Here is a 72,089-nt window from a genome sequence, read left to right as displayed (position 1 = left end):
AACTATCTCTGACAGAAGAGGACTTGTTCGTCAAGTGCGAATTAGGACGAAGACCAGCTATTTGGACAGGCCTATTACTAAGATTTGCCTTTTACAGGAAGTAGAGGAGCCATGAGGATATCCAACTGACCTTTGAACTTCATAGACTTTGACTTTAAACTTGACTGTCATACGGGCCTTTTTTCTTTTACATGACTGACTAGGTGATTGTGAAGATTATTCTTTACAAAGACAAAGGACTCTGTCTCTTTTATTTCGTTTGGTCTAAAGAAGAAAGGACACTTTTAAACGGACTGTCTTATCCTAAAAAATAAAAATAAAATGTGTGTTGATGTCCTACATAATGTGCAGTTGTATAATTATTGTGTTAAAATAATAAGGGGCCGGAATGTAGGAGCCAGCGTAAGTCTCACATGTGTTCTATATCTCATTCATAATATTCACAGCACTCGTATTGTAGGTGGTGGGCGTGTCCACCGGAGTTTGGGCGGAAGTGATAGTGGTCTATATGTTTGCTTCACTGGATCACCTGGGTTTTATGGCTTTGACAGAGAGAGGGGGTGAGCCTGGGAGCGAACACTTTCTGTTGTAGGGCTGTCAATCTTCCTCTATAATACTATTCGAATTCCATTCCTTATTTTATTTAATATTCGAATGAATATATTAAATGCTCAAATTCATCCTATTATTAATATTTACGACATTACTCAGGCTTATGGATCGCCAATGCCACTATAGCATGTGGTTGTTGTTACACGTTCTGTCCACTAGAGGGATATCTAAAATTACAATAAACATTTTATTCGTGCTGAATATGGTTGAAGCACTACCGATGGTTTTCGGCTAATATCTCCGCTAAAACACCACCAAAAATTCTGAAACTTTTATCGTTCTTTTCAGTTCGACTAGACGGTTCCAACGAGTTTGGTGCTTGCCGAATCCGTTGAGTTTTCACCAAGATATTTGCGCTTCACGGGCGCTTTTTTACGTTGTTAAACATTTACCATTTTTGACAGTATTGTTATGATGATACAGCGTGGATAACGTGCACAATTGTGTTACGATTCAAAAACGTTATTGTTCATCAGACGAAACAAAAGCATTTCGTTTTCACATGTGTGTAAGTCAAGGTGGCGAGAAAGGCAAGATTCCATATAAAAAAAAATTAATGAATGGGAATAGGAGCAGGCTTCACTCAATGATTAAACTTAAACTTTAAGAATGCTGGCCTGATGATTAGAATATATAACGTTAAACAGGAAAGAGGCCGCACTATGCATAAATTGTTTTATTTGCACAAACGCATTTCGGCGCGTGCCTTCTTGAAACGCGTTTGTGCAAATAAAACAATTTATGCATAGTGCGGCCTCTTTCCTGTTTATATATATAAATAAATTAAAATATACATAAAAAAACAATATTCGAATAGTAACTTCAGCATTCGAATAGTATTGATTTTTTTAATATTCGAATTATATTCAAACTTCGGAATTCGTTCCAACAGCCCTATTCTGTTGACCGCACCCGCTTCCGCACCTGCACTCGCACTCTTCCGCACTTACACGGAATCCTTACGACTTGGTAACTGCAGTGCCAGTTGTACTTTTATGTGTTGAAACGAAATAAATGATCGAAAGGAGATCGTCGAGTGGAGCTGAGTTTTTGCGCGTCACAGTGTTTTCCATCTCTCAGTGTTTAGCCCCTCGCAGCTGCAGGTTTTTGTTTTACGTAGTCTACAGCCGCTATACCGACCTTGGCTAAGAGCCACCTTACATCCTGTCAAAATGTGCCTTAATGTGGCAGGTGATGAACACAAAGGACAAGAGGGATCCTCTCCTACCCAGAGGTTTAGGTTCTGCGGTGATGGGAGAACATCATGTTGACCTAATAAGGAAACTGATCCTACTCTCTTCCATTGACCAAAGGTCTTGCCAGCCCATCTTGCGTTGTTCCACACTCTCCCATCTCATCCACTCTCCCTGCTTGGCCTGGGAAATGGCCTTTATACACCTCATCCTCTCCTCCTGCTTTCGCACCTCGTTGACTACCAGCTTCCTCCTTTGAGCTGGGCCTGCCTTGTGCCATTTAGGAGGAGCTAAACTGAGCCCAAAACCCCCTCTTCCATGCTGTACCTGTCCCGCGATATCCCCAATTTGAAGGGCAGCCTTTGCCTCTTCAACAGATTTCTTTGCTGACCACTTTCTACCAGTTTTTAACACAGGTGCTGCCTCCCTTACACATTTGTCGCGTGACTCTACTAAGGTCATTTCCAGTCTGACCTTGGCACACTTAAACTCCTCGGTTAAAGCAGAGACTGGCAGCTGCAATATTCCTTTACTATAAAGTCCCACTCTGCTGAGGCAGCGTGGAACTCCCAACCATTTCCTGATGTATGAACTTATCAACGCTTCCAGCTTATCCACTGTTGTCAAAGAAACGTCGTACACGGTCAGTGGCCACAGCAACCTCGGCAGTAGACCAAACTGAAAGCACCAGAGTTTTAGTTTGCCAGGTAGAGCACAGCTGTTTATGCTCTTCAACCCTTCCACTGCTTGTCGTCTAACTTCTCCCACCCGAACTGTGTCCTTTAGATCCCCATCGTACCATCTCCCAAGACTCTTCACTGGCTTCTCAGAAACTGTTGGTATTGCCTCACCATTAATGAAGAATCTTTTATCTACTAAGTTAAAGGAAAAGATCGAGATGCTCCTGGATTTAGAGGGCTTAAATTGCATTCGTGCCCATTCAATATTATCTGTTAACTTCCCCAATAACCGATTAGTGCAGGCTACTGTTGTAGTCATGGTTGTCATGTCATCCATGTATGCTCTGATTGGTGGTAGTCGCATCCCAGAAGCCAAGCGCTCTCCTCCTACTACCCATCTTGATGCCCTAATGATTACTTCCATTGCCATGGTAAAAGCCAGTGGAGAAATGGTGCATCCTGCCATTATTCCAACCTCTAGGCATTGCCATGCAGTGCTGAATTTTGGAGTTGAGAAACTGAATTGCAAATCTCCAAAATAGGCTTTCACTAAATTTGTTATTGACATTGGTACTCTGAAAAAATCAAATGCTGCCCAAAGAAGCTCATGTGGCACTGAACCATATGCATTAGCCAAATCCAGGAATGTCACATGGAGCTCCTTCCTCTCCTTTTTAGCTGACTGAATTCGTTGCCAGATAACATTGATGTGTTCTAAGCATCCTGAGAACCCTGGAATGCCCGCTTTTTGAACTGAAGTGTCAATGAAGCCATTCTTTAACAGGTAGGTGGACAATCTCTGGGCGATAATGCTAAAGAAAATCTTACCCTCAACGTTTAATAGTGAAATAGGACGAAACTGACTGATGCTTGTAGCATCTTTTTCTTTAGGTATAAAGACTCCACCTGCTCTGCGCCATGCTCTAGGTACAACCTGTTTTTCCCTTGCCACTTTTATCAATTTCCACAGAATTCGCAGAACTCCTGGCGCACTCTTGTACACTCTGTACGGAACTCCATTAGGCCCTGGAGATGATGAAGCCCTTGCCTTTCTCACAGTCTGCTCTACCTCTTTCCACTTAGGTGCACAGACCTCCATTTGGTATTCTGGTGGGTTGATAGGTGGTATGTCTGATGGAATTGACATCTCTCTAGCTCAGTCCTAGATGTTTTTAAAGTGCCATTATTCTCACTGGTGAATAACTTCTTTACGAATTTGAATGGGTCTTTATAGAAATTAGCCCTCGCACGTTCCTTCTTTTTGTAGCGTTTCCGTAGGCGCTCAGCTCTGCGTAATGTTGCCAGCTTATCTTTTATGGCCCTTTGTAAGAGATTGAGTCCCTCCTTCTGACTTTGTTCTGCTCTTTTCCATTGCTTCCTCAGCGGTCTCCTTTCTCTAACTAACCCTTAGTTACCACAAACGTAACAAAACATTTAAAGTTAAAAAAGTTGTAATTTCTGTATACAGTAGGCTGTGAAAATAAAAATATAAAATACAAATATAGCTGCAAGCAGCAATTATCGGTGCCAAGCGCAAGATGATGATAAGACATGCCAACATGGCTGGGAGTGTCAGACCAACTGCAGCAAGGAGCAATTAAAGACATTTAAAGAGGATTTAAGGCAAAATAGCTGAATAATCATATAGGCTATATACATTAACTAAAAATATGATTTAATGGATTATCACTTTCGAACAATTGCAAAATGTATGTGGTGTGGTCAGAGTGAGGTGACAATGACACATACTGAGTTTGGTGTCAATATGTCAACGCATTGCAGAGATAAAGCCTGAATAGTCATTTTGGCATCATGCCTCAAATTTGCTGCTGCGGTATACAAAAACGGTTTTGTCTATCGACATGAAATCCATAACTTTTTGTCCACAAGGTGGAGCTGTCTCAATCTTTTGAGTACATTCAGGGTATGGTGCTGATGGCACATACTGAGTTTCGTAATGTTACACCAATACATTCGTTATAGCATTTTATGTCACAAAACTGTATTGAAGTCAATGACAATTTCATATTTTGTTCTATTATAGCACCAACCAGAGGCACAATCCCACCATTTTTTATCCGTACTCAGGGTGAGCCCATACATGTGTGTGTCAAATTTGGTGAAAATATCTCATTTCGTTTGGGAGTTATAGACATTTACATTAAAAATGACCCACACGTGACTTTGTTTGCATTTTCTTGCCACTTACTTCTAATATTTTGACATTTGGGCATTAGTGTTTAGCCAACGACCTATGTTTCCAAACTCCTACGATGGTTTTGTCTCGATCGGTTTAACGGTTTCGAAGATATTGGCAAATGTTTTTTAAGCGCTAAATCACAACTCAACACAAACCGTAAGGCAAAACCTAGCATGGTTGGTATCGTTGGGTATTATCATGGTTCGAAACTTCTCAGGCTCCTTCAGGGCATCGTACTGATGACCCATACCGAGTTTCGCAGTGATACGTTCATGCATTCATAAAATACAGCATTTTGGTACAAAATTCTAAATGGTAGATGCCTAAAATGGTCGATATGTAAATAATTTATATCAGTCGACTCGGCATGACGCCCTAAATCTAACAAGACCACTTTTATGATTTTTGGACAAACCGTTCAGAAGTTATAAGCAAAAATAGCAATTTTTCATATCTCCAGACCAGTAGATGGCGCTGCGCGGAAATGCAGCATGTAGCCTCAGGTCATGCTTGTGATGACATGTAGGCTACCAAGTTTGGTCTGAATACGATCAAGCGTTGCGGAGATACAGCCTTGCGTCTGTTTTTGCAAGCGCTACGTAAAATTAGTTTGCGCGGTATTCGAGAACGGTTTGACGAATCGACATGAATTCCAAAACTTTTTCTTGGCATGGTCTGAAGATGATCTGACCTGATTTTCACGAAAATTAAAGCAACGGCCTAGGACAAGTTCGGAAAAGTAGGTTTAAAAAAAAATTATAAATGGTGGAAAGATTTACATGGCGGAAAATGACGTCATATGATGCAATCAAATCGTCTTGAGCCAAGGAATTTTGTTTCTAGCCCTTATGGTTCAAAAGTTATTAGCATAAACATGAGTGAAACTTTGGACAGTTTGTGGTGCTAAAGGCGGGATTGAGTTAGAGACTCCAAATTTGCTATGGTGACTGACAGTCAGTGTACCAAATTTGATAACTTAACCGCAAGCGGTTCTATGGGCTGCCATAGACTTCCATACGGAAGAAGACACGGAAGAATAATAATAAGAAGAAGAACGTCAACGATTTCAATAGGTGCCTACGCACTTTCAGTGCTTGGCCCCTAATTATAAAATGATAAAATACTCCAATAGTTTTATTTAGGCTATCATAGTTTTTTTTTACGTGGTTAAAAAAACTATTTACGAGGTTTTATTTTTGTAATAATGTTTTGTTATAATATTGTTTTGAACTGCTTGCTATTTACATTGGTTACTGTTTTCATTGTGCGCTTTTTTTTTTTTTTGCGGGTGTGGTGAATTGTATTAAAACCAAAAATCCTAATAATTAAACTAAATCATAATAATTATTAATGTTAAAAATAAATAATATAGGGAACCCACAACAATAAAAAAAAACTTGTATAAAAATGTATTGTTCCCGTTTTTTAATTAATAGATGATAAATTAGATTTCGGTGATATTTTGACCACTCAAAAATGAAATATCCCTGGTTTCCATTTCAGTTTGTTCACCTTAGTTAAAACTTTGAAAGAGCATGCAGAACAATGTAAAATGTATAGTGCTATTATGAAATATATTAAGTTATTTCGAATAAGATTCGATGGGAGAATTCTTTTTAATCTGCCTATTAGTGCTCCACACTCCAGTCCAGTCGGTGGCAGTAATACATCGAACGTTGGTTTGCCAACCGCCATTAAACATCCTTAGATGTCGGACTGTTGTGCTTGCATCTTTTGCACATGACTCAGGATTCTAAAAACGCGGCAGTAAAGTTAAAATAATTTAAACTTTTTATTCCACTGTCAGTAAACTTTTATTCCCCTGTCCTGCATCTTGCATTTTTAAACAAATAAAATGTGCATTCCCGTGTTGCTTTTCCACATTTAGTAAACAAGTAAACTTGCGCCAGACAGATGGGTTTCACCTTTGTATTTGTGTCTTGCATATTTTGCAGCGTCTCAAACACAATATGGCATTAATAACGCCACATTCTAAAAATGTAGCGTTATAAATTGTTCAACTTTTATGAAATGCTTCTATAGGCCATGTTTCTTCATTCCACTGCCCTGAATCTCACATTTTTAAATGAGAAAAAAAAACCTTTAAAGGGATACTCCACTTTTTTGGAAATAGGCTCATTTTACAACTCCCCCAGAGTTAAACTGTTGAGTTTTACCGTTTTTGAATCCATTCAGCCGATCTCCGGTTCTGGCGGTACCACTTTTAGCATAGCTTAGCATACATCATTGAAGTGGACAAGACCATTAGCATTTCTAAAGAAAAATGACCAAAGAGTTTTGATATTTTTCCTAATTAAAACTTGACTCTTCTGTAGTTACATCGTGCACTAAGACCGACGGAAAATGAAAAGTTGCGATTTTCTAGGCTGGTATGGCTAGGAACTATACTCTCATTCCTGCGTAATAATCAAGAAACTTCAATGCCGTACCATGAGAGCAGCAGGCGTAATGATATGACGCAGCGCCTGAAAATAGTTCCGTTGTGTTGACGGAAGGTGGCCTATTTTCAGGCGCTGCGTCATATCATTACGCCTGCTGCACTCATGGTACGGCATTGAAGTTTCTTGATTATTACGCAGGAATGAGAGTATAGTTCCTAGCCATACCAGCCTAGAAAATCGCAACTTTTCATTTTCCGTCGGTCTTAGTGCACGATGTAACTACAGAAGAGTCAAGTTTTAAATAGGAAAAATATCAAAACTCTTTGGTCATTTTTTTTTGAGAAATGCTAATGGTCTTGTCAACTCCAATGATGTATGCTAAGCTATGCTAAAAGTGGTACCGCCAGAACCGGAGATCGGCTGAATGGATTCAAAAACGGTAAAACTCAACAGTTTAACTCTGGGGGAGTTGTAAAATGAGCCTATTTCCAAAAAAAGTGGAGTATCCCTTTAATGTCAAGAACCTTTTTTTGCATTCCAATGCAATGCTTTTCCATGTGAACATGCGGTGGATGGATGTCTTTGACCGTTGCGCTCACATCTCGTGCGTGACAGTGTTCTAAAAACATGGCGCTCAAGTTAAAATATTACATAAAAAAAAAAAAAAAACTCTCGAACTTGTTTAATTTTTTTCATTCGACTGCGTCTCTCACATTTTTAAACATAAAAAAGCATTGCGTCTGTAGCCACTCTAAAGTCCGAACTAAGTCTTTTGCATTTTACACCGGGTGAATCTGTTGTCACTGGTGATTGTTGTTTGAACCTTTCTGGATCCGCCATCAAATTGATAAGTTTAATTATATCAAGTGCTGTGAGAAAAGGCTATAAATCTCCACCTCCAACATCCTCACACGCAATATAGCCTACTAGCCGAGACTCCTTCTTTATGTGTACAGATGTGACGTAATGACGCAAAGACATGCCCGAATCTCCCACGGAAATCCACCAGTACCACTGGAATTAAAAACATTATTACAAGCTTACCGCTTTGAATCGAGCTACGGCAAGCAGATAGTTTTGAACACTGGCTGGTTATGTATTTTCTCAAATATGTATTTTGGATAATTTTTAACCCCAAAAAAGCTACGGACTGCAGCTTTAAGAATGTAGCCTAGCCGACTACAGAAAAACAGTGAGGTAGCTTGAGATTGAGAGATCAGTTTGATATTTTTCCTCTGCAGTAGATAGTGAATATTTAGGAGGTTGTATGTGTAGGAGTTTATTCCCATGCGACACAGTGATGTGTGTGAGTACTCGCCTGTTGAAATGCAGAGCCTTGAAATTCCGAGAGCCTGCTTCCTAGATGATTAGCATAGTTCATAGCAATCTCCAACAAAATGCTTCTTGACAGGTTTCTTTTCAGAGATAGGTACTTTCCATAGCAATTTAAACGAAAATTAGATTAGTCAAACATGTGTTTGATCACCACTGAGAATCTAAAGATAATTTTTGGGAACATAGCATAAATTTAAATTATCATTAGTAACAATAATGATAGTAAAATATATGAAATGTATAAGTATTGGTCATCTGATTTTTTTTTTTTTTTCAGAATGCATTAAATGATCTAATCTGTATTTTTAGACTTATATTAAGAGCATCACTGTTAGCTTAGCAAACCCAAATGAAATCAGTTGTGGCAGCTCACTATGTTTTGGAACCAAGCTATAGAGCGAGTGGAAATGACTGAACACAATCTTTTATTTAGTTTTATTCAGTTTATTTCTTTAACTGCATGTCATTATTCATAATTCAAAACTCCCTGTTGATGCATTCAAAAACAATACAGTATCTTCATACATATCAAGAGCAACAATTAAAAACCTGTACATCTGTGTTCAAGGTGTCCCCTCACGGACTGCTATTTACACACTCAGCATCTTCCCTGCAGAGGGCGCCACTGAAATAACGGCTACTCGAGGTCTTGCTTCAGACCCGGCAGGTAAAAATCTGCAACACACTGCTGCCTGCTTCGTCATTTTCTATACTTTAGAGTCCTGTCTAGTGTCTACACTAAGTCAAAATGAAGGAGAGGATGCTTATGCTATAAAGGAAGTAGAACCTTTACACAGAAGCTGACTTTTTTTTTTTTGCCCCATCTGAACACTTGAAAAACACTGGCTTGCGAGTGGTGACCTCCATATGCACTGAATGGGGGAAAGCGAAATAGCAACCGCAGACAGCCAGTTGGAGGATCAGCACCAATGGAGAAAAAGAGATCACGTCAAGAATTCAGACTGGGCGGCTGCCTCAGTGAGGTTCTCTACTGGTGCAGCGGTTACTTCCTTTATATGACAGAATGTCCTCTGCTTTCATTATCTTGGGCCGGACTGTCTGGCACACAGGGGTGTAAAAAGCACTGAGAAATTATACTGAAGGATGAGTACGGTGTCAAAGATTTACAGTATCTATCTATCCAAAAACATATTTGAGTGAAAGTACAAAAGTTTGTACATGTAATTGTACTTGATATTTAAAAGTAAACTACTTTAGAAATCAAAACAAGAGACCGTGTTTTTTTTTTTTTTTAAAGAGAAACATTGCAAAGCAACCCAAACTGCAGAGCAAACTGTTTAATCATATTTTTCAATGTTCTGGGAATATGACTCGACACACAACTTATAAAAATAAACAAATTTAAAAACAGTCTGAAATTGTTAAACTTTAAATCAAGCAGAAACTGATGATGTTGTTTGACACAAGTATAGTTGTTTATATCAACGTTATTTTATAATTTAGTACTGATTAACATTTTTAATTATTTTTTATCATTTTGTTTTTCATTTTATGTTAAGTATTAGTAATTGTATGTGCTTTTGTTATTTTATTAGTTTTTTATATATATTTCTATTTAGCTTTTATTCATATTTATTTCAGTTTTAGTCATTTTAGTACATCAACAAACTTATTGGTAACACTTTACAATAAGGTTTCATTTGTTAACATTAGTTAACTAAGAATGAACAATACTTCTACAGCATTTATTAATCTTAGTTCAAATTAATTTAATCATTTACAAATATATTGCTAAAATCAAAAGTTGTATTTGTTAACATTAGATAATGAACTGTGAACTAACATGAACAAAAAATGAACGACAGTATTTTCATTAACTAACATTAACAAATACTGTAACAAATGTATTGCTCATTGTTAGTTAATTCATTAACTACACTGTTAAAAATTGCTGTAAAAATACAGCCAATTTCCAACAGTAAAATACTGTTATTTCAATAAACAGTTTTATCCTGTAAATTTACAGTCTATGCTCCATAAATTAATTGCTTGCTGTAAATTTACAGCATTTATGTGTTAACCAATTTGTTCCTGGAAAAAACAGTCTTGGACTGTAAAAAATAGCACGTGTGGGCGGGGCATCTTCAACGCGGTCTCTTTTCGAACAGAAAGCAGTCAAAGAACAAAATGGTTTCGCAACACTCCTGCTGTCTTAAAGAAGGCCACTGTTCAAGGTAAGTTTATTTCTTTGCTGTTATTCTATTATGTTGCTCCAGAGTACCTGTAAAATCGCCTTTTTCATGAGGTATTTTTTTTAACTGCTTACTGAGCGCGAATCGCGTTTTGAAGACAGAGCTCGACGGTTGAGACATTTCGCCTAGCTGCTAATGAATGCTCTCTGAGCTCCGATTACTAACGTAAATCTATGCGATTATTACTGCGAATTCTTTGCTTGGCTAAAGTTGTTACCATTTAGAAATTGGTTGGGCTTTCTTTTGTAGTAGCCTAACCCTTAACTCGATTTATATGAATTTGTGATTCAGTAACGTTACACGGTGCGAATCTTACCAGATGCATCAATTCGCATAACGTTAATATCATGCACATAAGATTGAGAATAATTACAAAACAACTCGAAATATCCAGATCCAATGTTGTAATTAAAATGTAGTGGTCAATTTGTTTATTTTCCATGCAAATAATATTAAAATTCCCAAAGCAAATTAGATATGTTTTTTTTTTTTTTCGATTTAGTGATGCAAGTACCTGCGTTTTTGTGAGATTCACATGTAAGTTAGGCCTAACGTTATAGTATTAAGTCAAAGAGGTTGTGTTTGAAAGACGAGGCAGAGACGGATATTCTTTGCGGCGCGAAACACGTTTTTGCAGACAGACAGTTATCAACAGCTGAGGCATTTCACTATTCAATGTTCTCCGCACTCTGACGTCGATTTTCTTTGCTTGGTTAAAGATTTCGAAATAATTATTTTCTTCTTTTTTCCTAGGAATCCTTCACTTGATGTAAATGTTTTACTGAGACAGTTTGCCCTAATCTTTGGTGAGTTTCACGCCATGTAGGCCTATAACTTACTTGCAAACTTTGTGCACAATCATGCAGTAACGTTACCATTTTTGCATTTGATATTCCAGAAGTAACACAGAAGCAAGGATGACCGACACATGAGCTTCACAATTTTCTGTCACGTCACCATGTCCCTGGTGAACACTCTTATGGCAGTAGATCGTAAGTAATGATTTATAGTTCATTTAGTATTTATTTTATTTTTGTTTTTCTAACACAAAAATAAAATGAGTTAAAACGATTAATATTTTTATTACACACATCTATCGTTTGGCTTCAGATTTAGAAGACATTGATTCATCCACGGTGGTCTTGTGAATTAATGTTACGATTGTGGTGTTGTTTTTTAAGTGACAAAAGAATTAAGATTAGTTAAGTACATTAACATGATCATTTTATGTTTCTTTAAAAAGTGTTTGCAGAGTATGTGATCACTTTTTGCAGAGTATGTGATCACTTTTTGCAATGTGCTTTATTTTAGCACTAAGATTTTCTTGATTTTCTTTACTCTCAGACCTGGACTTCCTCTCAGACCAGATCTGTCAAAAGCTGATGTGGGACGTATTGGCTGTTTTTTGCCTCTTCCTACATTTCTTCACCCATTGGTTCTCGTGATTATGTCCTCTCAGATCTGGACTTCCTCTCAGGCCAGATCATTCAAAAGCAGGTTTGGGATATTTTGGCAGTGTTTTCCCCCCCCTCCCCCCTCTATCAAGGATTTTTCATCCATTGGTTCTCAATGTTTTCCTCTCAGACCCAGACTTAATCTCTGGCCTGGTTGCTGATGTGACATTTTGGCTGGTTTTAGTGTTTTGTTTGTTCGGGTTTTTTGGTTTTTTTTTGCCTCTTTGTAATGTTTCTGTGTTTGCCTACTGGTTCCTCTCATTGAATTTTAAAATGTATTTTCTGTTACTTTTTTTCCTTAAATACTGTTAATGTATTGTTAAAACCTGTTACTTATTTTAAATAAATGGCAAACAATGTACTAATACATAATCTGTTTTGTCTTTATTTTTTCCATTGAGTAAAAAGTCTGTTTGGAATGTCTGTATACATTATGCTACATATAGGGATGTTAATAGATATCAGACAATAGAGTAAATAAAAAACAGTATTTATATTCTAACTTTATGCTGCCAGTACTTTGTGAAATTACAGCACAGCCTTAAAATTAAAAACTGTAAAATTACGGTAAAGGGCTGGAACCACAGCTGCCAGTACTTTACTGTAAAATTACAGCATTGTTGAAACCGTAAAATTACGGTAAAGGGCTGGAACCACAGCTGCCAGTACTTTACTGTAAAATTACAGCATTGTTGAAACCGTAAAATTACGGTAAAGGGCTGGAACCACAGCTGCCAGTACTTTACTGTAAAATTACAGCATTGTTGAAACTGTAAAATTACGGTAAAGGGCTGGAACCACAGCTGCCAGTTCTTTACTGTAAATATACGGGTGAATTTTTTACAGTGTAATGCTAACAAATGAGACCTTATTGTAGCGTTACCAACTTATTTTATTTCAGTTAGTTACCAAGACAACATTTCTACTTTTTAGTTTCTGTTTTCATATTAGTCTTATTAGGCCAGTGTAATATTTAGCCTACTTTTTAAGATCTAAATTAAATTGTAACAATAATAAAAAAGTATGCCTTTTTTCTTATAGAAATGTAATTTTGCAAAAGTATAAATATTCCGTTTTTAAATAATACTTGAGTATAGTAATGAAGCACATAATCGCTCAAGTACTTTACACCCCTGCTGACTTTTATCCTATATTTCTAGAATATAGATATAAAAACATTTCCTTTACCTCTTTACAAATAAAATTGTTCTTGTTCTGTACAATGGCTGACTCCTTACAAGGCCAATATAGCAAATTCAAGTTGAAAATTCAAAGCTGATACACTCGTGTTCGTGTTTTGACATTTGAAAAGCGTCAAACTCAGAGGGACAAACGTTGCCCCGCTGTATTTCTCTCGGTAGGAGGAAAGAGAATGACATCATTGATTAGCATTTAAATGGCACATTTGCACTGATAGGAACCTTGCAGACATTGTTATAAAAAACATTGCATTGTTGTTTTCATATATCTGTTGGCTCAGAGTATGGCTCGTTTTTGAGACTACATCTCTGAATACTGAACATCTAAGGGTCTAAACTGTCTCCGGTACGAGGAAACCTATATAGGGCGGGACAATGTTTGGTGGGCATGCTAATTGTTATCTTTGTGGACTACATACTTAAGGTCTTTGTATCTCTAAATCTTGATTTGAATATGTTGTTGAGGACACAATGAAGAGGGCTGTGCAAAAACCACGGTGGGCACTAGTGGGCATTCAAGCTGTCAAATCAGATTTTTATAATTTGAAACTGACAACAGATGTTCTATAAAACATTGCGATTGGCCTCCTGGGCTGTGGGATACAGTATCATGCCATCGGGACATTTGATTTCAATTGTAAGGGCCAGTGCTATTAAAACTAGTATACTCACTACAGACATGCAAGATTGAATTATAAGAATAATTTTAAATAGCAAGCTTCTCGTCAAGCCAATGGCACCTCGGTTTAAAATGTTGCACGTGTCTCAGGGTAACTCGACAGTGCTGTATATTTCTGATATGTGAGACATTGGGGGGGGGGGACCCCTATCTAAAAAAAAAGATAGGTTCAGGGTCTATAATTATGTACAATAAGCTTGCTTATAAGATCTGCTACAGTAAGGGAAATGCTACAGTGCCTATTAACGTTTTGGAAAACAAACAAAATCTCCCCCCTCACAAAAATAAATCCGAAACGAAACATTTACAAGGCTCATCCCAGTTTCTGTACAGTACGTGCTGATGCCAATGGGATAATCGGGTACAAAGTCAACATCAATACCCAGGCTGGTTAAGGATTCTGAGAGCAGTGAACTTCAGATGTACAGCTGAACGCTGTGTAATACTCGTGTAAGAGCCCTGATTTAAAGTGTTATCACTTAAGATCATTGTATCACTTTTCCGAATCGCAAATTGCTAAATGCTTACAGGCTGCGTATGGCAACAGAACTCGCATGTGATCTTTTATGCAAGCATTTATTGATATGTTTTAGCACAGTAAAGATCTCCAGTGATAAATTAACCCACATTGGGTTATGTCTGCTGATAAAATTCTGATATTTATAATATGTAACTTTATATAACTTTTGGAATACTTAAATTCGTTTAAATAAATTAAAATCTATTTAATAAAATTCTATATTATTTTAAAATACCAAAATGCACGTCTATAGGGATGCATTTCATTCGAATTAATTTATCATAGATGATTTTACCGTGCATATTTCTATCACTCAGCTTTTTCGATGAGCTTGCCTAGAGCTTAGCTTGGTATGACACTGAACAGAAAGAGATAGCACTTATTGCTCAGACAGTTCTGAGGTAAAGATCAATGCATAAGCTGGTGGTACAGCATGTCTGATTATCACCGGATCTCCTTTAAATTTTCGGTTTCGATTCACCAGCCTGTGTATTTTAACAGTACACAAAATTACGAATCTCATATCTTAGGTAGAAAAATTCCTACCGCAATTTTTGATCAGTAAGTCTTACAAAATGCATAGAAGACCTGTATCAAAATGCCCTTTTTTTTCTTCTTCTTCTTTTTTTTTTTGTCTCCTGAAATGAAGATTCCGCATGATGCTGGGTGCTGATTGGTGGAGGGCTCGGGAATAAGGACAAATCAGGCCTTCGTTTTCTTTTTTCCCCCATAATTTTTCTGAAATGTCGAGGCCAATGAAATGGGTCTGAAAAATTGAATCAGAAAGCATACAAACGCAAAAAGTATCACAATGGAAAAAAAAAATTGGGTCCTGATTATGAGCTTGAGGGAATTGTATGTCTCGTATAAAGGAATATCGCATGAGGCACTTGTAATGGCTCTCTTTCACTTTGACTCACTTAGCTGAAGTTTCGCAGAGCGTGTGCAGAATTTTCCCCAACTCGTGAACCAAGTCTTGCAAAGATATAGATGTTAAAGAGGCAGAACAGTATTGTGTTGCACACTTTCTACTATGCTACGTCTTGTTCTTTTACTTGTATTTGTTTCTTTTTTTGGTAAACACTGGCTAAAGAAGCAGAAGGCACCTGGAGAGGTTTGATACGGCTCACTGGCCTTATAATAAAACTTTAGTTCTGTTATCTTCCTTCCCCCCCTCTTTCAACAGCAAGACCACTGCGCACACAGCAGGAGAGGGGTTATAGTCCAGTCACAAACAGCAAGCAGCTAATAAAATCTCTTAAATTGAGGGTGCTAGTCCTGGTCCTGAAGATCTTTTTTCAATCTAGATTACTTTCAGAAGTGTAGCTCTTCAGGGGCATGACTGAGCAACCATGTTTTAAATAAATCTTCTTTTTTTATATAATAGAATTTTTGTTGTATTTTTATGAAAATAAATGGAAAATATGCTAAATAAAAATGTCAAATGATATGAAAAAGACATGCTATGAAGGACACCATGAATCATAGATGCATACTAACTGACCTTGCAGTTACTGTCACGCTAGCCACAACGTAATGGCAGCATTTGCTCATTATCTCTCCTTGGCCACTAGATGGCAATAAAATCAAGTCTTGATCGGCCTGGATGGGAGACCTCTGCGGTATCTGGATGATACCAATACAACACACACAGGACCATATAGATATGGATTTGAGACGGAAGAGGAACTGATATGATGGTGGTGGTGGTGTTCTGAAAACCACATAATAGAGACAGGGCTGGAGAGGCTGTATGTGTGAGAGAGAGAGAAAAGAGAAGAGAGATTTAAAGGGATAGTTTACCCCCTCCCACCAAACAAGTAAAAATCTGTCAGCATTTACTAACACTCATGTTGTTTCAAACAGGTATGACTATTTCTTCCATGAAACACGAAAGAGAAATTTTGAAGACAAGATAAAAAGGATGCAAAAGCACCATGAAAGTATCACAAAAGTGGTTCATACGACTTGAGAACTATATTATGTTAATATATTAAAAGTCAATATGATATGTAATATATTTGTGTGAAAAACAACCAAAATCTCAGTTTTTCACAGGCAAAAAAGATTCATTGTCTACTGTCAATAGTGTAGCGATGTATGAAGCATTGCTCACACAGAAGTTACTCGGCGAGTCTTCATGACCAACTGAACCAAATACGAAATCTGTGAGGGGGAATCTTTCGCCCTTGCGCAGAATTCCTGATCACGGGGATTGCTATTGAAATGACTGGATTTTGCCTGCATCTCTATTCACTGAAATCTGCCCTAGCTCAGCTGTCTTCATGTGAAAAGTAGCAATGTCTGATTCATTAACAAATTGTTCTTTTGAGTCAGATTGTTTTTAATGAATCAGTCGATTCGATTCACGAAAACTAAACTTGGCTGTACCAACTCCACAGCAGTCTTCTATCCGACAATCAAAGCGGCATCACGTCACAAAAGTGTGGACTCGGAGGAAAACTGCGAAGGCTCTTGGCCCGCTCACACCAAGAACGATAACTATATAGGCATCCGCACCAACTGACGATAACATTGTTTATTATAAGCAGCACACCTTGCAGTTAAGTCGCCTGTCAGGCTCTTTAAAGCACGATGGATTATGATTGGCTGGCAATGTTTTTAATCGTTCATCAGCTGGAAAAAAAACATTGTGAGGTTGATTCCACGGTATTGTTCCCTTGTGTCATAATCGTTAAAGTTGTGGTGTGAACTCCACTATTCTCATAGAATTAGAAGAATGATTATTAAAACTTTATAGACATGTAGCCCCGCCCATTTTCAGTGCTGCCCTCGTTGTGTTCGTTGTTGTCTTCCGGTTTGTATTTCCACATTTATAAATGAACCGCTCGTTTAAAAATCTTCCCTGTCTATTGTTATGACATCCGCTTCAAACATTACAATGCTCATGATAACTTTAGTTAACTCTACAATAAGTAAATCCACTTCACCAGCTAATTACTCTTTGACAGCGATGCCATAGAAATATACAGAACTACCACAATAACGGAAGTCAAAGACAAAATTCTAAAGATGGCTGCGCGCTTGTTTCTCTGGCACATGTGGTCTATAGTTATCGTTAGATTTTTCATCCTTGGTGTGAACGGGGCTTTAGGGTTCCGCTTGGGACAGAGCCTATGACTTCAGTAGACTTGGAATATAGTACACAAGTTGTATGGACAATATTTTGGTGGTTTTGCATCTTTTTTTTTAGCTTCAGTTTTCCAATTCATTCATGTGGAAAAGAGCAACCAGTACAACTCTTCAAAATTTCTCCTCGAAGAAAGAAAATCATACGGGATTGGAACAACATGAGGGCGAGTTTTTAGGTGAACTATCCTTTTAAGGGAATTAGCATTAGGACCACAGTCCTCCCTTATTCTGGCTCAGCCTTTTCCTCTCTAAAACCTGAGAGAGTTTGTGAGGGCTGGGGACTAGCCAGGGTCCCGGAGGTGTTGTCGAAGATCCAGGGGCTTGTAGAGGCCACTGAGTGGAGAATGCGATGCCGACTTCAGAGATGCTGTGAGCCGATTCTGCACCTGACCCATCGTCGTCATTGTCCAAAGGCTTGAGGAAGGAGAAAGGTGCGCGCGGTGTGACCTCTGTTGTGCTGGTTCCGTTGTTATCCCTCTTTTCTCTTCTGACACTCCCTTTCTCCCTCTCAGGGAGGCCGTTCTCTCTCTCTGAACTAACATCCTTCACTTTTTGTCTTCTCTCCCCCATGCTCTTGCTTTTCTGCCTTCCCCGTCGTTGTTCCCCCTCTCCCTTCCTTTCCCCCCGTGTGCCGTCCTCCTCCTCCTCCTTGCTCTTGCTTTTCTGCCTTCTCCGTTGTTGTTCCCCCTCTCCCTTCCTTTCCCCCCGTGTGCCGTCCTCCTCCTCTTCCTCCTCTCCTCTCCGCGGCCCCTCTCGACCCCTCAACGTGCCAGGTAAACTCCTCGAACGCATCTGTTGCTCTCTTCTTCTTCCGGCCGTGCTAACATCCTCCGCCCAGCCCCGCTTGCCCTCCACGGCTCCTCTTCCTCTGCTCCTTCCCTCTGATTCCCTCCTTCCCTTCCCCCTCCTCTCTCTCCTCTCTCGTCCACTATCATCCACCCATCTGCTGCTCGGAGGAGAGCGATCTACTGCTGCCACACGCGGCTCCTTGGAGAAGAGGGAGGAGGGGGAAACAACTCCAGATTCATGGTCTGAGATAGAGAAGGAGAAAGAGAGAGTTGAATGATAAAACACTATCAGCCCATCTTCATGTAAAACTACAAATGAGGTGTCAGATAAGGGTTCGATGATGGAGGAGTGGGTGGATGAAAGGGAACGCAACCATGTGATGCACCAATGACTGTTCTGAGATCAGTAAGGGGTTACTGCCTGCAATTTTAACTTGAGTAAAGGGATGTGATGGAGTTGGCGGGTGAGAAATGGTTTTCTGTCTTTCTGAATGCTTGAATAAACTACATTATGCCAGTGAAACACAGCATCAGCAATCAGCATTTTGAAAAATTGATTGTTAAAAAAATTATTATTATTGTATGGTTATTTTTTATGGGTATGCCAAATCAATATACAGTATAGAAGACCTTGGGAATCTTTGCAATGCACTGATCTTTCTTTATTTAAGGCCACAATTTAATGGAAAAGCAATTACCCAGCAAATTTAGTTGAGAAATATTGGGTGATAGATTTGGAGTGATATATTCACTCCATATTTGCTGTGAATTTGGAATAAATTTGGAATAAACTTCCAATAATAATAATAATTTGTATTACCGGTATAACTTTTTTATTATAAACACTTATATAAGTTTGGGGTCAGTAAGTTTAAAAAAAGAAAATAAATTATTACTCTTGTTCAGCAAGAAAGCATTCAATTTATCAAAAGTGATAGTAAAGATATTTATAATGGTTTCCTCAAAAATATTAAGTATTAAATTAAATAAATTCCATTTTAAAATATATCAAAATAGAAAACTGTTATTGTAAAATTGTCATAATATTTCACAATATTACTATGTTTACTGTATACAATAAATGCAGCCTTGGTAAGCGAAAGAGAATTCTTCCAAAACAAAAAAAAATCTTATCGACCCCACGCTTTTGAACATATAATCACAAACACACACTGTTAAATATATAATAATATTATATATTTGATATTTATTAACATGACACCTCTAGTTATATGAAACATAAAAGGCTGAATGTAGAAAGCAATATGATAACTGCGAGATGATGAACATAAAGAAAGACAAAAAGACAACCAACAGGAACGGTTACCAACCGCATGTTTTCTGTCCGGCCGATGACATAGAAGCAAGGCTCGCCCTGCTTGGAGTTAGTCATACAAAGAGATAAGCTGGAAAGCTCCACTGGAGGAGAGTTCAAGAGAGAGAAAGAGAGCAAAAGTATAAAGTAGCAAAAGAGAGAAAGAGAAAGCAGTAAATAATGAGGAAAAATCCAATGCAGAGTTGCAAAAAGTGCAGGAAAGGAAAGAAGCTTCAGTCCAGACCATGGGTGGCACAAGAGGACGGGCATATATACTGGGGCTTATATACTCAATGTTTTTTGGTAAAACCCTGAATGTCTATCACCTTGTTTTTCTCCATTAAGTTTTCATGGACAGTTGTAATATTTCAACACACAATCTCCAAATATCCTCTTACCCACCCATGGTCTTGACTAGAAGAATCTGATCTACAGATGTAAACCTGTTAACAATAAGAGGGAAGCAGAACTCTTGTAAAATACATTGGCCATCTTTCGAACATTACTCTGATCATAAGATAAATTATTTGAACCCTCTTTTCATACCCTTGTCCCCCCCTCACCATAATCCGGTACATATCCGTTGCCTTTCTTCAGTACAAGGTGTATCCATGCTCCTCCCTTTCGGATCTGCTCCACGGCCTGGCTGTGTGTCATCCCGGCTGTGCTGTCTCCATTAATCTCCACCAGCTGATCACTCACCTGCAACACAAGTCAGCAAAACCCTCTGTGACTCAGCGTAATGTCAACAACAGCACCTACACCCAGCATGCCTCAGCATTATCTTAACAACATGACTCTCTGCAGGTCTTGATGCCCAAATCCGATTTTCTGACTATATTATCCGAATTTTTTGACGACCCCCTTACATCATCTTTTAAAAGTGACCCGTATCCGATTTTTGCATTTACACTATACACTGCTGAAACTACCAAATGTAGACATTCTGACCCGGAAAAGGAAGTAAAACAGCAAGAAATACAATGGATGCAGATGCGAATAAAATTATCCAGTGTTTTGCTTTCCACAATATTTTTAAAAGTCATTAAGCTTTTTATCTTACGGTGGCACTGTAGCCTTGACCGCTTAAACCCGTGCCTCCCCATATCTCGTGAAATGTCTTCAAACATGGATTTATTTCTGTAACAACCCTGCATTTTTGCCTGCACTGTCTCTTCGCCCCAAACACTCAAAAGACATGAAACCTCCGCATTGCTCCACTGCGTGTATCCTTCGTCCTCCATCGCGCCTATAATAAGTCATGTGATCTCAGTTGGTGGTGTCCACCTGAATTGACGTCACTTTTTTAATGACGTACGACTCGCATTTACTGGGGAATATCCGATTTGTCTGCTTACATGGCACACGCAAATGCACGTATCTGATTCATATCCGATTTATTACCACATATGAGTGAGGCCTGAATCCGATCTGAGAAAATCGGAATCCATGCGTTTTTTTTCCTGCTTACACGTTCATGGGTCATATCCGATCTGTGCCACATGATTTGGGTCACCATGCAGTGTAAACGGGGCCTTAGTGTTTGAGTCACACTTTCAAACTTTCCTGACAGCATCGATTGAAATGTTGTATTTACTTGATTTGTAATCAAAGAGCAGTTTATGAGTGTACTGTACACACACACCTGAATTTTCTGACTGCGTGAGGCCGGTCCGCCCTCCATCAGACCAAGTACATACAGACCCATGTTATACTCGCTTCCACCTCGCAAACTAAAGCCAAACCCTGTTGGGCCCCTCTCAAGATCAACGCTGTAAAATTGGGAATCCTGCAGAGAGAGACATTTTCATATGCAAGTTTATGTGGATCAGGGTGTGGGGTATGAAATACTTTTAGAGAGTTTAGATAACATGCTCCAACTATTTTAAAGAGCATGCTAATTCAGCTATAATTATTATTCGTGCAGAGTAAGACCTCATTTATTTAGAAAAAAGATATATTTATCACATATTTCTGAGCGCATGTATGTAGCCTCACCTTTTGCTTGGCCCGATGCCCTTTTCTTAACCGGCTCTCAGCATCAAAGTCAGGGTACTCAGGCAGATTATTGTCTGACAGAAAAATAGACACTCGTCAGTTTGACACGCACTTTAATATTCGGGTCTATACACCAGCACCCTCTTGTGGCGACTGTTGAAAATATAACTCAAAGTCTATCAGAAGGAACATTGATGGAACATCAACATTTTCCAGATTTCAGAATATTTTTTGCAACACAATAATAATTTTTTTATTTGACAAATAAATAAATAAAATATTTCATTGAATTAATTCGTTGAATTAATTGTTAAATAATAAATAGTATTATTAACAATAATTAACTATTTACAGCAAGTTTCTCAAGGCACTTAAGAGTACAACAAATACAAAATTTAAGATATGCACAATAAAAACAAACAAGCATGCATATACACTACCATTAAAAAGTTTCGGATCAGTAAAAAAAAAACTTTTTTCGACAGCAAGGATGCAGTAAACTGATCAAAAGTGACGTAAAGACTTCTATATCAGATTTCTATATAAATGCTGTTCTTTTGAGATATCTATTAATCAAAGAATCCTGAAAAAATGTATCACATTAAGACGTGCAACCTAGAAGCTTTGCGCAGTTTCACTGTGAAATCTCGAGGCCCACAGAGAAGGAAATGAATAGTTGAATAAAGTCGTTATTTTTGTTTGTTTTTGCGCACAAAAAGTATTCTCGTCGCTTGATAAACTTAAGATTGAGCCACTGTAGTCACTCGGACTATTTTAACGATGTCTTTAACTTTTATGGGCCGGTCAGTTTCAATCCCTTTAGAAGCCTATGGAGGAGTGATCCAGCTCTCAGATTTAATCAAAAATATCTTAATTTGTGTTCCGAAGATGAACGAAAGTCTTATGGGGTCGGAACAACATGAGGGTGAGTAATTACTGACAGAATTTTCATTTTGGGGTGAACTATCCCTTTAAGCAGCACAACTTTTTTCAACATTGCTAATAATGTTGAAATGTTTCTTTAGCACCAAATCAGCATATTAGAATGATCTCTGAAGGATCATGTGACACTGAAGACTGGAGTAATGATGCTGAAAATTTCAGGTTTGGCATCACAGGAAAAAATTACATTTTAAAATATATAAAAATAGAATAAGTTCATTTAAATGGTAAAAAATCTTCACAATATTACTGTTTCTACTGTATTTTTGATGGTGAGCATAAGATTTCTTTTAAAAACATTTGAACGGTAGTGTATGAACAAATATACAATATATATATAAAAAAAACAGTCAAGCAAAATGAAAAGCCTTATGTGTGTTTAGTGTGCTTACTAGTGTGAGAGCGTGGTATAATGGTGAGTCTGAGGTTGTTGCCAGCTCTGCGCAGTATCTGTGCGAGGTCTCTGTGAGGAAGCGTGACCACTGATCTGCCCTCCACGGCCTCCAGCTGATCCCCCGGCTGAATCTGACCACTGCGTGCTGCTGGACTCCCCCGTCGCACCGTCACAAACCTGTGAGACACTAGAGACGAGGCTAAACAGAGAAAAGACACAGAAACAAAGAGATATTCATCCATGCAAAATATACTCATTTCTTTTTACTTTATAATTGACCACTACATATTTATTTCCGTTCTGTATAATATGATGATATGACAGCACAAGGAGAGGCACATTTCTAAATGAATCACTGAACCAACAGATGATGATTACACATGAACACAGTCGGGAATGAATCCCTTTACTCAAACTTTCATGTTTACATAATCATGTGACATTCTAGACCACAGAAGTTCAGAATAGTGACCTTGATTAAGATTAAGTTTATTATTGAATAGATTATGTACAATATAATGCAAATCTTAAAGCTTCAGCAGTTACATCGGCACAACTGTTTTCTCCAGAGCTGCTTTATACGTAGATTAATTGAACTGATGAACTTTAGACATTTATTACTCAACACTGAACTGATTTCAAGTGAAGAATAATGACCATTTACTATCGTCTTTTTAGAGCTGCATTACAGCAGAATTTGAATTGTTTGCATCATTGAATCATTACTTTCCTGTTTATCACAGGAATATATTTTATTAATATAGCGCTTTATACAGATTGTTTCAAAGTAAAGCTACTTTGAAACAATCTGTATAAAGCAATAGCGTCTGGCTGCAGACAAGTGACGTCACTTGCACTCTCGGACTTGCACGCTCAGACACGAGCGCTTCCTCTGCAAGTGACGTCACTTGCACTCTCAGACACGAGCGCTTCCTCTGCAAGTGACGTCACTTGCAATCGACGCCTGATCTCTACGGAACGCGATCGTAATAGTCTTTAAACGAAACGTGTGAAATTTGACCGCGTCAACACGAAGTGTTTGTCCGCGGCAATTTTTGACGTGTTTCTTTTGAACGCGTAGACACGCTCATTTTGGTCGTGTTAAGGTGTCATTTGTCATTTTGTTGACAGTTTTTTTCAAATTGCTAAAACACTACAAGTGGAATTTGAGGCTCACTCAGTGAAACCATTCACTCATGTACCCAATCTTTAGACCAAGCCTGCAAAAATACAAGGACATTATATGCTTTGCACTCAGTTTGCATTTGAAAAACAAACTATTTGCAAAACTCTAAACACATTTCTCTACATTACACACATCATTCAAAACTAACAGCTCTTGTGTTTCATTTGGGAAACACTGGCATTTAAATGCCACATTAATTTACTGATGACCTACAGCCAATCATGTGGGAAAACACTTGTACATAAATTGATCACTTAGAAATCAAAACTCAGTTTTGAGAAAGAAAGAAATTATTTTTACTATTATTATATATTTAATTATTTTCAAGACATTTTGGACAATTTCATGCTCCTAACTTTGTGGGAACAGTTTGTAGATGTAAAACATCAAGATGATGCATTTTTTTTCTTTTTATTGTAAATGTCAATTTACAGTTATTACACACAGTTAATGTGCAAAACAGACAAATACAAGGTAGAAATAGACAATACACAACATATATAAAAACACATTAGCACATTATTCACTTTGCTCTAGTGTAGTTCGACAGTTTACCTTTAATTTCATGACATCGACTACATGTTCAAGAAACATTTGCATGTCATTCATTACAGTAAAGATGAAGCAAAAGGGTTCCAGAGCATCGATTCTGTCCTGTGGAAACTCAGCCTTCTCTAATCTCTCAATGGCTTCCGCAACGTCTTGTTCCTCCATACACTCTACTTCGGGCAAATGAACAGAACCATACAGTGCACTAGATTGATCCAAACACCACTTGCTGGCTATCTTCAAATCTGGCATCAATCGACTCTGTGAAATAACACGGAGAACAAGGGATTGCAAGTGACGCCACAGCCGGTAGCGGAGAGCAGGTGTCGACTGCAAGTGACGTCACTTGCAGCGGAAGCGCTCGTGTCTGAGCGTGCAAGTCTGAGAGTGCAAGTCTGCAGCCAGACCCTTCTCGTATAAAGCGCTATATTAATAAAGGTGACGACAACAGCACAACTCATATAGTCTATGTTGGAGCTCTTAAAGGGACAGTACAATAAAAAAAATCAGTTTCAAAAGTCATAAATTATGTTTTTTTTTGGAGTGAACTATTTCTTGAAAGTATTAGCCCACTCAAAAACAAATTTGACTTAAATTTTAGAGTAACAATTTCAAGTTTCAACTCCTCACACAAAGTTATACCACATTCTTAAAGTTCCAAGGAAGAATAATTATTTTTTGTGACACAAAGGGTGAGCAAATCGTGACAATTTCCCCCCATTTTCTAGAGGAAATATTGGCAAAACTTGTAACTGAATCCCATAGGAAATGATTCCAACAGGGATTCAGATCTACAAAGACATAAATAAGACTGCTCCAAAAGAAAACATTGTGTGCCATTGTTGATTTAAAAGTTTATTTTGATGTGAACACACGCATTGTTCCACACACGTTTTAAAATTCCACAAAGGTCAGCTTCCAGAACAAAATCAGAAAGAACAAACGTGCCATAAGAATAAACTTCCACCTGTTAGAGCAAACTTGTCATAGAAATCCTATGCATCAATCATGGTTATTGTACACCTGCAGTGTTTGTTTAATTATTGCCTTCTCCTCAGGGTGTCCCGAGCTTCACTGTTGTTCTCCTTTTGATGGGTCTGCACTGTTTCTCAAAGGCACTTTGAGTATGATGTGTTTTGTTCCACTCCAGCCTCTTCTGTCCACATTATTCAGCCTTTCACTCTTAGCCAAACAAGAGGCTGGTTGCCAAGATAGTAATCTCAAAGACCTGCGCACAATTACCCTGAGCACTCGCCATCATGTTACACAGCGACAGTCGATTGAAGAAAGAAAAGAGAGACATAAAACTTCAGGCAGCAGACTGAAATACTGCTCTGTTGCCTTTAGCATTCTGCTCCATATTCATCTTTGTTGGGAGATGACAAACGCACCAATATTCAGTCTGACGTGCAAGTTTTCATAAAAGAGAAAAAGCTACCGCCCCAAAAATGAGAAAAGACATGAGAGGCTAAAAGAACATTAAGATAATTTTGATAGATTAAGAATATAAATACAGCAGTGTGTTTTCCAAAGACAAAGGCCTTTATTTATCAAACACAGGCAGAACAAAGTTTCCTATTGAATCCTATTGAATTATGATTCTACTGAACTTCTGAAACAGAATACGATCTTAAGTGTTTCGTTAATAAGGCCCAAAATTATAATTAAATTAAAATTCTAAACTGTGATGAACCCATGACTGTTCAAAAGTTTTAAAAAGACATTTACCTTTATTCTTCAAAGATTAATTCAATTTACCAAAAAAGTGTTAGTAAAGACTTTTTTGAATAAACACTGTTCTTTTGAAATTTCTATTCGTTAAAGAACGTTGAACACACAAATATTAAACAATAACTTTTTTTAACATAGTTAACAATAATAATAAATGAGCACCAAATCGACATATTAGAATGATTTCTGAAGGATCATGTGACACTGAAGACTAAAAGTAATGGCTGTTGAAAATTCAGCTTTACCATCAGAGGAATAAATGACATTTTAAAGTGAATTCAAATTGAAAACAGTTATTTTAAATTGTAATATTTCGCAATATTACTGGTTTACTGTATTTTTTTATCAAATATATGCTGCCTTGCTGAGCATAAGAGACTTCAGTCAAAAACATAAAACAAAAAATCTTATAAACGGTAGTGTACGGACAAAAAATATAAAAACTATTTTCTTAGTTTCTAACTATTGTCTTTAACACTTACATTTGAAGATTTGCCAAGCTCAGTTTGTTTTATTTTTCAGCTTTCCTGAATCGAACGGCTCCTCGGTTCATGTGGCACACTGTGTAGCAGAGAAGTTTGCATCTTCAGATACAGGGACATTCCCAAACACACTGTTAGTATATCCCCATACTGTACTGCCACTGTCCAGTTTTGGCCGGTGAATCGACCTGTTTGTATTGATTGTGCACTCGTGTGGGGAAACAGCCGACAGCGCAGAACATGTAAAAACGACAACAGGCCTGAAACAGTTTCAGTTAGCCCTTTAAATGCTCACAAATGCACTCAAAGTAGGTGAAAGGTGGCGGAATAGAATACCTTTTCAAGTATAATATCAAGTACTTTTGTTTTTCGACATTTGTGAATTGGGAATTCAGCTATGCATTTCAGCCACCCAATATGTTGAGGGAATTGCAGAACCACAAATGTTCACAAGCTCTGATAGTATATTAATAGGAAATGAATGACAAAAACAAAAGGAAACAGTGTTGACACAGTGGGCAGCAGATCTGAACAAACATATCAAACATGACATAAAAGAACAAACATATGTTAGAAATGTTTCCCTAATTTACACCCTACTGCGTCTTAAGATTATGAGCCAAGAAACTCTTCCTTTACAACATGAAAGTCCCTTTTATATCTGTACAAAGAGTCCTGAAGCTTCCTCAACTGTGAATCAAAAACACCTGTATGTTTTTCTTGGAGCTCTTTGATTTTTTACTTCTAATAATCTAGTTTAACTAGCACTTTAGTTTAGCTACTGACAGTGTCTGATTTGTACGCACTGTCCTAAGAACCCCAGAGAGAAATCGCTACATACAAGATCAAACATACAGGAGACAGACAGACAGAGAGAGAGAGAGAGAGAGAGAGATGAAATACACATGTAGAGCAAGCTACACAGAAACCCTTTTTATGTACAGTATATGTGATGTGGTGTTTAAAGCTGACATGAAATGGAAATTCACTGTATTGGTTCAGGTAAACTCTACGTTAAGGGCCAAAATGTCCTCACAAAGATGGCAATAACCAAAATCCTTGTCCTTGTGAGAACATTTTTGGTCCTTATGTGTAATCATACTAAGTTATGTTTTTTTTTTTAACATTCCGTGATGGGTAGGTTTAGGGTTGGGCTAGAATATGCAGTTTGTACAGTATAATAATAATAATAATAATTCATTACATTTATATAGCGCTTTTCTAGGCACTCAAAGCGCTTCACATAGAAGGGGGGATCTCCTCAAACCACCATTTAAAAATCATTATATATCTGGAATGTCCTCATAAAACAAATTTGTGTGTGTGTGTGTGTGTGTGTGTGTGTACAGAATCAGTAGAGCCCAGGTGAGAGTGTATTCAGTGTCATGTGAAGCGTGTTGAGCTGGAAGAGAATGTTCTCCCACGTACCACATCGTTAAGTGCTGCCAATTATTACCAAAACTACATTATTCATGAGTCTGTCTATTATTCATAACACATTCACACATTATTCATAGCTTGTAAAAGATCTTAGTTAATGAGCATATCGTTCTGTGGGTTATTTATAGAAGTGGACATAGAGAAAAAAAGATAAACAGTAATAGTGTTTATGGGAAGGATGCATTTAATAAACACGGCACATGTTTTGAAATTTCATAAAAGTCTCCCACATGAAAACCGAGATAAAGAGAAAAAAACAAGGAGGAATACAGCTGTTTATGACCCAGCTGCCTGAAAGAGAGAAATGCTCTTTGGGATTTATAGTTACTGAACAACAGAGTATTTTGAATTAATAAAGGTATGGTGTTTGTTACATAACTGTTATTAAACACTTCCCATAATCCTATAAACCTACACTACTATGAATGACACACAGAAAGACACGCATGCTTTCTAAAGTTCATAACACAGTATAGTGCTGAAAGAGGAATTTTTACTGGCAGTTAATTATACACACACACACACACATATATATATATACGCATTTACATTTTAAAAAATATAGGTTTAATGTTGGCACTACTTTTTTGAAGGCACAGATCTTAATCAGAAAAAATATTAAAGAACAGTACTTTTATTAATTAACTATGGTAACTGCAATATAGCCTAAATGAACCACAGCTTTTAAACACATAAAAATACTGTCACTCAGCATAAACAGCAAGAGTGAAACTTTAACTACTCATAATATGTGTAGAATAACTGGGTCAACCTTCAGCGCTTTTACACAAAACTTTGTTTCTGTTCACCTCCGCTTTTATTTATGAGCCTCTGTTATTTTCACGTCTGGGCAGATTTCCTCTGAACTGCGAGCCAATGAGCCATATGAGAGGCGAGGTTTACACACACCACAGGGTTCGGCGGGAAGAACAGAGGTTTTGCGTGTTGTGGAAGCTGACTTCAGGCGGGGGTCGAGGGTGGATGGCTGCAGCGCTCGAACAAAACTTCTCATGCAGAGAACAGAACAGTAGGACTCGTGCCGAGATGGTGACCTTTTGTCACATGTCAGAAAAACACGCACACGTTTACCTGGCTATTGGCGAACTACTATCGGGCCTCTACTGTTCTTTAATCAAAGAGGAAGCGTGTTTTTTTATGTAGACATACTTTCTCATATCCCAGTTTATTATGAAGACATACAGCTACAGAAAAGTACTTTCAAAGCATTGTCCTGATTGCTTGAACATTGCAACCAGCCTGACAACAATTCAACCAATAGCGTAGATTTGGGGAGTGGTTATGTGATCAGCCAGCCAATGGCAAAGAGGAAATCTACTTTAAAGGTGACCTATAATTCAAAATTGAATTTATCTTGGTATAGTCAAATAACAAGAGTTCAGTGCATGGACATGACATAGAGTGAATCTCAAACTGGACTGTTTTCGCATTCTCATTTAATTCACGTTTATGAAAAACACCCCTGAAAAACGGTCGGTTCTCCACACAATACCGACTGTGACGCAATAGTCGGGATCATTAATATGTACGCGTCCAAATATTTGCATAATGCCAGCCCTCAATGCCAGGCGGAACTGCGCAGCCGAAGCATGGCAGTTGCTCAGTGTGGATGTACACATGAACACAAAAGTATTTTTTAGTTCCTTCATCTGAGCCTCTGAAGAAACAATGGGTTAATTTTATTTTCTCTGGAAATTTCCAAACATTTCACCGACTGTTTCCTCAACTTGGGCCAATACAGAGCTGGCCTCGGATCGAGCTACCAAGCAACACTTTCTGATGTGTAATTGTTCAAGTTCAGACAGGTAATCTTTCTCTCAAAATCGTTCAATACTGTTTATGCATCAGTAAGTCAAGCCAGTGACTAAAATATCAGCTTCACATCGTTTCTTTTAGTAGGATGAAAATAATCGTATTTAAATTGTGAACAAATTATATACAGAAAGCGATCAAAGAACAATCTTTCCACACAGCGCGAGTTTATCTGGACACTTGCCAAACTCGTTATGAATTCAATGACGCACGTTACTGCACAACGAAGCTCTTACTGTATTTACATCATCGTGTTTGCATTGGTGAAAGCAGAGAGAGTGCAGAAACTGCTTTGCAATGATAAGATCTTCATTCTCGCGATCAACACACTGTCATCTGCTCAATGCTCATCACGGCAACATTTTATGTGATGGGAATAGATCTAAATACTTTAAAAACATCTCACGATTCGTTAATCTTGATAGCTGTTATAGTAAAAACGTATAATAGCAGTAGTAAAAGTATTCGGGAGAGAGTTTCACATGTAATGCGTTGCTATTTCATATGCAAGCATGTCAGCCAATCACAGCAGTGGCCGCGGTTACACTGAATCCCACAGCAGACACGCCCCTTCAAACAGAGTGTTCAAATCAGAGGCTAAAAGCAGGCTAGGAAAAATGCCATTTATTTCTAAATTATGAATATTTTTAATCTAAAAAACATACTAACATTATAAGGGTAACCCAGGAAACATTATAAAATAATAAAAAAAAACATTCTAGGGCACCTTTAAGTCGGATAACAGTTCAAACAAAAGCATGGGTTTGGTTATATGATAAGCCAGCCACTGGCAGAGAGGGGTAGTTTTTACAGTCAGTATTTTTGCTATTCCATTTGAAATGACAATTCAGCTTTAATTAAAAGCATTACAGAATAACTATAAGCCATTACTGTAGGTTGAATGTTCGGTCTGTTTGAACATTCTTACCAATCTGATAACAGTTCAGCCAAAAGGGGGTTTGGGGGTATGGCTATATGATAAGCCAGTCAATGGCAGAGAGAGGGAGTATTTGAGGAATTTACTACAGTAACTACATGTAACTTGTAATAAGGACAAGTTTGGCTTTAATTATAGCTATAACAAAAAAAAAAAAAAAAAAAAAAAATTAAACATCTAACAAATTAAACTTATGGCGATTTCAGAAATAAATAGGTCCTTGACCTCAAAACTATAAAAAGTCCCTCATTTTCTAACATTTGTATACTTACATAATGCATTGACAATACCCTTGAGCGACCAGCGAGTAAATGATTCTGTCAGTACATGAGCAGTGAATGAATGAAAGGCAACAGTAAAAGAGCACAATTTGTGCCTGGATTAAATTTGCAATGCAGGTCTCAAGTCGTATTGGAAATAAAATATTCTTAGTGCAGAAAAAATGCCAGTTTAAGGACAGTCCACTCATAAATGAAATTCTGTTATATTTTATTCACCCTTATGTTGTTTCAAACCTGCATTACATTATTTTGTCTGCAGGACATGTCTCATTTTTTTTGTCAATACAATGAAAGTAAGTGGGGTCCACTTACATACCGTATAGAGACTAATATTCATGATGTTTCTTTAAAACATCTTTGAGTTTCACAGAAGAAAGAAAGTCATAAAGGTTTGGAACTAAATGAGTAAACGATTTAGAGAAAACATTTATGGGTGAACTATCCCTTTAACGCATGAAAAGTAGTGGTACCGTCATAGATTGCAGCTCCAAGACCTGGAAAGGATAATCCATTGACAAAAAAAAGTCTTAGAAATTAATTATTATCATTGCTTCCATATGAAAATCAGCTTGCTTCCAGAATAATTTCAATACAGTATATTGCTTTTGATATGAAAAAAAAAAAACTGCTCAACAATAACTGTGTATTGATACTTTTAAATCTTTAAAAATGCTGTTTGTGAGCAAAAACATAAGGAAAACAAAACTTTCACACACTATGGAGCAGAAACACACACAGATGCAGATCACAGCAGTAATACTAATGGTGACTGAGCATCAGACCCACAACACTCCATTTACATCAGGCTGACCCTGCAGAAACAAACAATCCCAACACTGCACAGGAAACAGTATCTGCAGTGAAACTTAGTTTCGGACACAGTCTTAGCGTCTAGCAACAAACTAATTGATTTTACGCATCCTATCTAAAGAGATCCACGAAATGCATCATGAACGTTACACATACACACATACAAACCTGCTTGTATCCCTATGGGGATAAAGATGCAAAACCAACCATCTGTTTAATATTTAATCTTATCCAGCTTATTAGTCCTGCCATGTAAATATGCACTAAAATGAACAATGCGAAACCTCACATGACATGGAGAAAATATGCTCAACCAATGATCCAGAACCTGCGATGTCTGTTAACATTGCTAAGCTTCACGAAACAGCATCAGCTGACCCCAGAACAACTCACTCTGAAAAATGGAAACGGGCATACGAGATACGACCGTGCCTTAAGGATATAACAGCATAGAGAGGATACAGATAAGATACAGACAATCTCATATTGAACACGACTGGAAGGAACTCGCAGTGTTCTTTGCTCTCTCTCCGTCTCACACACACACTCCCTACAAATTACCTCATGCTGATGATGTCACCCACACGATAAGATTTTCAGTGTGTTCAGTTTATAACAGTAATAATGTAACTGATAGAAAATATAAATATAGAGATAAATATGTGTTATGGTAGTTACATGATGCTCCAATAGATTTCAAAGAATACCATGGTAGACGGTAAAAAACAACAACAACTAAATATGGTACATGGTCAAATAAACATGGTAATACCATGGTATCATTTCCAAAAAATATCAAGGCATTATATTCATTGTCCACTTACCATAGTACGACCATAGTATTTTGAACATGTACCTGGTAGTACCATGGGTGTATATTTTTTCTTACCATGGCAGTACCAGGGTATTCTTATAAATATCATGGAGTACCATGTAAATACTATGGTACATGAATTGTAGTACTGTAGATAAATTTCAAAATACTGTAGTATTACCATCCTTGCACCATGGTACAAGGGTTTTTGGGTACAAGTTTTTGTAATGGAAAGAATACTATGATCATAAAACTATGATACCATGTACAAAAAAAAAACAGTAGTACCCAGACTTACTTATACTTATACTATACTTTTTTGTAAATGTGAATGATATTTTTTCATTATGCTTCAAAGTTGTTTTTTCTCTTTATCTCTACTGAAGTCTGTAAGCAGATATTTGAACGCCTCTACAGTGTGGATGAGTCTGTGTTCACTGGTCCAACACATCACAGAAGAATTAAGCCTTTCATTGGCACTACCACTGGAAATATTTCAAGCATGTGAGACCCCCCCCAGGTGAACCACAGCGCCAGGACGCTCTGAAGTATGAAAAGTACAGAGATGCAATCAAAAAAGATGCACTTTAGAAGAACTGTACCGGACAGATCAAAGGCTACGGATACAATGCAACCTGCAAAACATGCATCCTGTTCTCTCTCACGAAAGCGGACTGTTCCCACGCACAATGTTTTGAATCACGTTTAAACATCACTAAACTTGATTCAGCTGCAAATTACAGTACTTAGTTGTTAGAAAAGTAAACAGTACCAGGGGCAATAATTAACCTAAATACAGATATTATAAGAGTACATAAGAGGTAAGAGAGTATTTACGTTTCACGTCCTTCATCGTTTTCAGGGCAGACTGAAGCCTTTCCAGCATTTTGTCCTGATAGAGTTTCTAAATCCAGCTTCAAATCCAGAGAATTCCTGACACGGAGTCTTTAATCTACATATAATATTACAAAACAATGAAGAAATGGAGAAAACAAGGACTGTTCAGGTGTTTTTTTCCCTCAGAACAGAGACACTGAGGACGCTTGCACAGACAAAACTGAACTGAGGAAAAGAGAGAGGGGGAGAGGGTGAAAGAGTGCAGAGAGAGAGAGAGAGAGAGAGAGAGAGAGAGAGAGAGAGAGAGAGAGAGAGAGAGAGAGAGAGAGAGAGAGAGAGAGAGATCACTAAAGGGAGGGATGTTGAGTGAAAGCATGATAGGGAATACGTGGAAAATAAAAGTGATTTAATACCACACTGATTCATCGCAAAACTATCAGCCTGAGGCTGAGACTGAGAGTGTGTGATATTTACAACTATATATTGGAATTTATAACAACACACACACACACACACACACACAGTACTTTACACTAGTTTGGGGTCAGTAAGTAAAAACAAAACAAAAAAAAACACTTTTATTAAGCAAGGACACTACAAAATTACACACATTTCTAAGGTTATAAAAGATTAAGGTCACACATTAGTTTAGTGTCCAATTCTCACTATTAACTAGCTGCTTATTAGCATGCATATTACTAGGATATTGGCTGTTTATTAGTACTTTATTAATCCCAAGCACATATTAATGCCTTATTCTGCATGACCAAATTCTACATCCCTTATTCCTGCCCAATACCGAAACTTAACAACTACCTTACTAACTATTAATAAGCAGTAATAATTAGGAGTTTATTGAGTTAATAGTTAGTCAATAGTGAGAATTGGACCCTAAGCTAAAGTGTGACCAAGATTTCTATTTCAAATAAATGCTGTGCTTTAAAACGTTCTATTCATCAAATTAACCTGAAAAAAACATATTTTTTTTTACATTTTAAAATACATTAAAACAGAAATTAATAAATTTACAATATAATTTACAATATTACTGTTTTTTACTGTATTTTTTCATCAAATAAATGCAGCCTTGGTGAGCATAAGAGACTTCTTTCAAAACATTAAAAAAATATTTCTGACCTAAAAATTTTTGAATAACTACAAATTATCTGCCATTTATATTTTCAGGTATAAATATTCGATTAATTTGCAAATATTTAATAAATTATATAATACATCATAGAAATATGGCTGATTGGATTCTATTTGGTTCATTTCAAAATTTAATTTAAAAAAAGAAGGCAAAAATGTTTACACAACAATACATTTGAAATCTGAATGTTACAACCGAAAAGAAAGCTTATTTTGGATAATGTAATGTAATAATTCATTAAAGTATTATAGTAAATATCAACAATTATTAAATTCATTAATCAATGCATTAAATTACATTGATGCAATGTCTAGTTATTAGAAACCTTTAGTTCTATGAAGTACTGTATGCATGTAAACTGTAAACAAAACGATAAAGAAAACGTAAAACAGACAGATTGCAACGGTTCTTTGTTGGAAATCTATTTTAAAAAACAGAAGATGTTTATCTACTAAACAATAAAGCCCAAATGACAATGAACAAGTACTGAACTTCTGAACAACTGGCAAAAAGGACAATGCACAAGAAAAGAAAAAGAGAGAGAGAGAGAGAGAGAGAGAGAGAGAGAGAGAGAGAGAGAGAGAGAGAGAGAGAGAGAGAGAGAGAGAGAGAGAGAGAGAGAGAGAGAGAGAGAGAGAGAGAGAGAGAGAGAGAGAGAGAGAGAGAGAGAGAGAGAGAGAGAGAGAGAAAAACAGGAAAAACTGCTCACTCAGGAAACTGTTCCATTTGTTGTTTCACAACTACAAGCAGTGCTGGACACAAACCATGACCTCACTCAGACTTTAACTTATCTTACATTAACACACTCAGAGCGGTGATGCACAAATCCTTCAAGCGCATTTAATAACTGATAAAAAAACAACAACTAGAAACGTCTCCTTAAAAATAAGAGAGCACATATTAGCTAAGCCTCAAATCAAGTGAAAGAAATCATAATTAGTCTGCTAATTAGAGATTTTCTGTGCACATGCTTATTGCATAATGACATGACTCAGACGTCCAACATGCTTAGAGGGGTAAAATGCCCTTTTTCTCTACAAATGTTTTTTTTTTTTTTTTTTTTTCACGATTCACCTGGTCTTCAAACAGCAATACAGGCAGAATTATAGAGTCTCTCCCCTTTGTGATAATTGCTTTACGCAGACGGACTATATATTTCCAGAGTCCTGATTTTGATTAAATAATGTTGTATTAATGTATAACATGTTCATTTTTTGCTTCCAAGTACCAGAATAACCAGATATAAAACAAACAATGCAAGGTCACATCCACTGGCCAGAAAACAAATGCAGATCATGTTCCACCCAGTCTGTACTTACTTCCATTCACTACGTCCTGTGATGCGATGACAAACCCGAATCCCTCTCCTGGTCTCCGTCTCAACTCCACCTCCATCGCTCTGGAGGAGACCACTCCCCTCGCGTCTACATGGCTTTTGGACACCGCACCGAGGTTAGAGGCAGCAGTACGGCTCCACTGAGCAGGTCCGTCCTCAACCCCTAACCAGTCCCGGGGCTCTAGGGTCAGGGTCACGGGCACAGAGTCCAGGAAGCTGGTGCTTTGGACCAGGTTGGGGAGGTCACTGCAGGGCGAGGAGGGAGAGAGGGTGCTCTGGCTGGGCACAGCACCATCAGAGGAGGGTGAGGTCAGATCTGGGGTGCCCAGGGAGGGAGGAGGTCTTTTATAGGCATTTGGGGAGCCTGGGGAGCAAAGAGGACCTGAAAGAGAACAGGATAATGATGAGTGATAGGGGCAGGAGGTACTGATAGATTTTTCCTGCTATACTGTTTATTTATATAGAATTAATCATAAATATTATAATAATTCATGATAAATATATAGAAATAATATGCGGTCAGATATGTGCATTATATTATATTATACTATATTATATAGTTATGTGACAATATTAAACTTTTTTATTTATTTAATGGTATTGGCTGATATTGGATATTTAATTGTACACGGTCTTTTCTCTTTTTACATTTAGATTACCATTTCCCACTTAAATTTAATCTTTAAAAACACAAATATTAAATGTAATTTTTACGTAATCTTAAATCTCAAAATGAATATTATTTTTTCATACTGAACATTATAATGTGATGCCTAAATTCCCTCATTTTGTTTTTTTTAATTTATTTTGACAAATTTTACTAAATGTTAAAGTGACCATGAAATCAAAATGGACAACTCTTTTTTTCTTTCTTCTTCTTCTTCTTTTTTTTTATTTTGCAGTGTTTATTATAAACTATCTATCTGCATACAGTGTGGGTGACACTCACTTCCTCTGTAAACCAGTAAGACCACCTCACCCTGTTTGGTATGTTCTTGCAGCACCCGCTGCACCTGTTCATATGAAAAAGATCATATGAAAGGATTCAAATTTAGAAGGTTGATGAGGGAAGAGTTTCAGAAAGAGACCTGCAGAGTTATTGAAATTACCTGTGCGAAGCTGAGGCTCTGCACATCAGCGCCATTGATTTTAATAATGGCATCCCCTGGCTGTAAGGAGGGGCACTGTCGTCTGTCCCAGACCCTCTTCACCACTGCCAGCTGCCCTCCTTGCCCCCCAGCCGTCACACTGAAACCCATACCCCCTCCCTCGCTCCTGCCCAAGGCCACAGGTACCAGCTCACCCCCTCCCCCGCAGCCTACCCCACCCGGGGCTCCGGGGGACCCTAGGCCACCCGGAAGAGGTCGCGGGGGATTGTTGGCTGGACACCCGTTGAAACCACAGGGTGGGTGCTCGGTTGGGGGTACGACGGCAAGAGATGTTTGGGGCATGGGAGGCCGCTGGGTGCTAGGCGCTCCTGGTGGCGGCGCGGTAGGACCCACCTCGGGCCGGGGCAGGGGGAGCGTAGCAGAGGAGAGATCGCTCTCGGAAGACTTGGAAGTATGATGGGTGTGAGAAGGAGCTGGAAGAGTGTTGTTGTTGTAGCTTCGGACAAGGGAAGCTCTGGTTAGAGAGTGGAGGAAACAAATGCGTGTGTAAACAGAACAGCATCAATAATAATAATAATAATGATAATGAACATGGTTGTGATATTATTATGTAACCATGTTTATTTGTTATTATTAAAGTTAATAATAATAATTATCATCATTATTATTATTACCATGGTCCTTAATGATAATCATTACTAATAATAATCATTAACAAAGATGGTTTTAATAATTTATAACTGATAAAAATAATAATCATTATTGAACATGGTTGTGATGTTATTATATAGTTATGATTATTATTAATAATAATAATAGTTATTATTAATATTATTATTACCATGTTCATTACTGATAATGTCATTTAGGATTGTATTTGTATGTGTATAAATGACATGCTGTATTAGCTTTATTCTATGATTAGTGTTTTTTTAAGCCTTTCTAGGGACCCGAAACACAAATTAGCTCTCGATGTGCAATACAGATTTTCCAGTTTTCGACTGGAATCATGTTTTTTTGTACTGTCTCTATATAAATAAACTTAAAATAATAAAATAAAATAAACAACATGTTTATACATTATTATTATTAATAATAACCCCGGCTCGATACGCCATTCTGGTTACCTGCGTGTGACAACAGAGCTGACCTCCGTATCGCTGTGACTAGAGCTCATTCGCTCTGATGGGGGAGGGGCATTTGTTAAAGGCACCGCCCCCAACCCTAAAGTCCCTCCCACTCCATTTCCATTGACCATTGAGTAGGAAGGCTGGGGTGCTGTGTTCCCATTAGCATCCAAGGACTCTTTCTGCATACGGGGGTAGAAGTTGTTGTGGTGGGACATAGAGCGATTGAGGTTCACCAAGCCAGGCTGGTGTCCATCAGGATGCTGAACCTGGGATTGAGCAGAACTGGGGGCTGCAGGTTTGGCACTGGTTGGGTCGGAAGGGGAGGCGAGGCTGGTTTTGGGGCAGCCATCAGGGTTGTAGAGCATGGGGTAACCTCGACGAAGAACCACATCCACACTGTGACCCATGGGGACGGATTTCAACATTTCTACCACTTCTTTATGGGACAGACCCAGCACACACAAGTCATTAATGTACACCAGGATGTCCGCTGAGGGAGAGAGAGACATTTCTGTCATTTGTATTTGTACACGAGGGAAATCCAAAGCAATCAGATTCTCATTTTGTGAGTACACAAGTACTAAAGGGGTCATATCATGAGGAATCAAAAATGTCCTTAATCTTGTGAGTTTAAAGAGATCAGTGTACAGTAAAAACCTACTGTAGCTTTTAAAACTTCCAGCCAGTAGAAAAAGACAATTCATTGAAACTAACGTTAGAAAGGGGAGGATGAACGCTATTTTAACAAGGTCAAATAAATAAAACAGACAATCACAAGGGATATAAAAAAGGGTATCACGTGACCCCTTTAAGCATAAGTGAGTGTGTGTGGGTGTTGGTGTGTTTGTCAGAACACGTGAGTGGACAGTGGTGTGTGTAATAGAAGGCAGATTAAAACCTACAGGCCCATCTGGATTAAGAGAAGATCAGCAGGATTCAGACCATGACCCTCCAGATCACCAAATACATACACATATATACAGCCATAATAATCTAATCCACAGAGAGGGAGAAAAAGCGTGAGTTTCATGGGATTTCCTGCCAAAAATAAAAGTGAGGATTGGAGGGATAGATTAGGATGGGGAGAGAGAGGAAAAGCAAACCGCTCATGCTCCTGTGGTAAAAATCTATCTTTTATCCATCTGGTCCTTTTCTCTCCCCTGGTCTATAAATGATCTGACTTAAATCCAGATCTATGGGGCTTTTTGTCTTCTTTTAAGTGTAAAAAGAGGACATTATAATCAGCAGAACCATTACACCACGTATGATTCACAACGTCCTTAAGAGTCCCCTGCGAAAATCTATGTGTGTTATTAAATTATTATATCTATCATACATCTATAAATATTTAAAAAGCTGACCCATTGAAGTGCCATCTCCTGTGCTGCAGATTTACACAAAGGCAGCAAAAAGCAAAAGCCACTTAGCAGTTTCCAACAGAGAATACTGGTGTTGCCAGGGTAATATGAATGCGGCATGCAGGAAAATCCTCAATTCTTTCTCATTTCACCTAATCTCTACACCAGTGGCGTTTCTCATTGTGAAATTAGAATATATGTTAAATAGCTTAAATGTATATATTTTTTAATATAAGTTCCATTTAATTTAGCTAATGCCTTTTCCACATATTCCTAAATGTGTCATTGAGGAAAGCAAAACAAGAACTGCTTTAGGTAACATTTTCTTTTGAATAACAAAAAAATAATAGTCATTGTAATAAATGATAAAAGTACAAAACAGAAAAATGTTCAGGTCTCAGACTTTTGAAAACTATAATAAAAATAATAATACATACAGTACCAGTTTTACATGGTCAGTGTTTGCAATACAGTGCCAGCTGCATCTGTGTTTTAATGTTTTGTTTTTTTAAAGGACACAGGGTTAAAACTCCTAGTCTCACCTGTTTTGAGTGCAGATGGGCCTCCTGGGGTGACGCTGTACACCTGCAGGAACTCTCGAGGTCTACTGCCACCCACAATGTTGAAGCCAAACCCACGAGGCCCTTTCGACAGGCGAGTGTGTATGGAATAGCCCTTCAGTTCGGATGGTTGGTCTGTGAATGCAGGTACTAATTGACAGCGACACACAAACATAGAAATAAGTGTCTACATATGGTATTCTATGTCCACAAAAATCTAACAATGCCTTCAAGCTCATCACTACATTGTTTTAGGATGGAGTTGACTGCTAAACAACAGTGCCATCTGCTGGGATGTGAGATGTGCAGCTTATACTCTGAATAAATTGTTCAATCACACACTTGTATCTAAGGGAGTACTTTTTTCATTTTAAAATACTTTCTCCTATTAAGCCTAGTAAGCCATTTAAACACCTCATCCCCAAAAAGAAAACTGTGGCACTTTCCAAAACACTGTCTATTTTCAAAACAGCTAACTATCATACTACACATACATACTAAAATGTAGGGTACACAACAGTGCACTTTGAAAGGGTTCTTTTTCCCACAATGCAAAGTGCTTGAGTTGGCTTTCCATCTCCTAGGTGACAATTACCCAAAGTATTAGTTTTCTAGTATACTAGTAGCAATTTTCCACTTTTTTCTTTCATTTTGTTCTTGACTCATCAATTGAATAGACTGCTAAAAGTATATTTTTTATAACCAACATGATAACTGAATGCCATCCACTAAATTAAACAATTTGAAGAGGTCATGTGACAATGTAGCATACTACTTTCAGAAACCTGCATAATGCATATGGTTCCATATTCTATTTTTAAACAATAGCAGACAGTATACCATATACACTACACACTATATACAACTACTTTTTCAAATTCCTAAAACTTCTCCATGCTTAAATTAGATTTTAAACACATATTATTATTGATTCTTTTCATAATTTTAAAGAATTTCATTTTAGTCTCAGAATTCTGGAGCCCACTTGTACCTATTCACATACATGTGCACACGTGGGTTTCTTACATACGTGCATAGTAACAGATGTAATGGCTTCTGATAACCGTTCGGCTCAGAAGGGATGGCAGACGTGACCTTCTCAAATATAAGAGAGCATGCTTTGAGTGATGGATAACATTAAAGGAAAAAGAGAGATGATAGGTGAAAGCCAGCAGGGAGGGACGAGGGGATTGTGGATAAGGTTTAAAAGGCAAGGAAAACAAGCTATAAGATGAAGGCGTGAGAGAAAGACTAAATGGCTCCAGGAAGGTTTGTCATCAATCTTTGTGTGAAGACTGCAGAGAGAGCGAGAGTGTGTTTGGGAGCAAAATGTGGAGAGGGGCCAAGCTCGCACACACGTGCAGTCGTGCACATATATGCACTCACACTCCGTCTTGCTGACAATCTCTTTGCCCTGAGTCCTTGGGTCCAGCCAGCTTGTGGTCTTTGAGTTATGGCTGAAAAATGAAAGAAATTAGAGACTTTTCTCCCCCACAAGGTTTCATCAGCAACATGAAATACAACAGCAGTACAGTGAGTAAAAAACATTAAGCGCACTTCATTTTCATAGACAAAGGCAAAGAATATGCATTTTACATAGATGCGCATCTTAAAGTTCCAATGTCACATTTATTCCCCCTTAAAATTGCATCAAAAACACAAATTTACCACATTTAGATAGGCAAAGATTATGCATTTTTTTATCCACATCTTAAAGTTCAAATGTCACCTTTTTCTTTGCATAAAAATTGCATTAAAAAACACTTCCAACATGATAACTGGACTCCATCCACTGAATTCCAAATTTTTCATTGATGCACATCTTAAAGTTCAAATGTCGCCTTCGCATGTCAAAAATCCAATGTGACATAGAAAGACATCATGTCAACTTTGAGTATAATCTTTGATTACTGGAGGAAGCAAATGACCTTCTGTCTCTATTTTTGCCCACTCTATGTCCCACTATACCATCTTATTTTTTCCTTTTTCCCCTCCTGACTCACTTGATGTAATAAGGTTCGCCCGTGTCACTGAACGCCAGCTCCCAGTTTTCAGGCAAAGCCCCTCCACGTGCTCCGTTCTCCATGGCAACCCCTCCATCCCGCCCACCGCCTGAGTCCCAAGTCTGATTAGGTGAGACAATGGTGGTGGGAGGGGCACTGCTGGCTCCGGCAGACCCCGCTGGGAAACAGAGAGTAGAGTACAGTGAACATGACATGAGATGTGGCCGTCTTGTATAATCTTAGGCTACCTCAGGCCAGCGAGAGGTCACGCTGTTCATGTTACTCTCCTCTCTTGCCAGCTCCAATATGAGAAAAGCATAAATTCCAAACACAATTCCATAGTATTTAATGTCAAAAACATAAAAATTGCAAACATGTCCTGGTTGAGCTGACATCCATTTGTATTAAAAATCTGTAGGTTTCTTAAAGTAACTGCAAAATGGCGACTATGTGAAGTCAATTCCAAATATGCTGATCTTACAGGGCTAGGAAAGAAATGTGTTTTGAGATATGGCACCATGGTGCAAGGTGCTTGCATTTAAAAACACTTGTTTAAAAAAAATAACTAATTCAAAATAAAGGTTTACACAACAGTTGGGTACCTGATAGACCAGAGTCTTCCTCGCTGTTGTCACCTTCCTCCACAGCCTTTTCCAGGTTGCTGAGCGATTTGCTGCGGGTACGAAAATTCCTCAGGAGGTTTCGATGTTCCTGGTACGTAATGGGGGGGCTGTCAGGACCAATGTGGACCGGCCGAGGTGTGCCATAATAGTTCCCTGTTAAAACAGAGATGTTTTAGAAATGCCCCCCAATATAGCCCACAGTCCCAAAACTGTTCCAACCAGAAAACATTCAAAAACAATGGGTTTTGGACACAATGCATTACATGCTGTAACTGAAACAGTTCTTGACAAGACCCTCCATTTTCAATCTAAAAGCTATTGTCCTTCGAGTCAATTTCTGAGGCAGCCAAAGAGCCTTTTCTTGAATTGCGGACCAGAACACAATAATCGAGCAGCTCGAGTCAGGAGGCTTTATAACTTAAATATCTCAGTTTTCAAAAGCATGAATTTATTAGAAAATAGACAAAATACAAACCATACCATCTCCATTATCCTGATTAACTTGGCCAAGAAAATGGTGCTATAAAATGTACAATTACCTGACATACAGACAAACATTAGAAACCACAAGTAATGTTTTGCTAATTTAATACTAAATTCTTTATTATATTATCAAATGATAACATGCACTCAAGCTGGCATGAACTCACAAGTCTGGCAAGAGCTCCACAAAATCTGATGATCCATGTTATCCTGCATGATTTGAGTGAATGTTCCAAAAAGATCATCTTGTGCTTCAATGGAAGAAAGAAAATCTGAACTTTCGTACCAAGGAGTTCACATGATCAGTGAGATAAATTTGATTAGTGACCTAGAAATAGTGACAAATTCATTTTACGCCTTAACATTTCTCATTTTAAAATGTTCAAAATCCTAAAACTTTCCTGGTTTAAAATTGTTTTTTAATCGAAAAGCCCTTTCCAATGTGGTATGTGACCCCACTGTATAGAAAGTAGAACTTTTTTTGTGTCACCAATTTTAATGATAAAGTTCTATTTCTACATTTTATCAAAAGAGGCATTTTTTTCCACTCCTGGCTGCTGCCCTAGATCATGCTCTCTTTAAAACCCTTAATCACTGCTGTTATGAAACTAATAAACTGACAGGATGTTCCAGAGCTCTTTTAGCAATCAGATCAATGGCAAACCTCTAAATCTCTAAAATAAAAGCATTCAACATAAACTTTTTAAAAAACTACAATTTACAATAAGTGCACTAGGAGCGCAAACTCCTCAGCTAAGAGAGTTTACTCAGCAATTGTACAATAGCTACATGTTTGGAATTTTCTGAGATATTTAACTGCAGCATAACTCCCTAGCTGCAGCTTATTTACAACTGGAGAAAAAAATGAAAAGAGAGGGGGAATGGAGGTGGAGGGGTGATTGGAGACAGAGAAACTGAAATAGGGATTACAGAGTAAAGCCTCTTTTCTCCTGTACAGAGTGATAGAAAAGTAGGAGTGTGGTGTGGTTTCTAGCTAGAGAGATGACTAATGGGCTGTGGGGCATCATCGCTCAGGTGTTAAAAACACTTTTGTGGTTAATTATAGGCATATTAAACAGATAATACCAAATCTCACATTTCTAGTGTTATTTCTGGGGGGTCAGTAAGGTTTTTTTCTTTAAAGGAAATTAATACTTTTATTAATTAATAGGATGCATTAAATTGATCAAAAGTATCAGTAAAGACAATTTTTATGTTATACAAGATGTCCATTTCAAATAAATGTTGTTCTTTTAAACTTTCTATTAATCAAATAATCCTGAAAAAATGCATCATGGTTTCCACAAAAATATTAAGCAGCACAACTGTTTTAAACATTGATAAGAAAATGTTAATTGTGTACCAAATCAGCATATTAGAATGATTTCTGAAGGATCATGTGACACTGAAGACTGAAGTAATGAGACCTGACACTTAAATTACATTTTTAAATCTATTGAAATAGAAAACAAGTTCTTCAAATTATAATAATATTTCACAATATTTCTGTTTTCTGTCATTTTCTAAATCAAATAAATGCAACCTTAGTGAGAAGCCTTGGTGAGTCTTCTTGGTGAGTCTTCTTTCAAAATCATAAAAAATCTTATAACCCAAACTTTTGAACACAAGAGAAAATTGTGTCAGGATAAGTAAAAACCTGATGTACTAAAAAAAAAAGTCTCTATTGGTGATATTGACCAGGTTATTTAGACCATGACATTTACATCAATCATCCGTCCTTGAGTTCCCCAAATAAAAGCACGTTTAAAAACCTCAAAACCAACCCTACAGGGGACCGACTCGACCGAGATGGACATAAGTGAACAATATCTTTCTTACTTTCCAAAGACAAAAGAAAGTAAAGTGGCACAGCAGTATCAAAAACACGAGTCAGCATATCCATAAATCCAAGAGCTGCAACTTTGAAGGATGTCAAAGTGTGAAGGATCATAGTGTGAATCTGCAGCTGTGTATGAGACCCTTAGCAAAGACATCAGCAGGCTCAGACATCAGTCTGCATTACATGCTTGTTCTCTCTCCATTAGGGCTCTTTTTCAGCTCTTTCTGCTGATAACGTTGGAGGACAGAACTGAGCCAGCACGGCACTTTTGTCCGCAGTCTGGAGGGTGCTTCTCTTAATTCTGATTGGCTTGAGCATTTTGAGCTTTGGCGTGAAGCCCTGACCCTCACCATGTGTTCACGAGCACACACAAACTCAAATGCACGCACACAAACTACTCAGTTGAACAGTAAATAACTCCTTCCACATCAAATTCCTGTCAAAGGCCTGTCTGTCCCATACGTTTGCTCATAAGTAGACGCATTTTTCACGCTGATTTTTTGTGACATTTTGAATGTATGGAATAGAATGGTTTTAAACAAGGTAGAATGTGTAAAACTTTCATATTGGTAGCTGAAAAACATGATCAGAAAAACTTAGTGAAAGATAGTTTCTGCAGGTAAGCAATTTTGAAGATTTTGAAGATAATTTAATTTGTTGTTTGAAAAAAAGGATCCAATTGTTTTGATAAACAATACAATCACGTTTTAGATCAGTGGTTCTGAATCTGAAGGCCCCCTATTGTCCACAACAATATTTGTAAAGCCCCCTCGCCCTAGTTTAAAAAAATTAAATAATCTATGGACATTTTAGTTTCTGTAAATTAAAACATTTAAATTATGTCAAATAAAATAAAATAATAATTACAATTAAAATAACTAGAGATGAATGTTGTTCGGGATCCCACTCTTTTAAAGATACTATTATTTTAGAGCTTGGCATAACTACAAAAATGTATACAGTCATGGTCAGAATTATTTACATCCTTGTTAAATGTGAACAAAGAAGCCTGTGAAAATAAATCTGCATTGTTAATCCTTTTGATCTTTTAAAAAAAAAAAAGTTTTATAGTAAAATATAATAAAAGTAAAATAATTGAAAATGTGGTGGAAATCTCTTTATAAAATACATGTTTTTCTCCAATACACGTTGGTCACAATTAATGGCACCCTTTTATTCAATACTTTTTACAACCTCCTTTTCCCAAGATAACACTCTAAATTTTCTCCTATAATGCCTGATGAGTTTGGAGAACACCAGACAAGAGATCAGAGATCCTTCCTCCATACAGAATCTCCCAGATCCTTCAGATTCCCAGCTCCATGTTACCCTACTCATTTTCTATAGGGTTCATGTCAGGGAACTGGGACAGCCATGGCAGAAGCTTCATTCTGTGCTCAGTGACCCATTTTGGTGTTGATTTAGATTTTTTTGGGATCATTGTCCTAATGAAAGATCCAACCACAGACACTGCACTTTTTCCACACAGAACCTGCCAGTTTTGGGAAGATGAATTTAATGATCCAGTTTTGTGGAAGGATTACTTTAGAACAATTTAGAACTACAATTGATTCATATTCCAGAATATTTCAACTTGAAATATTTTACAAAATTATTGCAACATAAAAATCTTTATTCAAATGGCAGATAGAAAAGGATCCCTGATGCAGGTTCTGTGGGGATGAGGAGGAGGACTTGATGCATTTGTTTTATTTTTGCCCATATATGGCTAAGTTTTGGGTCAGTATACAGTTATGGTTAAGGTCTATGGATATTATTTTACGAATCACACCTCAGAATATTTTGTTATGTGTTTCTTTGAGGGTAAATGCACACATTTTTTGAATATGATTATCTTGATGGGTAAAATGTTTATTTTTAAAGCTAAAACTATATCAAATTTATGTATAAAAAACTTTAAGAATAGAGTTTATCATCAGTATATGCTGGAAACAATTATAGCAACAAATAACAACAGAATAACTGAGCATGAAAAGAAATGGAATGTCTGCTTACTTGAGTTAGAGATATAAATATTAGGTGTACTTTCTTAAAGGTGTGCCATGTGTTATGTCATAAATGTTTTGCTAATTGTATTGTATTTTGTTTATTGATTTTTTTATCAGTATTATTGATTTATTCTAATTTATCATTTATTTGATTTATTGTTTGCTTTGTGCTTCCTTTCTATTTATAGTTTGCTTTCCTGTCACAACACTATGAATGTGTGGATGATTGTGGTTGTGATTGTGGTATAAATGCATGGGGGAGTGATTGGGGTGGGTGGTTTGAAGCTTGTCTTGTTGTTTTATTCTGTAAACAAGTAAATAAAAAATAAAATAATAATAATAAAATAAAAAGATCCAACCACAGCCCATTATAATATTTCTAGCAGAGGCTGTCAAGTTTTGATTTTTATCTGTTGGTATTTGCTAGAATGAATCCATGATACCATGTATCTGAACAAGATGTCCAGGACCTCCAGCAAAACCATAGGGCCACAACATTAAAGATCCAGCAGTATATTTTTTATCCAGGTACTTTTTATCCCTGTTTGCACAAAACCCATCTGGTGGGTTTGCTGCCAAAAAGCTTTTATTTTTTGTTTCATGTGACCATAGAAGCCGGTTTGTTTTGGATGAGAGCAGAGGATTTTTTTTTTTTTTTTTTTTTTTTTAGGATTTCTGACCCTAAGACTGCAATTCTCCAGCTGTGATCCTTGAAGAGTCTTTGGCCACTCAAACTATCCTCCTCACCGTGCATTAAGACAATATAGACACACGTCCTCTTCCAGGCAGATTTGTAATATCTTTAGTTGATCGAAACTGATGGTGGAAATGGGAATTTTGAATGCTTTGAATGCTGTTTTCTTACAGCCACTTTCTAATTTGTGAAGCTCAACAATCTTTTGCTGCGCATCAGAACTATATTCTTTAGTTTTACTTTTGATGGATGGATTAAGGTAATTTGGCCTTTATATTTCTTCATTATACTCCTGTGAAACAAGAAGTCATGGCTGGACAATTTCATGTTCCTACTCACCCTGGTGTGCTAAAAAAAAAACATAAATATGAATGGATACTTCAGAGATATTTTACTCATAAGAATTTCTAGGGGTACCAATACCATTTATTTCATTTTTTGTGATTTTCCTCCCACAATTGTTTTACTTCAGTAACAGGTTAGATTTTTGCTAATTGTTTTAATGAAAGATCAAAAGGATAAACAATGCTGATTTATTTTCACAGCCCTCTGTGATCATATTTACCAGGGGTGACAATAATTCTGACCATGACTGTATTCATTATACAAATGCCCATGGCACTTTAATATTTTATTATTTATATTATGAATTTAATTTCCATGTCTATAAATCTCAATTTTTAAATTAAGTTGTCATATATCCAGTTTTTTCAAAACTGTGGGAATCCTGGAATATATATATATATATATATATATATATATATATATATATATATATATATATATATATATTTATATATCACTTCACTATATATAAAGAGTAGATGAAATTACATGCATGCAATGTCGTAGTTACGTTGTCAATTAGTAAGTCATAATAAAATGACCGAAAAGTACCAATAAATGACGTAACTGGTACGTCGGATTTGCATGCAGGTATGATGTTCATTCTATTCATCAGGATCAGTGTTCATATGTTTTATTGTGTATTTACCATAGTAACTGTAGTTTACATAACCCCACACAACCACTTCATTTTCCCTTTGTAAATGACAGTGGCTCATACCAATTTACTAACTGTATTGTATTAACTTTTTTTGGACTTCAATTTAGTAGCCTTATTTTATAATAGCCTATGTTTATTCATCAGTGTTAGTGATATTTTTAGAATTTATGTGCATGTTAATTGGGACAGTACTGTGTGTGTGTGTGTGTGTGTCTGTCTATTTTTGTCTGTATCTGTCTCCTCTCCACCAATGGCAGCAATATGGCTGCCGTCGCATCATCCAGGAGGATGCTGCACATTGGTGGTGGTAGAGGAGATTCCCCCTTCCATATGTAAAGCGCTTTGAGTACCCAGAAAAGCACTAAATAAATCTAACAAATTATTATTACTATACATTTTGTAAAATAATGTTTCCTTGGTTTTTAAAAACAAATGTATTATAATTTTATATATAATATAATTTTTATACTAATATATATATATATATATATACAGTATCTCACAAAAGTGAGTACACCCCTCACACTTCAGCTAACATTTTAGTATATCTACTCAAGGGACAATACTATAGAAATGAAACTTGGATATATTTTAGAGTAGTCAATGTGCTGCTTGTATAGCAGTATATTTACTGTCCTCTGAAAATAACTCAACATACAGCCATTATTGTCAAAATAGCTGGCAACAAAAGTGAGTACACCCTAAGTGATAACAACAGTATGTTGTTTAACCATGCAAAGCCACATCTCGTATTCATCATGTTCATGTTTTTGTCTGCTTGACAGGACTATACAAATTGTTGTATCTCGTATTAGAGCAGTTCAAATTTGTGCTTTGAGTACAATTGTCTCATACTGACCACTAGATGTTCAACATGGCACCTCATGGCAAAGAACTCTCTAAGGATTTGAGAATTTAAATTGTTGCTCTCCACAAAGATGGCCTAGGCTATAAGAAGATTGGTAACACCCTGAAACTGAGTTACAATAAAGGCCAGGGTCATACAGAGGTTTAGGCCTCGCAAGGGTCAATCTAAGAAGTTGAGTCCTCGTGCTGTGCGTCAGGTGCAGAAGCTGGCTTCAAAAAACAGACGCATGAGTGCTGCCAGCATTGCTTTAGATGTTGCAGAAGCGGAAGGTCAGCTTGTCAGTGCTCAGACCATACGCCACACACTGCAACAAGTCGGTTTGCATGTCCATTGTCCCAGAAGGAAGCCTGAAGCTGGCTCACAAGAAAGCAACCTGCCCAAGAGCATGAATTACTGGAACCGTGTCCTGTGGTCTGATGAGACTAAGATAAAGTTGTTTGGCTCAGAGTACCAAGAAAATTGTGTCTTGCCTACAGTCAAGCATGGTGGTGGTAACATCGTGGTCTGGGGCTGCATGAGTGCTGCTGGTACTGGGGAGCTGCGCTTCATTGAGGAAAACATGGATTCCAACATGTACTGTGACATTCTGAAGCAGAACATGATGCCCTCCCTTCAGAAACTGTGCCGAACGGCATGATAACGACCCCAAACACACCGCCAAGATGACGACTGCCTTGCTGAGGAAGCTGAAGGTGAAGGTGATGGAGTGGCCAAGTATGTCTCCAGACCTGAAACCTATTGAGCAACTGTGGGGCATCCTCGAGCGGAAGATGGAGAAGAGAAGGTCCGTAATGTCATTATGGAGGAGTGGAAGAGGATCTCAGGAACAACCTGTGCAGCTCTGGTGAATTCCATGCCCAGGAGGATTAAAGCAGTGCTAGATAACAATGGTGCTCACACAAAATATTGACACTTTAGACACAATTTTGACATGTTCACTTAGGTTGTACTCACTTTTGTTGCCAGCTATTTTGACAATAATGGCTGTATATTGAATTATTTTCAGAGGACAGTAAATATACTGCTATACAAGCAGCACATTGACTACTCAAAAATATATCCAAGTTTCATTTCTATAGTATTGTCCCTTGAGAAGATATACTAAAATGTTTGCTGAGATGTGAGGGGTGTACTCACTTTTATGAGATACTGTGTATATACACTCACCGGCCACTTTATTAGGTACACCTGTCCAACTGCTCGTTAACACTTAATTTCTAAGCAGCCAATCACATGGCGGCAACTCAGTGCATTTAGGCATGTAGACATGGTCAAGACAATCTCCTGCAGTTCAAACCGAGCATCAGTATGGGGAAGAAAGTTGATTTGAGTGACTTTGAACGTGGCATGATTGTTGGTGCCAGAAGGGCTGGTCTGAGTATTTCAGAAACTGCTAATCTACTGGGATTTTCACGCACAACCATCTCTAGGGTTTACAGAGAATGGTCCGAAAAAGAAAAAACATCCAGTGAGCGGCAGTTCTGTGGGCGGAAATGCCTTGTTGATGCCAGAGGTCAGAGGAGAATGGCCAGACTGGTTCGAGCTGATAGAAGGGCAACAGTGACTGAAATAACCACTCGTTACAACCGAGGTATGCAGCAAAGCATTTGTGAAGCCACAACACGCACAACCTTGAGGCGGATGGGCTACAACAGCAGAAGACTCCACCGGGTACCACTCATCTCCACTACAAATAGGAAAAAGAGGCTACAATTTGCAAGAGCTCACCAAAATTGAACAGTTGAAGACTGGAAAAATGTTGCCTGGTCTGATGAGTCTCGATTTCTGTTGAGACATTCAGATGTTAGAGTCAGAATTTGGCGTAAACAGAATGAGAACATGGAACCATCATGCCTTGTTACCACTGTGCAGGCTGGTGGTGGTGGTGTAATGGTGTGGGGGATGTTTTCCTGGCACACTTTAGGCCCCTTAGTGCCAATTGGGCATCGTTTAAATGCCACGGCCTACCTGAGCATTGTTTCTGACCATGTCCATCCCTTTATGGCCACCATGTACCCATCCTCTGATGGCTACTTCCACCATGTCACAAAGCTCTAATCATTTCAAATTGGTTTCTTGAACATGACAATGAGTTCACTGTACTAAAATGGCCTCCACAGTCACCAGATCTCAACCCAATAGAGCATCTTTGGGATGTGGTGGAACGGGAGATTCGCATCATGGATGTGCAGCCGACAAATCTGCGGCAACTGTGTGATGCCATCATGTCAATATGGACCAAACTCCCTGAGGAATGCTTCCAGCACCTTGTTGAATCTATGCCACGAAGAATTGAGGCAGTTCTGAAGGCAAAAGGGGGTCCAACCCGTTACTAGCATGGGGTACCTAATAAAGTGGCCGGTGAGTGTATATATATATATATGAAGAGTTTGGTTCCAAAACGCGATAAACGCCATTTAAACAATTTTTTAGTTCCCGCACAAATCAGTATTGTATTTGGTTGGTATTGAAAAGTCCATTTTCCATTTTACATAAAATGCGATATCCGCCGTGTTATTGTCATGTTTTCTCTCTTTCTTTCCAAAGCGCGACAAATCCCAGTCTCCCTTCTCTACAGAATGCGATACATCCGCTCAACCAATCACAGCGCACCATTCCACACATTGTAAACAGTAAGGGCGGTGCTTTGAATACACCCGGCATCCTAGTTTTCCTTATCTACTTTGTACTTTGTGATCAACAAACAAACAAACAAAATTAATAATTTTGACGGAATTTCTTCCCCACTGCGCCCATCGAAATCTAATAATTTACGTGAGGATCAAGAAGATGAGGCACTTGTCTATAAATATATAAATATAAAATTCCCCAAAAATTGGGTCGCAGCTTCATGACCATGGGAACATGTGGGCCCTGTGGCCAAACCAGTTGAGAACCACTGGTTTAGATGCATAAAGTGGATATAAAAGAGAGACTCAGATTCAGACCTTTGAACTTCCCACTTTCCAGCAGGGCTCCAGACTCTTCCAGGGAGAAGAATTCCTCAATGGAGACAAAGTTATAATCCACCCCTGAGATCTCTCCATCCCGTGGTTGCCTGGTCGTACCTGGGTCGGGGCAGAGAGAGCAAGCATATGACTGTAATCATCAAAAAATACAATGTTTGTTCTTTTTGCTTAACTTATCAAAAAATACATATGAATTTGTTACAAGTAGACAACAAGCCATTTAAAAAGAGAAAGTAAAAATAGGAAGGCTATAGTGCTACAGACACATGGGGCATTTTAAAAGATCGCTCGCTCATTATTTTTTCATAAACTTGCATCTTCCCTTCGCTAAAAAATCTAATGCATTTTTTGAAGAAAAAAAAAATCCTGATGACATCACCAGGAAGCCAGTCTCCTTGATGCGTTTGATGTTTGGATCCACAGACCTCAGAGAAAACAGAGACACAGCTGTCACACTGAACTTGTAGCAAGTTGATTGGCCTTGATATGGAAAAGCGGCGGAGTTTAATGTATGATGTGAGTGTCAAATGCGGGTAAAAGCAGTTATGTTACAGCATTTACATACTAAATATATATCAAATAAACTGTGCGTGTGTCTGTGTCTATTTGCATATGACTTCGGTGGTGTGAGGCGACACCTGATTATGATTTCAAACACTTCAGACTTGCTCTATAATCCCACGGTGATGAAATTATACAACTTTCTCTCAGCTTAATTCCATCTCACACGAAAGTTGGGACAAGTGGATTTTCCTGAGGTAGATAAGCAGTGCATCACAATTTAGGCTAACCTGATCACTGCAATTCTGGCAATTCAGAAGAGATACAGTAGGAAACCTGCATGCTTTGATCAATCGAACTTGCCAACATAACAAATGGCTCTGAAGCAAAAGTCTTCAGGAAGAGAAAAGGTACATGGTTTATGAGGTAGTGCACCTATCGCAAGGATACAACACACACAGTTATTCAACATCAAGCAGGATTGTAATGACTTAAAAGCCTTCAGCCACCATATACAATAAATCAGCCATTAATAACAAAACACTGCATTGTCCCAGGGTATTATACACCCCGTATATGACATCACAGTGCCTGTATTGCATTAATCCTAATGACAACCAATGCAAAAAGCGTGTGTTTCCCCCCCTTTTGAAACAATGATGTTTTTACGCAACACATTTGAGCCCAACACATTCACTCTGAAATGAATCTCTAATGGTGTGTAGGATGAGACATTAAGGATTTAGACACCGAGGACTTTTTACTTCCGTAATAATGTGACAGATTTAAACTGGAGATTTAACAAGATCAAAACATTTTTACCCATCAAAAAACTGATTGGATTGTGAAAAGCAAGTGTAAAATATCAGAACGGAGCCAGGTGGTCGGGGTTGAAATATATGGATTTTGTGATGTCAGTTGGAAAGGACAGTTGAGCAAGTTATCACATCTTGACAAAAGATTACTTTTTTTTTTCTTTGGGAACAACATATACTGGTGAATTATGCACAATATGACCAGGAATGTGTATTAGAAAAGTAAATGTTGATTTCTGTATATGCCAACCATTTAACATGACGTTTTGCACCTGGTTAACTATAGCCGCATGCTTTTGTACTGACACACCTGTTCTATTTTATCTTAAAAGAACAGAAAAGAGGAGCATCTTACAGTACACAGTCTTCTAATTGCCTGCAGGCAATTCAGAGATGTGACGTTTTGAATAAACGGGAACGTTATTTGGGAAAGCCTTTCAGTTTGAGTAGACGGGCTATGCAACTGAACCGATAGATTAAACGTTATGTGAATGGGCGCACGAAAATGCGCAAGCATGTGTGAATGGGTCTGTGTTTGGGTGCTTACTCGCTTATGCATATGAGCAAGCACAGGAGTGCTGAAAGGCACAGCAGGGTACCTCAGGCTGAAGACAAAGACAAATGTGCAGCTTAGGGATTCAAGATCAGGAAATAGGCAAAGTTCGAATCATGCAGGACGGATTAAATGCATCAGCTGTGACGGTGAACCTGATGAGCCTGATGCCAGCATGAGCTATACATTAATAAATAAATGCATGCAATCATTTCTGAAAATAGTTGCCGTTTTGTTGCAAGGCAAAATATGGAACAGTGCCATTCACAATGAGCGCACTGCTGTGACATTTGATGACAGTTGCCAAGGCAACGGTTAAAGTGCATCGCATTGCCTCAAAGTGACTGAACCTTTGACTCTGTATGAGGTTTGACATGATTGTAAACTGGATTTGTTTACAGTCTCTGAGAGCATTAAAGCATGAGATTGCATGCATGCTTTTTCTGATCTCATTTCTCATATGTGTGAACTTCAGGCCAAGGAACCCTTGGTTGATAGAGAGAAGAAGCAGGGAGCCATTTTACATATTGTATACATAATCTTGTGTAGCCAGCCCTGTGACTAAAAAGCATGAGGTTTGATCCATATTGCATTGTAAAATTCACTTAAATAATGGGCTGGGAGTCTCTACAAATAGTTTTATCGAAAAATGAAATACTAGAAAAAAAAAGGTTAAAAATGTGTCAAGTCAGTGATCAGAATTTAGCGTTTTATTGCCCATTCATTTTACTTGCGTTTCTTTTCCAGGAAAAAATAAAAACCACATGAAACCCAAATTAAATTTTCACAAGCTAAATCCAAACCACTTTTGAATGCAGTTTGAAATCAGATTAGAATAATTAGATTTTTATGCAGTTGTCTGTGATAAATGTGTTCAGATTTGGATAGTGTCCTCAAGAAATTATGTTTTATTAACGAACTTCTACCCAATCAGCATGAGAGGAGGCCTATAACTATGTTCCTCTACAGTCTTTTCTAAATTCCTCTGCCACCCCGACTCCTCAGCTAGTTCCTATCGCAGCCAGGGATATGGGGGAGAACTCTGGGTTCAGGCCCCATTTCAAGCTCGGAGCCCTTCCCCGGACAGCACACCAAATACACATACTCTTTTACTCTATATAATTATTTGTAAGTGTGAACGCATGGAAAACATAATGGTACAACATCCATCACTAAAGTCTCATGGATTACTTCTCACAGAAATCAAATAAAAATCTGATTTCCCCTTAAGTCTAAATAAAGCCTATGTTCACCTTTAATGACAAACATGGCCAAATCCAGTGATTATTTCATCCTCAAAAGCACTTGTTGTGCCAATCTGGTATCTTGTAAACATGACTCTGTTTTCAAATGGACTGATGGAAAAAAAAGAGAAAAAAAAAAGTCAGCCAATCAGATTAGAGTTTACCAGATGAATAGAGTACTTTCCAGTTTTGTCTGCAAAACGCATTAGACAGTAAGCAAATGAACTTAATAGATTTTACAACTGGACATTTGAACATTTTACACACATTTTCTTATTTTTCTCCAAAATTAGTTTGACATCCCATGTTAAAGGGTTAGTTCACCCAAAAATGAAAATTCTGTCATTAATTACTCACCCTCATGTCATTCCAAACCGGTAAGACCTTTGTTCATCTTCAAATGAAGACATTTTTGATGAAATCCGAGAGGTTTCTGAACCACCCATAGGCAGCAACGTCTTTACAACTTTTAAGGCCCAGAAAGGTAGTAAAGACATCATTAAAATAGTCGATGTGACTATAGTGGTTCAACCGTAATGTTATGAAGCGACAAGAATACTTTTTATGGGCAAAACCCCCCCAAAATAATGACATTATTCAACAAACAGTGCAGCGCTTCCGGGTTCTACGTCAGAACGTAGGCTCACTATTGGCCGACGCTGGTCATGTGAGCACCACGACACATGCGTGTGATGCTGACACAGGAGCTAGCTAATGAGCCTTGTTTGTTGCCAAGTTGTTGGAGAAAAAGTCATTATTTTAGTTTTTTTGCACACAAAAAGTATTCTCGTGGCTTCATAACATTAAGGTTGAACCACTGTAGTCACATGGACTATTTTATCGATGTCTTTACTACCTTTCTGGGCCTGAACGAGGTATGGGACGGCATGAGGGTGAGTAATTAATGACAGAAATGTCATTTTTGGGTGATCTAATGCCGGGACACACTTAACAACTAGCTGAAACATTCTAAGACTGAACTGAGCACACTTACAGACTGTTTCCAATGACTGGAGAAGATTTTAAACACCAACTGCGAACACCGACTGAACGCAACTGTCTCTGACTTGGCATGGGCATGACGTTTGGGCATGATCAGTCGTGAGTATCAAATTACATTCATAACCGGTGTGTCCCCAGCTTAACCCTTTAAAGAGCCCAGTATTACTGCATTATGTAGGTGTTTGGTTCACTCACAGGGCACGGCGCGCAGGTAGAGGTTCTCTCGTATGACCTGTTGGAGTTGGCTGTCCATTGATCCGGGTGTAAAACACTTGCTCAGGTAAAGTCTCAGATCCTTACAGAGAGTCGAGCCTGCAGATTACAAACAACACACATGAACGAGAATGAAATGGAGAGATTTGAAACCACTTTTAAATAACAGCACTGTTGCCAAATTCACAAATAGAACACTGCTGTCACCATGGAAATATGAGAAAAAAGGTGAACTGGCAAAGTGAAACTGCCAAAGATGCAGTTCTGAAAATAAACCGAAATACACCATAAGATCGATAAGGGTTAAACGGTCTCTCCCCCTGAATTCAGTCCTAATACTGCACACCTCAGGTTACTACAGTAACACCTCAGACCTCACAGGCACATTCAAGCATGCTGAGACTGCACTGCAACTGCAGAAGTCTCTAAGGTCAGTGTGCTGTTGTCACAAACAAGCACTGCGGAGCACCTAACGAGGACCGCTCGGCTTCTCTGTATTGATTTTTGCACTTAATATAATCCGGTGGTCCTTTCCGCACACAGTCTCAACACATGGACTCCTCAAGGACTCATGGGAAAGGTAGTATGAGTCATTTCCCGCTGATCTATTCATTTTTTAAAGTGCGTTATGACCTTAGATGACAGCCAGCTTCCTTTCGCGCAAGATATTGATGGTCTTTATGCATTGTGGACTGGGATTGCCCGCCCCGTTACTCGCCAGTGCCGGGCTCCACCCCCCCTCCACGCTGACAGCGATCAATCGGGCCAACCAGGGCAGAGAGTTCCGGAGAGGTTAAGTAATAGAGAGTGGGATATCACATCCACTTAATGTCTGACACTGAAATGTGGGAAGGTGGAGACCTGTCATAGCTATTGGCAAATCAGGATCCTTTTTACATACTGTTTTGAGAAAAAATACTGTGTGGACTAATCTAGGTTCTGTTTTATCCAAGCACAACAGCGGCAAGCGATACTACACTTTGACAGTAATTTGGTTGTCTCGCTCTTTTTGTATTTTAAACATCATACATGGAGGAGGAGAGATTGGTTGTGGAAGTTCAAAAACATTTGATAAACCCTGAAGTTCCTTAAGGAAAGATAAAAAGAAACAGAAAAGATGTTATGTAAATATACTATGTGTCATTCATTTTTCAAATAAACTGAAGCTTTCCAGCTGTCATTACTCCAGTCTTCAGTGTCACATGATCCTTTAGAAATCATTCTAATATGCTGATTTGGTGCTCAAGAAATATTTCTTATTATTGTCAATGTTGAAAACAGTTGTGCTGCTCAATATTTTTGTGGAAACCATGATACATTTTTTCAGGATTCTTTGATGAACAGAATGTTCAAAAGAACACTGTTTATTTGAAGTAGAAATCTTTTGTAACAATATCAAATGTCAAATATCAATGTTTTGTAAAAATATCAATGTCAAAATATTCTTACTGACCCCAACATTTTGAAAGCTAGTGTATAATTAATTCAATAGAATAAAAAAAGATGAATTTTCTACTTTGGTTATTTCCTAGCCTGGATGCCAGCCGAATTTAGCCCCGCCCACAACATTTGAGATTCTGACTAGAATCTGAGTATGATGACGTCAGGCTAGTTATTTATATAAATACTGTAACTATTCTACAGTAATTAAACCAAGCAGCAAAGTTGCTATACTCAAACATTCAATACCTAAAAAAATCTATAATCTCTGAGTGATAGTTTTGTTGTGTAATTGAATTAATAAAAAAGCTTTTAGAACTCTTGTTTGTTATACAAATGATGCTGTATCTCACAAAAGAAGGAGTAATTTGACATTCTTGTTAGTTCAAGATATTGTGTTCACAAATCTGAGAGAGTGAAAATGCCTTCACTGAGCATTAATTTATGGTGTCAAAACCAATTTAAAAAAATAATAATTCAAGTATAGTAAATAAAATCCCCATGGAGTATCTGGAACTAATGTATTCAGAGAGGCTAGATTAGGATAATGCAATCTTCCGGCAGAATGACATTAACGTGACATGTCAACACTGTGATCTACTTGGGGCTGTATAATGTCAGTAGGTATAAAGCTCTTAAACATCCAAAGTATTTAATTTAAAAGTGCAACAAAATTCAGATAAAACCTATAAAATAAAGGGGTTTGTTGTACTAGCAGTCTTGTGAGTAAAAATTTGGATTAGTAATTAAAGGTCACCAAGTTTAACCCCAGGCCTATGAACTAGAAACTTAAAACATCTAAAGGAACCTTTCACGTAAAAAATAACATTCTGTCAATCCCTCAAACACGTTTTTTTCTCTTCTGTGGAACACAAAAAGTGAATTTGTAAAGAATATCCTGGCCACTCTTTCCAAAATAATAAAAAGTAAATGAAGACTGAGGCGAAAATGACTTGTTTAAAGTGTTTAAAGGTAAATATGTAAATAAATGTATGGTAAATATGATATAAAAGTGGTCCATATACATCCGGGGGGAAAAAAGAAGTAGTTAAAGATATTAAAGTCAATATTTGCTGAAAATCTTGACATCTGTCCTACAGCTTTTAACAACATTTGATTCATGAATAAATCCTTTTTCATTGAATCAGTTCAGAATTTGTTTACGGATTTGGACTGGTCAAGGGCCTCACTGATTCAGAATAATTGGATCCACATTTGTGGATCAAATTTATAAAATTGTTATGAAACTCATTTTGGAGTTTGACAGCCGCAATCAGTCCCATTCATTTTTATTATATTAAAGTGAAAAAAGGCCAGAATATCCTTCAAAATATAGCCTTTTCCACAAAAAGGAGTCCTACAGGTTTGAAACGACATGAGGGTGAGTAAAAGATGATAGAATTTTCATTTTTGGATGAAATGTCTCTTTGAACGACAAAACTCTAAATCTTCTGTCAGTTGTGTATTGTTAAAAAAAAATTTATTCAGGAATTCTTTTCTTTGCATTGCCCTACTCTTATCTAATGCAAAGAAAGAGTTGGATCAGTGCAAAAGCTTGTTACTCTCCAACTCATGGTGTCACACAACAGTCAATTTGCTCTTATCGATAAATAAAGTACCTGGTAAGACGGTTTTGATCCGAATGGGATGTGGACATGAGTTCAGAACCCCTCTTACATCTCCCAAGGTCAATCCCAGGACAGGTGTACCTCCAATCTCTAGGATGACGTCACCAACAGTGGCTCCACCCCCGGGTGCTGCTGTAACAAATGGGAACTCTCCATAATCTGCACCACCTCCAATGGCCACACCAAGCTCTCCCGAGGCTCCGCCCAGTGGGACGAAGCTCTCCTGCACTTTTGAGCGCCAGTGCAGCTTCTTAACAGTGGCCTTAGACATGTTGGCAGCGCTGTAAGAAACGAAAAAGGAAAGACATTGTTCAAACATGTTTATTTGTTGTTTGCAAACATTAAAAAGGAGATTTCTCTACTGAAAAAAAAAATACCTTAAACCAGCCTAGGCTGCTAGGATGGTCCATTGCCTTGTCTTAGGCACTTTTCATCTAGTCAAACTGTGAATTTAGCTGACTACCCAGCTAAACCAACGAAAGACTAGCTTGAGCAGGTTAGAAGACCACGAGTAGGGTTTTTTTCAGTAGGGTTGACTATGAATCAGCATCTTTGCACAATCAGTATAGTTTTATTTAATGCCATGTCAGCATCTGTGGCTTTCTTCATAGCAAAAAACTGAATTACAAAAATACAAGTTACATATACAATAAAAATCAAAACCAAAACCTACATAAAGTTGGGTCTTCGCCTCTAAGCAAAAATGTACAGGTATGTGTCAATCTTGTATGACCTATAAGATATCTAGTGAACACCACTTGATCAAATCTTGTTTTAAGGGAGATTAAAGTCTGTTTGAGATTTCAGGGTGCATTTCATGTAATTTATTGTTTGTACACATATCCCACTCTTCTTGCCACCTATTTAATATATAACGATTGACAGTAGGTCTAAGGTCTGAGGGAGGAATTTGAGATTTTTCTATGTCCAGAATCATAGCCTCCTTTGCACATCTTTGCACAAAAACTGATTAAAAATATTCCGGTTAATCAACCTATTATGGTTTTCAAAATAGGTTAATTGAATATGGATAAATTCAGATCATTTTGAAATGACATTTTGAAACCTCAAACACCTTCACTGTGCATCTCATATCATGTACAGCATATGTCATAATACTGGTTTAATGGTTACAGCGACAGCCTTCAGAAACAAAAAGTTTTAATAATGTATTTAAAGTACTGTATACTACCATTCAAAAGTATAGGGTCAGTAAGATTTGTCAAAATTGAAAATTCAGCTTTGTCATCACAGGAATAAATTACATTTTAAAATATATTGAAATTTTAAATTGTACTAATATTTCACAATATTACTATATTTACTGTATTTGTGATCAAATAAATGCAGACCTGGTGAGCATCAGAGACTTTCGAAACCAAAACAAAAATCTTACCAACCCCAAACTTTTGAATGGTACTGCACTGTATATGAAGTGAACAAGATACAACTTTTTTTAGATACAACAAAGTAACTTTTTTAATGTATATTTATTTAGTCGACTAAAGCTGAGGACATAGTCCACTAAAACGGTAACAAAAAGGATGAAACCGCGTAAAGTCAAATACATATATAGAATGACAATATACGTCCCATAACTCTTCAAAGGCACATTTATGCGAGTCCCAGTGGTGTTCCACAAGCAATACACATGATACGAGTCTCCAAATTGAAACAAAACAAGCAAACAGATGGTCAAAACGCAGTGGGGGGTGATTTCATCCACAAACACAATTTACACGGGCTCATTAAAAATGCATACATCTATTTCAGGTGTCACTGATTCTGCAACCGAAAACGTACACGTTTTCATCAGCAAAATTGTCTGGGGCTTTCCACTAAACATTAAATTAGAAAAAAATACAAAAAAAATCCGTATCTCAAAGGATCTGCCAAATTACGCATCAGGTTTGGCTGCAGAAGGCCCTCTCTCTCTCTCAGCATGTGTGTCCCTGTTGCTTAGCCATATAGCGACTCGTATAGTCTCTGTAGATATGAATCAGCAGCTAAAGATACAAAAATACAAAAAAATTAAAAAGGTAAATAAATTGCCCATCTGAGAATGAGAACACGCTTACAACTTTCTGATTACAACCCTGCAGTGCAAAGATCACACACTAGTTAATGCATCATCTGATATACATCAGCAGGGGTGGGGAGTGTTTAAATGAACAATACTAACAGAGTTACATAGTTACAGCTACACCATTGCAGTAAACTCAGGGAGGGGAGGAGAGGAGACCAGACCGTGCATTCCGGCGCTGCGGGTCTTTTCCATTACCTCACAGAGAGAGAGAAAGTTAGATCTCCAGGTCTCACAGACTCTGCCTGGGAGCCGTGGAGAAATAGCGGCGCGAGTCACCTTAAAAACTGAAAGCAAACAGTGGCGTGAGCACTTCAAACGCTAGGTATCAAAGTCCATCCAACCTGCCGCAGTGTGTTCGCACCTCACTTGAGCGCACACACACAGAGCACAGTACAGTGTGTATGTGTTATGAGCATGTACGGTTCGCCGGAAAACCTTTCATGCAGGTGAAATAAGACTCAGCACTTAGGATACAAGATTAATATATAACTTAGCTTTAAATATGCATCTGGATCTTGTCTAGCACTTTGTTCGCTGCGGTTGTGGCATCCCTCTGGGATGATGTTTCATGTGTCACAGACATACACTTTGTCTGAGCTGAGACAAGTTTCTTCAAGTATATCACTGCCATATGACATCTGTGTACTTTATCGAGATCTAGAGGCTGTTCCCTTTCTGATTAAATCTCGCTTGAATCTTCCGCATTACACATCCATGCGGAGTCTTCATGAGCTGCTGAGATGTTGAGAATAATTGATTAAGTACTTTGGAAAGGTGCCCAAAACTGCCCCCCCAATCTTTCTTAAGAATAAAGAACTCATAACACCAAACAAAAGAATTGGTTCAAGAGCATTTAAGATGGCTCTGCAAAGAGTTAATGTTCCTAATGCAATGGCTGCACTTCAAACTCATTCAAATGGCCAATGCATTTGTACATTTCAACTACATTTGCATGAACCAGGAAATCCAGGATACGACAGGTATGCAGCATGACTATATTTGACATTTATTCATTTAGTAGATGCTTTTATCCAACTACCGGTGAAACGTTTGAAATCATTACGATTTTTTTATGTTTTTGAAAGAAGTATCTTATGAAGTGTCTCTCCTCAGCAATCATTCTATTAGCAGATTTGCTGCTTTCTTATTATTATCAATGTTGTGAAACCGTGATACATTTTTATCAGGATTCTTTGATGAATAGAAAGTTTAAAAGAACACTTTTGATCAATTTAATGCATCATTGCTGAATAAAAGTATTCAATTATTTTTTTTAAACCTTACTTACCCCAAACATTTGAATGGTAGTGTATCATGGTTTTCACTAAAATTTCAACATTGAAAACAATAATGATTCTTGAGCACCAAATCAGCATTTTAGAAGGATTTCCGAAGGATCATGTGACACTAAAGACTGCAGTAATTATGCTGAAAATTCCGCTTTGCCATCACAGGAATCTAATTACAACTTTAAAACACATTAAAATAGAAACCATTTTAAATTGAAGTAATATTTCACAATATTTATTTTTATCACATCACTGCAGCCTTGGTGACTGGTGAGCATAATACAGTTCTTTCAAAAACATTAAAAAAAATTCTTATTATTATTATTCCCAACTTTTGACAGGTAGGTCAGGTGTAAATGACCAACAATATTTGCAGAGCACGGTGTCAGTTTTAAGTATAAGCTGGATTACTATTCAAGCTACAGTAGAGCAAAAGTGGAATTTAGAAAACATTTTACTTGCAGTTTTCAAAATGTGACTAAGTTTAAATCTCCAACCCTGCCTGAACACTCTAGCTGAGGGAGTCTGTGCCACCAAAGATGAAGTGCAGAGAGAGGATAAATCCTGCTGCTGGATCTTCAGGTCCAAAACTAAAGGTCCAGATGTCACTGGGCCAAGAAGAGAGATGCAGATCAAAGTTTTGTGGATGACATTCTAAGATGAGATATTTAAGCGCTGAGGTCCGACTTTTGAAGACGGCTGATGTTTGAGATTTGTCGACATTTAATGCAGCAACTCTTAACATTAATTGTTCATGCTGTGGAACTAGATCGTAGATCAGAAGAATGACAATCGATTACTACCCCTGTGTTTTGTCTCTGAAGCTAATGATTATGGGATGTCTTGATCTCACTGCACTGTAGCACTGAAGCTCCCAAATTAGAGAAGCATAAGACTACACATCATCACCCTTTCCTCCTGAATAAAAAACAGCTTAAACGTGTTTGTTGGTCTTATTTGGTCTCCCAGCCTGGACTGTTGGCTGGTTTAGAAGGATTTTCGTCTTGTCAGGCGACCGTAAACCAGCAAATCAGCTTAGACTGGTTTAAGCAGGATTTCTTTTGAAAGATCAACTTGACAAAGACAGAAAATGTCCACAGAAGTTCCATTAGAAACATGTATACCCAATCAAAACTCAAAATCATCTCAAATCAGATCCCAATCAAATGTAATCGCTTGCAGACATGTTTCAAATCTCTCTGCGGCATCACACTGCGGATCGCTATTGTAAAGAGCCTCAGGTACATCAGTCTGCCGTTATGTGCTGAACCATTAAAGCGTTCAGGACGATGTAGAGCCAAGGGGTTTGGGTTTTCTCCACATCAGCAGTCAGGATACCTCCTCAATAAAAACAAACAATCTGGAACTCAGAAGAAACCTCTTCAGTCAAAAGAGGTCACACTAGATGTTATTTCAACATGATTCAAGTCATACCATATTAGTTCAGGACTACAAATCCTAGGGTCAAATGGAACAATATCAGCTACAGTACTTGTCACTTTCATAACCAGGTTAAGGCATTGAAAGTGTCTTTTCACTGCAAATTGGCATCCTACGTGCAAGTCCACTATGTATTCTGGAGATGAAACTTTACGGCCCCTGCACACATGCTCATACATATGAATGCCCACAATGCACACCTGCACAGGCTAATTTGCATAACGACACTATTGGCTGTTGATTTAAGTCCATAACCTTCATGCTAGCAGCCTTACGAGAGAAACAAGTGAACGTAACGGGGAGAGCAGAGGGCAGGTGAGGAGAGGTATGAGAGGTATGTCTTGCCTGGGGGAAAGATATAGTGAGATTCAGAGTGACAGAGGCAGGCAGTTCTGCAGTGGTAGCTTGCCCAAGTGGTCAGTGATAGTTTATCAAATTTAAAATGGTTAAAAATGAGCTTAATGTGTGTGCTTATGTGAATGCACTGTTTATTAGTGCTTTAGCAACATAAAACTTTACTATTATATTTTCATATTATTTCATTTATACATTAGTTTTAGTCATTTTTTGTGTTTTGTAGTCATTAGTATTAGTATGTTTTTTTGATATGTCCATTTAGTTATTTATTTATTTATTTCAGCTTTAGTTTTATAGTTATTTTATATCAAACACTTAGTACAAACTAAATGAAATGAGAAATGTTGCCTTGGCAGCTAGCTGAAAGAAAATAAAAAGTAATAAAACAAACTTATTTCAGTTAGTGTTTATTATATTTCAAATGTAATAACCCTACTGGGGACATTCAAGATGTCCCTTGCGTAATTTTAAGTGTCATGTGCAATACCCAACACATTATTTATTTTTATTAAAGACAAGTTCCTTTTGTATGTAAGCAAGCATACTTGCCAATAATTATCATTCTGTTCTGTATAACATTGGCTTGTTTTCTGACTGACACATGCCCTGTCAAATTCCCTCACAGATACTCAGTGGGAAGCTTTCTCCTCATAACATGCTTGAGATCTCACAACCCTAATAAAACAGTGATATTCGTATGAGTGTGGTCATAAACGCTGTGGAGGGTTATGATGGTGCCGAGAGGGGCTGCATGCAGCTAGCCAATGACTGCAATGGTCATTATTTACCAGCAGAGTGGGGTATGTATCCCACATCTCATCTCACATCACATCACTGCAAACCCACGGTACAGAGTCGCAACTGGTCTGACACATATTCTCAGCACCTGCTCGCTCTCGCATTACACACTCTTCACTCTCTGTATACAGAAAAACACCTAAATCCACGTAAACCTGAAAGGGCTCTGTTGTCTCCAAACAGGACTGCGCGAGGCCGCTCTTTTACTACGTGGACCAACAGTTCACTCACGCGCTCGCGATAATGTACTGCTATTGTTGTCCGAGAGGAGCTTTCACGCGAGCATCTTTTACGAAAGACAAAAATGTGTAGCACATGCAGACTTGAAATGAATAGCGCTAGAAGATGTGGAGATAGTTGACAAAAACAAAGCAGCTGACACGGAGAACGCGCGCGGCGTTAAATGCTGCAAAGGCAAAGTGGCTCCCCTGGCATCAGTCGCCACGCAAGGACATAATGGAATTCACGCGGTACACCAACAGAAATGAAAAATGGACAAAAGCATAAGGCAGTAGTATCGGATGGTCAGCCAAGCAATAATGAGACGGTCTGTGACATACCTTCATAATTCCAGCCTTCCCCCCCGCGACGTATTGCCTTATGGCTGTAATCCTTACAAATACTCTATTAATATTGATTGCCTATTGGAGTCGCAGGTGACTGCAGATATGCTGTGTTGGAGGAGCACTACGGTTTCAGGTCCATAGCTCTGCGCTGCTGAGGATGAACTGGCCGGAGAGGGAGGACAGTGTAGCATTACAATCCCGCGCGGAAGCCTCGTGCCCTCAGGGCCGCTCAGCTAATGGAACATGGGTCAAAATTACGTTGCATTCAGTAGGCTACAGCCCTGTCTTTGCAGGTTTGGCAATAAGGAAGCGATGATAAGGCAGCCAAGCAGAGGGGAGGAGAGGAGGAGGAGGCAGGGACGGGGAGGGAACGCTGTGTGAAACAGGGACGAATCGGACCTCCTTATGGTCGCAGGCGATTGGACAGCGCCGCGCGAGACTGGGAATACATGAACGCGCCGTGACTCCTTACCCAAATACTTCAATCAAGAAGACATATTTGAATTGATAATGAATAGGACCGCATGCTTCTCATGAAGTGAGCGAACGTTCTGATCAAAGACACAAGGCAAGTATTTATTTTGGTGACACTTTGAAAATCTCCGAATGCTCATCTAAGATGCAGTATTGTCAACAAGTGCAAATTCATCGACGAATTAATTCTTAAATAATAATGGCTAATTATGCATTTTTCTCTAGCATAAGGCACATGGTAATTTTTAAAACTAGATATTTTCTTGAGTTTTTTTTCTTTTTTTTCTCATTGGCAAATGTTTAACTTGTTTAAAGCATAGCCTACATTTAGCAAGGTTAGCACTGTATTTTTGTAAATGGCACCGCAAATGCATGCTTTAAACATTAATATCATAAACAAAGCAAACCCAGTAACATAAATAAGAAGATCCATACAAACAATTATTCAAACAAACGTGATGCGTGCTATACCATGGAATTCTGGGAAATCCCTTTGCCCCTTATAAAAGTACTCGTTCAATTTGATCTGTAGGCTAAATTACAAGATAATTAAAACTTTTTACTTTAAAAGTAGGCCTAGGCCTAACTTTTAAAAAAAGGGATCGTTCACCCAAAAATGAAATTCTGTCATCATTAACTCACATGTTGTTCCAAACCTGTATGAGTTTCTTTGTTCTGTTGAACACAAAAGAAGATATTTGGAAGAATGTTGGTAACCAAACAGTTGACACATAGCCATTGACTTCCATAGTAGCTTATTTGTTTTCCTATAGGCCATATGGAAGTCAATGGCTACCGTCAACTGTTTGATTAGGCCTACCGACATTCTTCAAAATGTCTTCTTTTTAGTTCAACAGAACAAAGAAACTCATTCAGGTTTGGAACAACATAAAGGTGAGTAGATAACATAATTTTCATTTTTAGGTGAACTATCCCTTTAAGGGTAGCTTTCCGTTGTAGGATACTGGTTAAGAAAAAATACATTTTGCAGAGTTTTATTCTAGACTAAAATGAGCACCGTTTCCTAAATATGCGTTTATAAAAGTGTTGTATTTGTAACAAAATGTGGCTTCTTTTTTTTTTCACATTGCAGTTGATGAGCTTGGAAGTGACTCTCTTTGTGGTTTGCGCGCGCGCGCTGCAGCAGCTTCTCCGTCTCCGTTGATCTAATGGATCCGTTTCAGCTGACATCAGCGAAATACGTTCACCGTTTACGGTTCGCTATGACGTTGGCGCAAACTCTTTCTAAAGACAATCGCAACTCTCCGTTCTAGCTCCGCGATGTTACATATGCGAGTCATACGCGTGTCTGTGTGTGTGTGTGTGTTGTAAAACACTGCTTAATAGTGCCTATTGCAATCCTCAAAGATTCGTCCGCCATTATTACACTACTGTTTTGGATGAAAAAAAAAACGTGTGGAAAAAGAAGTGTCATAAGCATCATTAACTAATGCGCACACTTTATCCATGTGCTCTCTCTGGTTGCCAAGGAAACTGTGTGGGTATCTTGGATACAGTGCCAGTAGCGCATGCAACCCGCAAGCACCACCCACCCCAAGCAAGACATCATCTTTGGCTAGATTATTTTCCAACACGTACAATTGCCCCATAAAATAGCCCACATTATAAGATATCAACGAGCGTTAACAGACACAATTGCATCGAGCTGCTCGCGAAAGAACAACAGAGTATTCTTCAATAATGCATACAGCCCTTCGGTATCATAAATAACATGGGGCAATTAACAAGACATTCTCTTCATTTCAGAGGGGGTGATGGAATGCCTGTTGCAGTGCCACAGTTGTGTGGAAGTGTGTATGTGTTTGGCTGGGGGTTAAAGTCAATGAGGTACCTAAGAAAGTGCTGACTATGACTCAGTTTTAGTACAGAAGTGCCTGCTTGCTGCAATCCCAGTGCACCCTTGAGTATAGACTGTACATGGGAACAAACACACACTCAAAAACACGTCACTCAGATTTAAGCACATTTGAGTGCATACACTGTAAAAAAACCTTATTGTTGGCTTAACTTAAAGTAAGTTACCTGGTTGCCTTAAAATTTTGAGTTCATTGAAATTAAAATTGAGTTAATAGAGTTAATAGTAGTACCAACATTCTTCCAAATATCTTCTTTTGTGTTCAACAGAACAAAGAAACTCGATACGATCGACCACTCTATCCTGATATCCAGACTAGAGTATGATGTGGGGCTAAAAGGTATCGTCCTCCAGTGGTTCCAGTCTTATCTATCGGGTCGTACTTTCAGAGTAAAGTTAGGAAATTGCTCCTCTTCTGCTGCGCATCTATCCTGTGGGCTTCCTCAAGGATCTATCTTAGCGCCTTCTCTCTTTTCCCTCTACATGTTACCGTTGGGCACCATTCTAAGAAGACATGGGGTATCTTTTCATTGTTATGCAGACGACACCCAAATGTATGTTCCAATCAAGAGAAATGATCCCTCTGCCTTTTCATCATTTTTAGGTTGTCTAGATGAAGTAAAATTTTGGCTGGACCAAATTTTTTTGTTTTTAAATGAAAACAAAACAGAGATCATTGTTTTCGGGTCCACTGTTAATCCCCAGGCTGCCACCTTCGACCTAGGCAGACTATCGGCTTTTAGATTTTCAAGTGTACGGAACCTGGGCGTTCTACTGGATGAGTCTTTTAAATTTGATAAACAAATCTCCTCTGTAATAAGCTCTAGTTTTTATCAACTGCGTCTGTTGTCAAAAGTCAAACCTTTTCTCAATCCTAAAACTCTTGAGATGGCTGTTCATGCTTTTATCACCACGTGTAGATTACTGCAATTCACTTTATTGCGGTATCTCGAAAACTCAAACTGCTCGTCTGCAATTGGTGCAAAATGCCGCCGCGAGATTCCTCTCAAATAGTCGGAAAAGTGACCATATCACCCCAATTCTGATGTCGCTTCATTGGTTGCCCATTAATTTCAGAATTGAGTTCAAAATCCTGTTATTTGTGTACAAAGCTCTATGCAACCAAGCACCGAGCTACCTATCCGAACTGCTACAACCTTATACTCCAGAAAGAAGTCTGAGATCAGGTGAAAAGAATCTGTTACTAGTCCCTCAATGCAGATTCAAACGCAGGGGGGATCGAGCTTTTTCTGTGGTTGGGCCTCGGCTGTGGAACAATTTGCCCATAGACGTTAGATTAGCCCCTTCTGTGATCTCTTTTAAGTCACTTTTAAAAACGCACTTGTTTTCTTTGGCCTATAAATAAGGTTGTTAATTTATATATATATATATATATATATATATATATATATATATACACTCACCTAAAGGATTATTAGGAACACCATACTAATACTGTTTGAACCCCTTTCGCCTTCAGAAGTGCCTTAATTCTACGTGGCATTGATTCAACAAGGTGCTGAAAGCATTCTTTAGAAATGTTGGCCCATATTGATAGGATAGCATCTTGCAGTTGATGGAGATTTGTGGGATGCACATCCAGGGCACGAAGCTCCCGTTCCACCACATCCCAAAGATGCTCTATTGGGTTGAGATCTGGTGACTGTGGGGGCCATTTTATTACAGTGAACTCATTGTCATGTTCAAGAAACCAATTTGAAATGATTCGAGCTTTGTGACATGTTGCCTTATCCTGCTGGAAGTAGCCATCAGAGGATGGGTACATGGTGGCCATAAAGGGATGGACATGGTCAGAAACAATCCTCAGGTAGGCCGTGGCATTTAAACGATGCCCAATTGGCACTAAGGGGCCTAAAGTGTGACAAGAAAACATCCCCCACACCATTACACCACCACCACCAGCCTGCACAGTGGTAACAAGGCATGATGGATCCATGTTGTCATTCTGTTTACGCCAAATTCTGACTCTACCATCTGAATGTCTCAACAGAAATCGAGACTCATCAGACCAGGCAACATTTTTCCAGTCTTCAACTGTCCAGTTTTGGTGAGCTCTTGCAAATTGTAGCCTCTTTTTTCTATTTGTAGTGGAAATGAGTGGTACCCAGTGAGGTCTTCTGCTGTTGTAGCCCATCCGCCTCAAGGTTGTGCGTGTTGTGGCTTCACAAATGCTTTGCTGCATACCTCGGTTGCAACGAGTGGTTATTTCAGTCAAAGTTGCTCTTCTATCAGCTTGAATCAGTCGGCCCATTCTCCTATGACCTCTAGCATCAACAAGGCATTTTCGCCCACAGGACTGCCGCATACTGGATGTTTTTCCCTTTTCACACCATTCTTTGTAAACCCTAGAAATGGTTGTGCGTGAAAATCCCAGTAACTGAGCAGATTGTGAAATACTCAGACCGGCCCGTCTGGCACCAACAACCATGCCACGCTCAAAATTGCTTAAATCACCTTTCTTTCCCATTCTGACATTCAGTTTGGAGTTCAGGAGATTGTCTTGACCAGGACCACACCCCTAAATGCATTGAAGCAAATGCCATGTGATTGGTTGATCAGATAATTGCATTAATGAGAAATTGAACAGGTGTTCCTAATAATCCTTTAGGTGAGTGTGTGTATATATATATATATATATATATTTATATATATATATTTATATCTGTATATGTTT

The 72,089-nt window shown here is 38.1% G+C and overlaps 1 protein-coding gene across 3 annotated transcripts; it reads right to left on the bottom strand.

Annotated features, from left to right (window-relative positions):
- Nucleotides 1-17,707: 17,707 nt before the first annotated feature.
- magixa (MAGI family member, X-linked a) lies at nt 17,708-67,404 on the bottom strand. Of its 3 annotated transcripts, XM_056261094.1 has the most exons (18): nt 67,039-67,404; nt 60,500-60,789; nt 57,423-57,539; nt 53,092-53,211; nt 43,223-43,396; nt 42,621-42,798; nt 42,004-42,074; nt 40,600-40,767; nt 38,697-39,189; nt 37,570-38,083; nt 37,410-37,473; nt 36,444-36,842; nt 23,076-23,276; nt 21,742-21,815; nt 21,389-21,532; nt 20,307-20,445; nt 19,760-19,847; nt 18,584-18,671 (listed from the first exon to the last, which is right to left on the bottom strand). In XM_056261094.1, the coding sequence occupies exons 2-18, from the start codon at nt 60,777-60,779 to the stop codon at nt 18,665-18,667; spliced, it is 3,231 nt and encodes a 1,076-aa protein (XP_056117069.1). In that variant the 5' UTR covers nt 60,780-60,789; nt 67,039-67,404; the 3' UTR covers nt 18,584-18,664. The 3 variants fall into 3 exon arrangements, with proteins under 3 accessions (XP_056117067.1, XP_056117068.1, XP_056117069.1); XM_056261092.1 differs by lacking the exon at nt 19,760-19,847 and having other exon boundaries at nt 17,708-18,671; XM_056261093.1 differs by lacking the exon at nt 19,760-19,847 and having other exon boundaries at nt 17,708-18,671; nt 37,440-37,473.
- Nucleotides 67,405-72,089: the final 4,685 nt, after the last annotated feature.

Source organism: Rhinichthys klamathensis, unplaced genomic scaffold, assembly GCF_029890125.1.
Source record: "Rhinichthys klamathensis goyatoka isolate OS25496 unplaced genomic scaffold, OSU_Roscu_1.1 h1tg000180l_1, whole genome shotgun sequence".
NCBI lineage: Eukaryota > Metazoa > Chordata > Actinopteri > Cypriniformes > Leuciscidae > Rhinichthys > Rhinichthys klamathensis.
Note: the sequence above shows the minus strand (reverse complement) of the source record. Positions and strands in the feature narration are given on the sequence as shown.

Excerpts from the sequence above, each read along its gene's own strand:
- magixa (XM_056261092.1), bottom strand. The coding sequence starts at position 60,779 with ATGTCTAAGGCCACTGTTAAGAAGCTGCACTGGCGCTCAAAAGTGCAG. Across the intron at positions 36,843-37,409 it reads CTTACTGGTTTACAGAGGAA|GTCCTCTTTGCTCCCCAGGC; the intron begins GTGAGTGTCACC and ends GTTCTCTTTCAG. Across the intron at positions 21,533-21,741 it reads GGCATCGGGCCAAGCAAAAG|GATTCCCAATTTTACAGCGT; the intron begins GTGAGGCTACAT and ends CTCTCTCTGCAG.